At 49.4% G+C, this 68677-nt stretch overlaps 1 long non-coding RNA gene across 2 annotated transcripts, besides 12 other annotated features; it reads right to left on the bottom strand.

Annotated features, from left to right (window-relative positions):
• Positions 1078-1828: an enhancer, noted in NCBI's record as "H3K4me1 hESC enhancer chrX:39832750-39833500 (GRCh37/hg19 assembly coordinates)". NCBI's record gives its function as "activates a minimal SCP1, AML or CMV promoter by ChIP-STARR-seq in primed H9 embryonic stem cells {active_cell/tissue: H9 hESC(primed)}" and the evidence as "EXISTENCE:reporter gene assay evidence [ECO:0000049][PMID:30033119]".
• Positions 5323-5867: an enhancer, noted in NCBI's record as "H3K4me1 hESC enhancer chrX:39828711-39829255 (GRCh37/hg19 assembly coordinates)". NCBI's record gives its function as "activates a minimal SCP1, AML or CMV promoter by ChIP-STARR-seq in primed H9 embryonic stem cells {active_cell/tissue: H9 hESC(primed)}" and the evidence as "EXISTENCE:reporter gene assay evidence [ECO:0000049][PMID:30033119]".
• Positions 21166-21394: a silencer, noted in NCBI's record as "fragment chrX:39813184-39813412 (GRCh37/hg19 assembly coordinates)". NCBI's record gives its function as "represses an EF-1alpha promoter that drives an FKBP-Casp9 reporter gene in an ReSE screen in HepG2 liver carcinoma cells {active_cell/tissue: HepG2}" and the evidence as "EXISTENCE:reporter gene assay evidence [ECO:0000049][PMID:32094911]".
• Positions 26020-26519: an enhancer, noted in NCBI's record as "H3K4me1 hESC enhancer chrX:39808059-39808558 (GRCh37/hg19 assembly coordinates)". NCBI's record gives its function as "activates a minimal SCP1, AML or CMV promoter by ChIP-STARR-seq in primed H9 embryonic stem cells {active_cell/tissue: H9 hESC(primed)}" and the evidence as "EXISTENCE:reporter gene assay evidence [ECO:0000049][PMID:30033119]".
• Positions 36230-46410, bottom strand: LOC105373180 (uncharacterized). 2 transcript variants are annotated; one of them, XR_949028.3, is made up of 5 exons: positions 46229-46410; positions 38645-38730; positions 37882-38015; positions 37456-37474; positions 36230-37257 (listed from the first exon to the last, which is right to left on the bottom strand). It is a non-coding gene; the product is annotated as an uncharacterized LOC105373180 (long non-coding RNA). The 2 variants fall into 2 exon arrangements; XR_949029.3 differs by lacking the exon at positions 37456-37474 and having other exon boundaries at positions 46229-46401.
• Positions 38136-38365: an enhancer, noted in NCBI's record as "active region_29533". NCBI's record gives its function as "activates an Ori minimal core promoter by ATAC-STARR-seq in GM12878 lymphoblastoid cells {active_cell/tissue: GM12878}" and the evidence as "EXISTENCE:reporter gene assay evidence [ECO:0000049][PMID:35858748]".
• Positions 45610-46109: an enhancer, noted in NCBI's record as "H3K4me1 hESC enhancer chrX:39788469-39788968 (GRCh37/hg19 assembly coordinates)". NCBI's record gives its function as "activates a minimal SCP1, AML or CMV promoter by ChIP-STARR-seq in naive H9 embryonic stem cells {active_cell/tissue: H9 hESC(naive)}" and the evidence as "EXISTENCE:reporter gene assay evidence [ECO:0000049][PMID:30033119]".
• Positions 46110-46611: an enhancer, noted in NCBI's record as "H3K4me1 hESC enhancer chrX:39787967-39788468 (GRCh37/hg19 assembly coordinates)". NCBI's record gives its function as "activates a minimal SCP1, AML or CMV promoter by ChIP-STARR-seq in naive H9 embryonic stem cells {active_cell/tissue: H9 hESC(naive)}" and the evidence as "EXISTENCE:reporter gene assay evidence [ECO:0000049][PMID:30033119]".
• Positions 66543-67239: an enhancer, noted in NCBI's record as "H3K27ac-H3K4me1 hESC enhancer chrX:39767339-39768035 (GRCh37/hg19 assembly coordinates)". NCBI's record gives its function as "activates a minimal SCP1, AML or CMV promoter by ChIP-STARR-seq in naive H9 embryonic stem cells {active_cell/tissue: H9 hESC(naive)}" and the evidence as "EXISTENCE:reporter gene assay evidence [ECO:0000049][PMID:30033119]".
• Positions 66543-67847: a biological region, named in NCBI's record as "MED14-independent group 3 enhancer GRCh37_chrX:39766731-39767930".
• Positions 66648-67847: an enhancer, noted in NCBI's record as "MED14-independent group 3 enhancer chrX:39766731-39767930 (GRCh37/hg19 assembly coordinates)". NCBI's record gives its function as "activates an origin of replication core promoter dependent on BRD2, BRD4, P300/CBP and CDK7 cofactors, and independent of MED14, by STARR-seq in HCT116 cells {active_cell/tissue: HCT116}" and the evidence as "EXISTENCE:reporter gene assay evidence [ECO:0000049][PMID:35650434]".
• Positions 66875-67169: an enhancer, noted in NCBI's record as "tiled region #3177; HepG2 Activating DNase matched - State 8:EnhW". NCBI's record gives its function as "activates a minimal TATA promoter and a strong SV40 promoter by Sharpr-MPRA in HepG2 cells {active_cell/tissue: HepG2}" and the evidence as "EXISTENCE:reporter gene assay evidence [ECO:0000049][PMID:27701403]".
• Positions 68675-68677: part of an enhancer, noted in NCBI's record as "H3K4me1 hESC enhancer chrX:39765114-39765903 (GRCh37/hg19 assembly coordinates)", that runs on past the window's edge. NCBI's record gives its function as "activates a minimal SCP1, AML or CMV promoter by ChIP-STARR-seq in naive H9 embryonic stem cells {active_cell/tissue: H9 hESC(naive)}" and the evidence as "EXISTENCE:reporter gene assay evidence [ECO:0000049][PMID:30033119]".

The raw sequence follows: 68677 nt of genomic DNA, 5'->3' as shown, positions 1-68677 counted from the left end.
GGCCATTTTGGGATTAGTCATCACAGACTGTGTGTGGGGCAGTCCTGTGCCATGAAGAACATTCCTCCCCAAATGCTAATGGTGCCCCAGGTTGAGAAACAAGTTAGTTAATAGGTAAGAATTAGTTGATTGCTTAAATGGTAGATATTCCTGTTCTTTGAATATCTCGAATTCATCTTGGGATGTCTGTCAGTTCCTGATCCTTTGGATTTTGTTAGTTGCATCTATACTGTACTGCTGCTGCTGATTAAGAAATATGACTGGAATATCAACAACAGACAAAATACTCAGAGGAATGAAAACCTTCCTGTATTAAGGGTTGCACTTACGCCTTACTCCATTTCTAAATTTTCTGGTACGTGAACACAGAGTATTAGAGATGTTTAAAGAATAGAGTTGATTTCAAAAGTAAGAAAATAACTTCCTAGTCTTATTTCATATGAATTTTCTTTGTTTAGAATTCATTTTGCTCCTACACTTTCAAGTAAGCCTAAACTGCTTTGCTGGTCTTGGCACGGGGCTACAGGGGGTGCTGAGTTGGGAGAATTCTGGTTGGTGTGACCGGGCAGGTCTGATGACGGTTCAGGGAAGGGAGCTGCAGTTTTCTGACATTAAATATTAACACTGGGTATTAATAATGAAGGCTGACAGTTCCTTTCGCGGTGTTTCAGAGCATGTCTCTCCCCAGCCTGCAAGCCCAGCAGGCCCCCAGCCCTTCCCCTGCCTGAGCAATGTGGCAGGAGCCCCCTTTGCTTTGAGGTCAGGGAAGGTAAGGAAAACAACCCTCTGTTGTCACCCAGAGAGGCAGGATTGCCTGCCCAGGCCACTGCGCACACAGCTCCTAGCTCATTGTCCTCCCTGTCGACAGGAAAGCAGCTGCTGGGGGGCGGGGGTAGGTGGAGGGAAAAGCAGGAGGTGGATGCTGAAGGTGGAATGGACCATGGGGCTGGGAAGGAAACCACCTCAGCCTCAGAGGTCCAAGGCAAGGCTTCTTGCCTAAAGAGAAGGGGGCTGGGAGTCCTCCAGGGGGTCGTCACTCCCCAGGAGTGCTTAGATACAGCCCAACACTTCCCCAGTGTGGCCCCCATTCCCACTGCGTTATAGCTTTGTAGTTCTAGCTACAAAGCTTTGTAGAGCCTGCAAAGCATCTCTCTCTTCTGGGTCAGGAGGCCTCAGACTGGTTAAGGCGGGTGGCAATGGCCGTGACACACAGACTGTCCATGCAGACCTTGGCCAGACAGAATCTGGCTATGCAAGCCCGGGCCACATAGCCCCTGGCAGTGCAAGCCCTGGCCTCACACTCTCTGACCTTGCTGACCCTCACCTTGCACCCCCAGCCTCCCTGCGTGCTCCGGTGTCAGCCCTGCTAGCCGCCAGGCCTGCTTAGCTCTTGTGGCCTGTGGACAAAGGAAGGCCAAGGCAAACTTGAACTTCCATCCAGGGAGTTGTGCTGGCGGAAGCCTGTGCTTGGAGCTGAAAAATTAAACAACAAAAGATCTTTTACGCAATAAAATGAACAAGGAATCACATGTGACATAGCCTTGTTTTCCACACTCCATTTATGGATGGTTGTGCATTCACTTTGCTTTAATAAAACTGTGTTCTCCTGTATGGACATTTTTTCCTTTTCCTCCCCTTTCCCCAGGGGGTGATGTTGGAGCGTGGGAAAGAAATATAGAAGATAAGAGCAGAGAAATAGATGTGTGTTGGAATCTGCATTTGACTCTGGTGAATTTAAACATAGTCCTTGGAGTTGGTTGGACTTTGCAGACATCCAAGAGAGATCTAGTCCACATTTTTTTTTGAGACAGAGTCTCACTCTGTCACCCAGGCTGGAGTGCAGTGGCGTGATCTTTGCCCATTGCAACCTCTGCCTCCCGGGCTCAAGCCATTCTCCCACCTCAGCCTCCCTAGTAGCTGGGACTATAGGCATGTGCCATCACACCCAGCAATTTTTTGAGTTCTTTGTAGAGATAGGGTTTTTCCATGTTGCCCAGGCTGGTCTTGAACTCCTGGGCTCAAGCAATCCTCCCACCTCGCCCTCTCAAAGTGCTGGGATTACACGCATGAGCCACCATGTCTGGCCTCTAGTTCACTTTAAAGGAGGGGCCAGAATTTTAGGTACATGTCTCCACTCAGCGCTAGTGCCTTGCTCTGAGGAAAAAGGCTTACATGTGAAAGAAGAAACTCATTCTCTGAGGAATATAGTCATTTTCTCTGAGGAAAGAAGGTCAAATTCAGAAAACCTCCAGGACTCAAGAGCTAGCGGCCCCTTGCCAGGTGGAGCTGAGGCTCTGGCCAGGCTCTCTCGGCTGGCTTTTCTTTCCACTCAGTAGCCTCCTCAGCTCCTGCCCGACTTTGCCCTATGACAGCGCAAGCTGGGTGAAATGAAAGAGGAGGTGGGGCTAGAAGCTTCCATCAATAGTGGTAATTAATTGGGCTTGTGGTCACCTCACACCTCTCATTTGAGGCCGTATAGGTAACCCACAGACATTAATTAATTAGGCTTTCCCTGCCTCCTGTGGGGTTTGGACAGATGTCTGATTCCAGGGGTGCTGCCTTCTTGATACCAGGGCAGAGTGAGGGTGGTTTGGTTGGACAGTGATGAAGGCGTCATTCCATCTGACCCATCACTGCCAGGAAGGCCTGGGCAGATGGGGATTCACTCATTAGGAATGCTCATGGGAGTTCTCTGGAAAAACAACTGTTCAGTATTCCCAAGCCAAAGCTTTAGTCCCAGAGTCCTCCTCTGTGGAGCGCATCCGGGAACTGCCTGTCAGGTTTGGGCTCTGAATAGAGATTACCGCCTTCCAGCCTGAACTCTCCCATGCAGCATGACCATGGAGGGGTGAGTCCTTCCTTGGGGTGGAGAGCCACGAACGGGGAAGGAAAAGGTTATTTTCACAAGCTCAACAGTTAATGAGTAATGGTTTTTGGAATTTCTCCTCCGAGGATATACCCTACACCCTAGTCAGCTCTGGGCTTCTGGCTTCTGAATAATTGTTCTCAGTAATAGTATAGAACAGCTTTGTAATAATACAGCCTTCTGTGTGTTCAAGAAAGCAGCAATTTATTCCATGCAAGACCAAAAAAAAAAAAGTTTGTCTTTATTCCTCCTGATAATTGCCCACCCCAGAGATCAAGTAGTGAGGAGGCCAGTTAATAAGCTCAGGCTTTCTGGAGGCCTTTAATGAGTGCCTATGGCATGCCCAGAAGTTGGGAGAGGCATCATGAGGGAGACAGGAAAAAGAAACCCTAAGGAGTGAGAATATTTCTATGAAGATAAGCCCTAAATTCCTTAGAATGTGCTTTTGAGAAAGATACAACAGCTTGATGTTAGGCATCCATTTCAACCTCTTGTAGATGGCTGAATCACACATTTCCCAGACTCCCTTGCAGCTAGGGTTCCAGGTATAAGGAGGTTCAGCTGATCAGATGTTTTGTGTGAAACTGGAGTTTGGACCCCAGTTAAAGAGAGAGAGAGGATCACACTTTGCTACTATGGGTCATCACGGAGCCCACATGGTTCTCAAGCTGGCGGGGGTGGCTTCCAATTGTGTCAGGGCTCCCTGGTGCTGGCAGCTCAGTTCTGTGGGTGTGGCTGTGGGGGACTTTCAGCATCATGTGGGCCTCTTTAGCTCTCCAAATAATCCTGTTATCCCCTTAATACCCCACAAGGAATCCCTGTCTATTTCAACTAGCTGGAGTGGATTTTATTCTCTGCAACTGACCCCTGATCCCTAACAGCTCTGCTCACTTAAGCTTTTACTCCCAATGCCTCCAGCATCTTCCCCCATGGCTCCACCTTACCCTGTCTCCTCCTATCCCATCCTTCTCATGTAGGTGACTCCTACTCATTCTTCACGACGCAGTTCAGATGTTGCCTCCTCCATGAAGCTTTCTCTGATATGCGTAACCTCCCCATCCTTTGTGCCCCACACCATCCAAAGCTTCCCATCACAGCGCTTCTCATGTTAGATTGTCACCATCTTTTTCTTTGCCTTCCTCTGCCACTAGACTGTGAGCTGCTGGAGGGTAAGTATGATGTTTTCTCCTGGTGTCCCTGGTGCCCAGCACAGTTCCTTGCATAGCACAGTAGGTACTCAATAAAAAGTTCTTGTTGAATTAGAAGATACCATATGGCAAATAGTCAAATGCAAAGTTGTGTGGTTCAAAACTCAATACAGTAAACGGAGATAGCCATGTTGCTTAGAGCAAATGGCAACATCACCAAGGAAAAGAAATTGTGGCCCAGAAGCCACCACAGCTCCCTTTCTGGGTCTTGTATCCTCACTTATAAAATGAAGGGTGGGTCTTCATTAGTGTTCCCTGCTGCGCATTCATCTGAACACTAACTACTTCTTTAAGGCATTACTAGGGAAAAGAGGGTTCCGAGAGCAAATCGGTTTGGGAAATGCTGGGTTGAGCAGAGTTGAACAGGTTTCTCTACTACAGGTCTTCTCAGGACCTTTAATATGCTCATGTGGATTGTGACTCTCCTCAAGGAAGATAATGGTATGCAGTGTTGTCTCAGTTGTCTTTTGCTTCAACAATGCTGCAAAACAACCACAAATGGCAGGACCTTCAACAATGCATAATTAGTGCTCCTGTGTCTGGAGTCACCTGGGGTTTGTGTGGGCAGCTCTACAGCTCTTGGCGAGGTATGCTCATGTGGCCGGAGGTCCATCTCAGTTGGTTCTGGTTGGGATGACTAGGGCAGGTCTGCTCTGTTCCACCTGTCTATCAGCCTCCAGCAGGCCACCTTGGCGTGCAGTCCTGTTGATGGCAGACGCTCAAGAGAACCAGTCCTAGAGTCCCAGCTCACTGCAAGCCTCTGCTTCCCTCATGCTTGTTTGCATCCTGTTGGTCAAATCACAAGGCAGTGTCAAGGGGTGGAGCAGGTCACCCCGCCCACGACAGGAGTGCATTGCAAAGTTCTGTGGCAAAGGGCGTGGATTCCGGGAGGGGTAAAGAATTGGGGACATCAAGGTGCTCTACCACGAAGTGTTTCCCAAAGTTTCCTGACCAAGGAATGCCTTTGTTCATACGACTGGATCTCACAATACACGCTTCAGGAAACACCAGCCTAGCCATGCTTAAAGTCATTTGCAGTTCTGATTCTCTGATTTCTGCGCTCTGAGTAGTTTCAGGAAGGCGCCGATAGCAAACCTGGATCATTCTGATTGGATGGAATTAGACCAGAGGCGGTGGTAGAACTTGAGTCCGACGGTCCATTGTGGGAAGTTCCCTTCAGAAGGGGTCCCTGCCAGCTCGCCCTGTGATGCCCATCTTCACTTCAGCCTACAAGACTTGCCTGGCCCTTGGTGGGTGTGAGCAGAGCCCTCCCGGAAGCATTACTTCCGGAGAGGCGTAGTTCTAGGAACTGTCGGGCTGGACCGGGAAATTCATTTTTCCTGTGTTTTGTTACTCCAGGAAGACTTTTTCTGGAGGCTTGACTTTGGGACAGCCTTTCTTGGTATTGGCATGGTGCCATTGGCCTTTCCCCTTCTCTCTAGGCTGGGAGCCAGGTACCTGCCATTGAAGACTCAGTCAGGGCTTTGGGGGTTGGGGTTACCCTCACTCCCAACATATCTGGATGCCCACAATGCCTAGCTATCCCCACACCCCAGGGATGGATAGGGGCTGTCAGCCTGCCCTGTTCTTTGCCTGCTAACTGAGCTGAACATCATAACGGCCCTGACGTCACCTAACTGCCGAGTCCATCTAAATGACAGCTGGAACCCCCTGCAGGGCGAGAGCTCTGTGACTGAGGTGGCCTCAAGCACCTACCCAGCCCCTCTTTATTTTTCAGACTTGAATCCATCCAGCAGCCCCGCCTGCCTTCCCGCTAGGCGCGGTGGAAATGCTTCCTGTTTATGACTGTGTCTTGTGAACCCAGAACTCAGAGAGGTGGGGCTTCCGACCTGACACCAGGGGCTGCTTCAGTTTCATCAAAACCCACCCGACCCCCTTGTAAATGCCCTGTGGCTTTGGGAGCGGCGGTGGGTGGGCTCCGGGCTGGGGGAGGCTGGCGGCTTGGGTTCCCTGTGGGACTCATAAATTTGGTCTTGTTAAGAAAACCTGCAGGGATGGTTAGGGTTGAAGGTGATCAGGTTACAAAAGCACTCCAGGCCTTGATGGCTTCACGGGAGGCCTGGGACACACAAAAGGCCCTGGGGCCAGAGGCGAGTGAAGGTGGAGGCTGAGGCAGAGCAAGCCACTCCCACCAGGGCCCTAAAGTGGCCCACTCACCCCAGAGGACATCCTTCACATTAAGCAGCTTGGAGAAGAAACACCTTTTTCCCTTTCTGGGCGAGGATCACCTGGAAATTTACTGTTGTGATTTTATCAGAAATAAATGCAGCAAAATTTGTGCACAGAAAAAAGTACTAAAAGGAAACACAGGGCTACTTTACCCGTAGAAAATCCTTAGCGTTCAATTATAGGTAATTTATGTTTCTTTTTTATGCCTTTTTTTTTGGTATTTCCAAATTTTCTACAGTGGCCACGTGCTATTGTTAAATCTTAAAAAAAAAAGTGACAGAAAAAAGAATAGAGGGAATGGTACACTCGTGTTTTTGGGAAATAATTGTTCTATAATGCTCTGTACTACATATTCAATAGAATCTCAGTTTTATAAAACAAAAAGTATGTAGAGAAAGGATGAAAGGAGACACATAAAATTGTTATCAGTGTTCATCTCTAGACATGTGGTTGATTTTCTTTTCTTTTTCCTTTTCTTTTCTCTTTTCTTTTCTCTTCTCTTCTCTTCTCTTCTCTTCTCTTCTCTTCTCTTCTCTTCTCTTCTCTTTTCTTTTCTTGAGACGGAGTCTTGCTCTATCGCCCCTGCTGGACTGCAGCAGTGTGATCTCGGCTCACTGCAACCTCTGCCTCCCGGGTTCAAGCGGTTCTCCTGCATCAGCTTCCTGAGTAGCTAGGATTACGGGCATGTGCCACCCTGCCCAGCTAATTTTTTTGTATTTTTAGTAGAGACGGGGTTTCACCATGTTGTCCAGGCTGGTCTCGAACTCCTGAACGCAAGTGATCCACCCACCTCAGCCTCCCAAAGTGCTGGGATTACAGTTGTGAGCCACTGCCCCCGGCCAGGAACACATTACTTTCTGAAATTAGGAAAAAGCAATTGAAAACGAACATATTGGGTCTGGGAGCAGTGGCTTACGTCTGTAATCCCAGCACTTTGAGAGGCCGAGACAGGAGGATCGTTTGAGTCCAGAGTCCGAGACCAGCCCAGGGAACATGGCGAAACCCCATCTCTACAAAAAATACAAAAGTTAGCCATGAGTGGTGATGCACTCCTGTAGCCCCAGGTGGCTGAGGTGGGAGGATCAATTGAGCCCTGGGAGGCAGAGGTTGCAGTGAGCTGATATTGCACCACTGCACTCCACCCTGGGTGATGGAGTGAGACCCTGTCTAAGACAACAACAACAACAAAAAAAGAAAATGAATGTCTTTTTCTTTCTACTTTTATCCCTTCAATAAATATGTATTGAGTGCCAACCATATAGGAGGCATTCATTGACACTGGGGTTATAGAGCCCGTGCCTGGCCTCGCAGAGCTGACAGCCTCAGGAAGACAGTCATTAGGCGACCTAGGAGTGTAGAAATTTGCCATCTGCCATGAGGCCATGACACGGGAGGTTGGGTGGGGGAGGGATAGCTAAGACGGTGTAAAGGCCCTGACTCAGTCTGAGGTGTTGGTCTGAGGCATCTGCTTAAGAAGTCTGTCCTGCAGAAGCCATATTTGCATTGAAATTGGAAGGGTAAGAAGGGGTTAACTAGATGAGCACTATGGGAAGGGCTTTCCAGGCTAGGGTTTTAAGCCAGGAGTGAGGTGATGAGTTGTACATTTCAAATAACTGCAGGAGAACAGTGTGCGGAAGGACAAGGAAGACTAGAAGCAGAAAGACCTGTTAGGCCTGGATCAGGGTTGAGGACAGGAGGTGAAGGGAGGCTCTTGTGTCTGGAGACCCAGCTGCATTTAAACATGCAAGGTGGGCTGGGCACGGTGGCTCACGCCTGTAATCCCAGCACTTTGGAAGGCTGAGGCGGGTGGATCACCTGAGGTCAAGAGTTCAAGACCAGCCTGGCCAACATGGCAAAAACCCGTCTCTACTAAAAATACAAAAATTAGCCGGGCATGGTGGTGTGTGCCTGTAATCCCAGGTTCTCAGGAGGCCGAGGCAGGAGAATCACTTGAACCTTGGAGGCGGAGATTGCAGTGAGCTGAGATCCCGCCATTGCACTCCAGCCTGGGTGACAGAGCGGGACTGTGTCTCAAAAAAAAAAAGAAAACAAAAAAAATGCAAGGTTGCTTCTCGGTGGCTAGTGGGTGTGTACCTGGGTGTTTTTTTTATTTTTTATTTTTTATTTTTTTGCCACCTCATAGTTACCTGGTTCTTCCTTGCCAACTTGGCCCCAGCTGATTTGAGTAGAAGGGGAAGAAGCCCCCTGTAGCAGGGAAGCTTGCCTGAGCTGTAAGCCTGGGAAATGACTCAACTCAGAGAGGAGGGACACAAAGGCAATCCTGGCCTCCACAGCATAGACAGCAGAGGTGGCGGCCGCAGGCATGCTGTCTTTCCCAGAGTCATCTCCTCAAACTACAGTTTGGAAGAGTTGACTTTCCCCAGGATACCCCACCAATCCGGAAAGGTAAAAGGCACGGGGGTGAGCACAGAACATTTTTGAGAAGGTAGCGTTCATTAATCAAGGAGCTACAATATGCAGTGTGCCACAGTCTCATTATTTGGTCTCTGACCTTTATTGACATATTAAGTGCAATCTCACACCTCTCCCGAGCGGGCTTTTGGAGGACATTTTCTCCAACACGAGGGCTCACTGCAGCCTCCAGCCTCCCAACACACATTGGCTTCTCTCTGAGAGCAAGCTGAGTTCGTCTTATGAGCTGCCTTCTTCCTCCCACGCCTCCTGGGACTCCCTGGCAGCTGACTTCTGTTACGCGATGCCTAGGCTGTCTGCTTAGAGCAAGGGGTGTTCAAATCCATATCTGTGCTAGGCACTCTGTATGTATGTAGGCTGAATAAATATTATGTCCTGGATGTAGAAATACGACCATTTTCTAAATGTCTATAGTGCTGCTGTGATGAGTAAAATATGTCATTACCAGGTCGTCCAGCATTCTGAGTTGCTTTATGTCACCATGTACTGTTCTTAGCATATACTAAAAGTGCAGCAAGGAGGGGAATTTTTGGACCTTATAAAAAGTGGGCTTTGGGTATGAGAAGGTTGGGAAGCCCTGTTCTGAGAGCCAACCCCTTCTGGTTGGGGTCTGTGCCCTTTCTGTGGGTCTGAGTGTCAGGTCAGCCAACAGCTGTGGTCTGGAAGGGTGTTCAGAGATGCCAGCTGGTTTTCTGTGGCTGGGGTCCCTTCTACGACAGCCCAGCACCTTCAAATGTCCCCGGCTCTTGGCTGGCAATTGTAGATTTTGGATGCTGTCTCTAGACTCTGGGACAGGGTTTTGCAATGCCTTTTGTAGCACCCAGAACCTCTGCTGGTAATCCCAGGCTTGAAGGAGAGGAGGAGTTAGAATCAGATTCAAGGATGTTCACACTTGTCTCTGCAACTCTCTAATCTAACTGGTGATGGGGAAATTTTGGTATAGGGTTTGGAGCTATTACAGTGAATTTGGTATAGGGTTGGGAGGTATTACAGTGAATAAGGGGGTGTGGATCACATGGCATCCCATACTTCATCCAGATGTTTTATTCCACAAAATAAGCTTCAGCAAACATTTATTTAAAAACCTGTATGTATTGGTGCTATGCTTGCATTTTTGGCCTATCTGACATGGCAGACACTGTGGACTAGCTGTACACACTGGCTTCTCCCTTGTGCTCTTCTATTTTAGAGGCTGGAAAGCACAAACATGCAATCTCCCAGACTCCCTTGCAGCTTGTGGTGCCCACGTGACCCAGATCCAGCCAATTGGTTATAAGCAAAAGCTGCAGGACAGGCTTTTTGAGGAACCTTTGACAAAGGGCCATCTCAGCTGGCATGCCCCTTTAGCTCCTTATTCTTTCCCCTCCCCCTATCATCCTGTCTGGAATGCAGACTTGATGCCAGGAGGTGCAGCAGCTATATTGTATTCATGAGGACAAAAGCCATATGTTGAGGATGCTAGAGAAGGAAGAGAGAAGAAATCTGGTCTTTAGAGATATTGTTGGGCTGCCATACTAGTCTTAGATCACCCTCCTCTTCATTTCTTTTTGTATGAAGGAAACAAATCCTTTACTTGTTTAAGCGAAGGTCTGTTGTGTTTTCTGTCACTGACCAAATGTTCATCTAAAGGACACACGCAATTTTTTCCTTAGGACAATTCAATGGGATAGAATTAGCAAGTCTATTTCATAGATAAGGAAACCGGGGCTCAGAAGGTTCCAATAATCAAGGTCAGACAGCTAGTTAGTTGTAGAGTTGGGTTTTGAGTGCAGGACTGTTTGACTGTAAACCCTTTCTATACTGCCTTCTTCCATGCAGTGGAGAACCCACTACATCAACCCAGTGGTGGACACTAGTATATGGAGCAGGACACCAATGCTTGGCATGAGACCCAGAGGTAGCAGAGAGAATTTTCCTTATTATCGGGGTTGGTGTCCTTGCCGTGATCATAAACATGCTCACTGACATGGGCTGAATTGTGTCTCTCCAAAATTCATATGTTGGAGTCCTAACCCCTAATACCTCAGAATGTGACCTTATTTGGAAACAGGGTCTGTACAGAGGTGATCAAGTGAAAATGAGGTTGTTAGTGTGGGCCCTAATCCAATATAGCTGGTGTCCTTATAAGAAGGGAAAATTTGGATACAGACATGCATAGAGAGAAGATGATGTTAAGAGACATAGGGAGAAGATAGCCACCTAAAGCCAAGGAGAGAGGTGTGGAACAGATCCTTCCCTCACAGCCCTCAGAAGGAACCAACCCTACTGACACCTTGATCTTGGACTTCTAGCTGCCAGAACTATGAGAAAATACATGTCCATTGCTTACCACCCCACAATTTCTATTGTGTACCACTCTGCTTGTGGTACTTGGTTTTGCAGCCCTACCAAGAAAATCCACTCTCCTAGGCGAATTTCCCCTGGTCATATTGATCCTTCCTCTTTCCTTATGTATCAGTCAGCTATTGTTGTCATCATCCTGTGTAACAAACCACCTCCAGAATCTGTGGCATATGACCCCAAGCATTTAATTATACTTGTGCATCTGCTGGTCAGCTAGCTTTGGCTCCAGGTTGTGAGTTGGATTCAGGTCTGTTCCTTGTGTCTCTCATTCTTACAAGACCATTGGACCACCTAGGGCACTTTCTTTATGCTGATGACAGAAACATCAGAGGCCAAGCCCAGCTGCACCAGCACATTTAAGCCTTTGCTAACCTTAGAGTCTTCTGACATCTCATTGGACAAACTATGCCACATTGTCTGGCACAACATCAATGGGGAAGGACAGTATACCCTGCCCCACAAAGGGAGGGAGAGGAGGTGACTATTTACTAAACTGTAATTGAAATGACCACCCTTTCTAGAGGTGCTCTGGCCTTGGAACAAACCCTTATAGCCTCTTTCCTATTTACCTTGACCCAAGACTTCTAATTTTTTTCTCATCCTATATATGCTTTTCTTATACTTCCTTGAGGCTCTTTCCTTCCCACACTCTGTACCAACTAGAATGATTTCAACTGCAAGTGACAGAAAATCCAGCTCAGCCTGGCTTAAACAATAAAATAAAGGGGATGTAAAAGTTCAAGTAACTAAAAAACCCAGCAGTAGGGTGAGCTTCAGGTGTGGTGTGATCAGGGCTCCAACTCCATTTATCTGCCAATCTCTTGGCTGTTTTGTTTTTTGTTCATGTCACCTTGCACCTTGTCTTTGTTTTTGATGCTACAATGGAATACTACAGACCGGGTAATTTATGAATAACAGGAGTTTATTGGCTTACAGTTCTGGAGACTGGGAAGTCCAAGATCAAGGCACCATCAAGTTTGATGTCTGGTAAGGGCCCAGTCTCCACTTCCAAGATGGCATTTTGAATGCTGCATCCTCCGGAGGGGAGGAACACTATTCTTCACAAGGCAGAAGAGTGGAAGGGAGGGGGCAAACCCATTCCCAAAGCCCTTTTTATCTTGGCATTAATCCATTAATGAGGATGAAGCCCTTATGATCTGATCTTGTCTTAAAGGTCCTTCCTCTTAATACTGTTACAATTGCAGTTAAATTTCAGCATGAGTTTTGGAGGGGACAAACATTCAAATCATAGCCCTCCTTGAGACAGCTTCCTTCAGTGTCCATATATGATTATAGCACTACTTGCGACACAAACAAAAAACATGAAAACTACACAGCTTGCTATCAGTAACAGATTGAATCAATGAATCATGTGGCATATTAACACAATAGAATAATAATGACAATGAAAATGAGCAAACTTTGCCCCTCAGGACAACATGGAAACTTTCAGAAACATCATGTTGAGCAAAAGAAGCCAGAGACAAAGGAGCACTCCTATGGGCTGAATGTTTGTGTCACCCTCATTAATTCATATGTTGAAGCTTAATCCCAAATATGATGGTATTAGGAGGTGGGACCCTTGGGAGGTGATTAGGTCATGAGGGCTCTGCCTTAATGAATGGGATTGGTGCCCTTTTAAAAGAGGCCCCTGAGAATTCCCTCACTCCTTCTGCCATGTGAAGATGCAGGGAGAAGGCATCATCTATGAAGCTGAGAATGAGCCCTCACCAGACACAGAATCTGCCTTGTTCTTGGACTTCCTAGCCCCCAGAACTGTGAGCAATACACTTTTGTTGTTTATAAATTACTCAATGTATGTCATTTTTTAATAACAGCTGGAATAGACTAAGACAAGCATATACTGTATGCTGTATGATTCCATTGATACAAAGTTCAAAACCAGGCAAAACTAATTTATGATATTGGAAGGTTGAATAATGGCTATCCTTGGCTATACAGGAGTCTCCAGAAGGGGCCCCAGCGGATTTCTGGAGTGCTGGTCTGGCTCCCTTGCTTCTTTTTTTTCTTCTTCTTTTAGAGACAGTGTGTCACTCTTGTTGCCCAGGCTGGGGTGCAGTGACAGAGTCATAGTTCAATGCAGACTCCAACTTCTGGACTCAAACCTCAGCCTCCTTTGCTTCTTGATTTGAATGCTGGTTACACGGGTTTAAATTCACTTTGTGAAATGTCATCAAGCTGTACACTTGTGACATGTATACTTTTCTTTATGTACATTTTGCTTCAATTAGAAGTTTCTTGGCCAGGAGCAGTGGCTTATACCTGTAATCCTAGCACTTTGGGAGGCCGAGGTGGGTGGATTGGTTAAGCTCAGGAGTTTGAGACCAGCCTGGGCAATGTGGAGAAACCTAGCTCTACAAAAAATACGAAAATTAGTTGGGCATGGTAGCGTGTGCCTGTAGTTCCAGCTACTGGGGAGGCTGAGGTGGGAAGATCTTTTGAGCCTGGGAGGTGGAGGTTGCAGTGAGCTAAGATTGCACCATTGCACTTCAGCCTGGGTGACAGAGCCAGGCTCTGTCTCAAACAAAAAAAAAAAGTTTCTTTGTAAAAATCTCTTAGGCAACTGTATGGAGAATGGTTGTGTGGGAAGGGTAGAGGAAGGCAGACTTGTGGGGAGGCTGACGTCATAGCTCAGGTGAGCAATGAGGCAGTAAGATGAAGGCAGAAAGCAGTTGCTCACCTGGGCTACAGGTGAGAAAAGAGGAAAGGGAGAGGGAGTGAAGAAGGTGAGAAGGTAAGGGAAATGCAGACTGCTTAGCGCCACTGATGGGCTGGCCTAGGTGTGCAGACGATCAGAGGTAGAGGTCCCGGGAGGCTAACACTAACAGTCAGTGTCTCCTGGGGACCTCATGAGAGAAGCAACACTTGACTATTTATTTATTTATTTATTTATTTTCTGAGACGGAGTCTCGCTCTGTCGCCCAGGCTGGAGTGCAGTGGTGCGATCTTGGCTCACTGCAACCTCCACCTCCCGGGTTCAAGCGATACTCCTGCCTCAGCCTCCCTAGTAGCTGGGAGTACTGGTATGCACCACCATGTCCGGCTACTTTTTGTATTTTTAGTAAAGACAGGTTTTCACCATGTTGGCCAGGCTGGTCGCGAACTCTTGACCTCAGGAGATCTGCCCACCTTTGCCTCCCAAAGTGCTGGGATTACAGGCATGAGCCACCGTGCACGGCCAACACTGGACTATTTACCTGACCTCGAATGGCATTTCCTTCTTGGAGAGTTTCCACCTCCATCAGCAGTGTAGGAAAGTTATAGTTACTCCATATCCTGTTGACACTTGGTATGGTTATTATTTTTTCCTTTTTAGATGTGGAGTGGGGAGGTGTCTCACTATGTTGCCCAGGCTGGTCCTAAACTCCTGGCCTCAAGCGATCCTCCTGCCTCAGCCTCCTGAGTCCCCTGGGTTACAGGTGTGAGCCACCACCCCAGCTTATCTTATTTGTTGTATGAGTATCTTATTTTCTGTCTTCACAACTGGAGTAGAAGTTCCTTGAGGGAACACAGTTATTTACAGTTTTTCCTGACACTGTTACATCACTAGTGGCTAGAATAGTACCTGAAACATAGTAGCTGCTCAGTAAATATTTGTTGGAAAAAAAGGTTCAGTGACAAGCAATATTGGGTGCTCTGTGAGCACAGAGAGTGGGCCTGGTTCTTTTTTTGGGAGCCCAGTAAAGGATTCCTGGAGGAGGTGACTGGAGCTGAGCTTTGTTGGACCAGGAGGTATACAGTTAGTGGGAAGGGATTTGTGTATTCTGGATGGGGAGTTCAGCAAATGTGAATGTCCTGGAACCTGGCCCATGGGACCCAGCCAAGGCGCCTCCACTAGGTGCCCAGAGCGACCTGTTCAATGTGTGTTGGAGTGGGAGGCACGGAGGGGAGGGATGAAGGTGGAAGGGTGGTGTGGGGGACTGACTGTCAGAGCTGGAGCACACCAGGCCTCTCTGGCCTTGCTCTTGAGGGGCGTGGAAAGTCCCATAAATAATATTAAGCTGATATTAAATGAAGGGGTCAGATGAGCTTTTTTCAAAAGGTCATTTCTTGCAGATGGAGTGTTTTTCCCACAGGCAGCAGGGATGGAGGGCGGCCCTGGCAGCAAGGCCTTGCATGCAGTCTCCCTCCCAGTTCCCCTCTCGGACCCTCATTAAGCTGCAGACACGTCTTCTGTTCCAGCCGCTGCAGCAAAGGTTCAGGCAGCACGAAGGTCTAGGAAGCAACGTCCCAGGCTTCCCGGGGATCGGCCAGGATGAAGTTCATCTCTGTTTCACCCAAGTACAGAGAGAAGCCTAGGAACAAGGATCTTACCCCTCAACAATAATCCTCTACGTTATTAAGCCAAATGGGTGCCGTCTGGGTGAAGTCTGTGCTGTTGGGGGCTGACTTCACAGCCTCCTGGGACGTGGGGTGAGGGTAGGGCCAGATTGACCCCAGGTTGCAGGTTGTTGAAGCTGGTGATGAGGTCATAGTGTTCCTTATACGATTCCCTGGACTTCTGAATGTGTCTGAAATTCCCCGTAATGAAAAATTTAAAAAGACATCACCCCCGCCCCCCAATAAAATCAAAACTCCCCCTCCTCCATCTTTCCCTGCTGTATATTTTCAAAAAAAACCCCATCATGTTGGGCACACTGCATCCCAATAACTTTAAAAGCAATATCTTTTGACCATAATGTCAGGATAACAGCAAGATTATTAGCAACTCACACAAGATGTGAAAGCAGTAATCTTGTTTTTCAACTTATTGTAGTGACTTAATGGTCATATATTTTATCCTGAAGCGTGGAAAATGAATATTGAAAGTGTATACTCCAACACAAAAGCTATTATTTTTAACATTCAACTTTATGTAGAGTACAAAAGTGTCGACTTTCATAAGGGAAGCAGGGAGACTAAACTTTATTGTTGTGGAGGATTTAGGAACAGACTCTAAAGCCAAAGGCAGTGCCTTTTGCACCCAGCTGAATATACCTAGACTCCCTGAGACCGAGTTTGGGGTTGTGAGGAGATACAGTGGCAGCAGCGTTTCTGCAAAGAGCTCCATGTCCTCCGTGATGACATCTCAATGCCTGCTTTTGGATGGACCCTTTGTGAAAGGGCCACCAGTTAGTTCTAACATGGCCACCAGTTCCAACAAGGCTGCCAATGAGGGCTGTTGAGTGCCTGCCAGGGACTACTGTCATTCTCAGAGTTCTGAGGGTAAATTGCTGATTCAGGCTGTGAGGAGCCACTCTCCTAAAAAAGAGGTCCAGTAGGCGTGTGCTCACAGGTGCAGAGATATATACTCTTGTGGCTGCTCCAAGAGACTGAAGGGAAGACGCTAGGCTGAGGCTCTAGAATGAAACACAGCCAGGCAAGGCCTGGCCCTGTGGGTTCCGCTGCTGGTTGAAGGTTTGTAGAAGCCACAGTCACGGCTTTCCTAGAAATGGGCCATCTTAGGAGTGAGGAGTGCTATAGGAGTGTTGAGGTCCACAAACGCTGGTGGGTTTGGGGGAGAAGAGGGCTCTTGGGGCAGAGGCAGGCTGTGGGTGGTGCATCTAGGTTGCCCCTGTCTGCAGGCTGCCTCTTGGATAGGCCAGTGAGCAGCCTGGAGAGCCCTAGGGTGGGCATGAGGGCAGGCTTCAGTGCAGGGGCTTCTGGGAACAAAGTTCAGAGGGTTCATAGTTCCTGCTCCCTCAGGTGGACACCAGCGGTGGGGAGTAAAGCCCTGTTCAGGGCTTTGAGGGAAGAGAGAAGTCTTCGGGAGGCTCATAAATACTTTGTACCATGGAATTGTGGGTGTGGAACCCAGGGACTATTAATAGCATGGGAGGCTCCTACTGTGAGCTGGCAAATCCCAGTGCACTCACATATCTGGGCCTCAGACATGACAAAGGCCTGAGGTACTCCTTGGCCCTGTCCCCACTCTGCCTGCTCTCAGGAAGCCATGCCTCTCCCAATATGTGTGCCCCAGTTGGGCCTCTGGGACAATGGTTCCCACAGGAAGGCAGCTCACTGCTGTAGCTTCCCGGTCCTCAGATTACTCACCTCCCTAACTCAGTCACTGCTCTCAGTCAGATCACATCACTCTCCTGCTCCAAGCCCTCCCGTGGCTCCCCATTTCCCTCAGATTAAAGCCCAAGTCCCTACTCTGACAAGGCCTTCCCTGATCTGACTCCTCTACCTCTCTGACCTCGTATCCTGTCACCCTGCACCCCGGGCCCCATCTGGCTCCACTTGATCTCATTGTCATTCCCAGAACACACCAGGCACATTCCTGCCTCAGGGCCCTTGCACTGGCTGTTCCCCCGTCTGACATGCCCTTCCTGCAGAAATCCTCATGGCTTGCTTGCTTAAGTCTCCTTCCCATTAGGCCTCCCCCAAACCACCTATTTAAATTGCAACCCCCCAACCCCATTCTTGTTTCCCCATAGCCATTACCATCACCTGCAATATGACATATTTGATGTGTTCTTGTTTATTGTCTATTTCTCCTTATTGAAATAGAAGCTCTAGGCAGTCAGGGGCTTTTCATCTCTTTCATTCACTGCTCCATTCCCAGAGCTCAAAACAGTACTTGGCACATGGAGGCACTCAGTAAATGCTTGTTGAGTGAATGAATGAATGAATGAATACATGAATGAATGAACACACTCATCCTTGGGCTTTTGGGCTGTTACTTTTCATTGGGCTCCTTTCTGTAGTCTCAGATGTACCTCATCCCTGGGCAAGTCTTTTCCTGCCTTTCTTCTCTGCAAGGCTTTTTTTTCTGGTTTTTTTTTTTCAGACAGAGTCTTGCTCTGTTGCCCAGGCTGGAGTGCAGTGGTGTGATATCGGCTTACTGCAACCTCCGCCTCCTGGGTTCAAGCAATTCTTGTGCCTCAGTCTCCTGAGTAGCTGGGACTACAGACGTGTGCCACCACACCCAGTTAATTTTTGGTATTTTTGGTATAGACAGAGTTTCACCTTGTTGCCCAGGCTGGTCTCGAATGCCTGAGCTCAGGAGATCCTCCTGCCTGGGCCTCCCAAAGTGCTGGGATTACAGGTATGGACCGTAACACCCGGCCTCTGGAAGGCTTCTTGTCTGAGACCTGTCTGTGCTCACTGCCCCGGGTCTGACTCCTTCCTCCATTGATCTCCTGATTCTGCTCTGGGCAGGCCCCTGACAGCTGATGTGCCCAGTATCACTCCCCTCCCTTCATCCCCTTGGCCCCTGCTCAGTGCTGGGCTCTCGACCTCTTGCATAATAGCCCTTCTCCAGGTTCCTGTGTGCCCAATCCCCACATTTCTTTCATGGCTTTGCCTATGGCTCAGCCCCTCCTACTGGCCTGAAGCTGTCTTCTTCTGCTGCTCCTGTCTCCTGGTGCTCTCTCCCTTTAGAGATCTCTTCCTTCAATCTCCTCAATCCAAAATCAGTGAGAAAAAGCCCAATAGTTGGGTGCATGGATTAGTTAACGAAGAAGAAAAAAAGCAATAAAAAAGGAGAAAAAGAATAAAGTCCAAGCCAGACGTGGCGGCTCATGCCTGTAATCCCAGTACTTTGCAAGGCCGAGGGGGGTGGATCACTTGAGGTCAGTTCGAGACCAGCTTGGCCAACATGGAGAAAACCCGTCTCTACTAAAAATACAAAAATTAGCCAGGCATGGTGGTGTGCACCTGTAATCCCATCTACTTGGGAGGCTGAGGCAGGAGAATCGTTTGAACCTGGGAGGTGGAGGTTGCAGTGAGCCGAGATCGTGCCACTGCACTCCAGCCTGGATGACAAAGCGAGATTTTGTCCGGTGCAGTTTCTCCCCTGTGGTGTCACCTCTGTTGATGGCCGAGTCATTCTCCTGGGCATTCAAGCTGAAAATCACCATCATCATTGGTGTCCCCATCCCTGAGTGGTAATGTTGGATCACCTCTTTGGTGGCTCTGTGACTGTCTTCTTTTGGCTATTCTCGTGCCAGTGTGCTGCTTCAGGCATTGCTCACCCTTCCCCTGGGAGACCCCAAAAACTGTCAGATGGGGCCCTCTGCAGCCAGCATGAGCCTGCTGGAACCAAATTGTATCCAATTACCCTGGATTAGTGGGAGTCTAGCCAAGAGAAGAGAAACCACTCCAGGTATTAAAATATAAGGAATAGAATCCTGGAAACTGGCTTCACAGATGCTTGAGAAGCTGAAAAGCCAAATAGGGGACAGCGAGGTCCCCTATAACCCAGAGGTTAGCTATGGCAGCTAGCATCCCTTAGGGCTGGAAGGACAAAGGGGAAAGGAAGCACTAAGGGGACGTGGGAGCTGGAGTCAACTGACGGGAGCTGGAACCACACAGAAGATGCAGGAGAAGCAAATGATGCTAGAGATGCTGCCCAAGGCAAAGGGAATGGGGAGAAATACCCTGATTTCTCCCTCTTCCTGCCCTCTGGCTCCCACCAGTGTACCCCATTGGCTGAACCATAATAGAGGCCACTTGCAAAGGAACCTGGGAAATGTAGTTTCCTGTTGCACCAAGCAGAGCAAGAGAAGGGAAGGAAATGGATCTCAGAAGAGACAAACGACAGATACTCCCTGGCCAAGAAGCCTTCTGTAGTTCCCCTCTATCCACCAAATAAACTCCAGACTCCTCAGCCTGACTTTCTGCTTGCTCTGGGAACTATTTCTGTTCGCTTTGCTAGGCTTGTCTGCCATTGCCTCTGCGTGTTCTCACTAAAGGTGGATGATGCTGGGACCCTGCTTCTGGCATCTGCCCACCTCTGGACCTTTCCTCACTCAGCATCCTGTACCCAGAGTGCTTTTCCTTCCAGTCAGGCTTGTTGCAATCTTGCCCAGACTTGTACTGCCCAGGTGAAACGCCACCACCTTCATGAAGCCTTCCTGACCAGCACTTCCAGCCCCACCTCCACACAAACAAACGTTCTTTTTATTCTTTCCCAGCACTTCCTGGGTTGATGCCTCGCCTCGTTTCTTCCTGTATCACAGTTATTAATGGGCTTGTCTCGGCTTCCCATTAGACCGCAGGCTTCCTAAAAGGCTTGTTCAAAATGAAGCCTCCACAGCGCCTTGCACCTAGAAAGGGCTCACTGCATTTTAGTTTAATGAATGAACAAATAAGTCGCAAGCAACACATCAGCAGGTTGCAATGCCCAGTCAATGTAGGGGAATTAATTTTGACTTTGGCAATCCATGCCTTGGGGGGTGTGACAAGGCCCCAGGAAATGCGAGGTGGGGAGTCGCTCAGGGCGGGGAGCAGATGTCCACATTCTGCTTTGTTATTACTTCAGCTTATTGGTCCAGGTTTTTTCTTTTAGACAGAAAAGAATCCGCCCATGTTTTCATGTTGTTCTCATTGAAATACACCCACAGGCGTTGAAACGAACCCACTGGTGAAGTGCAAGGAGAGAGAGGGCAGCCCGTTTGTTTCTTCACTAAGGTTTGGGGCTGCAGCTTATGGGCCGGAATTCCCAGGGGCTCCAGCGCAGGAAGCTGAGGGCAGAATGAGGGAGTCGGAGAAACTGGTGGTGAGCTTCTCCTTAGGTAAATGGTCGAAGCAGTGGGGGGTTGGGGAGATGCTTTGGCGCTGGAGCTTTTAAAATGTGACTGTGAATTCACGTTTGTAGGAAGCCTTTTTCAAATGCTTTCCTTTTCCCTTCAGGGAGTTGCAGAGGGTGTGAAGGGTGCGGTGCGGAGCTGGGTGGAAGGCAGAGGTGGCTTGGGCTGGGAACCCCTATTTCAGGCTGTTCATTTGTTCGGTGGTTCAGTTCCTTCCTTCCTTCATTTGTTCATTCATACATTGAATAAATGTGAATTGATGATCCACCAGAACGATAAGACTTTTGGAGCCAGTAGTCTAAGCTCTGTATTTGGAAAAGGAAGGCTCAGAAAGGTGTGCTCCAAGTGACCTGCTCCACGTCACACAACCAGTTACGAGCTGTGGTAAGATTTGAACCTTCATCTCGTGCTTCCCAGTCCAGCGCTCCCAGGGCTTTGTGGGGGCTGCTAAGGGGACCCCAATGGGCCCTTTCCTGGCACACTTTGTTTTAAGCTGAGTTCTTCCAGTGGGTGAAGAAATGTGGCTCCCTCTGAACTCACAACTGAACCTGTCCTCAGTGCCCTGCCCCGGTGCAGTGCAGGTCTCTGATGGGGCTGCTGCACAGACCGCACTCTGTGCTCAGTGTTTATAAAGCCGCGTCAGCCTTGGGTGTGGACAGGAGTGACCTGTGCTGTCTAAACAAACCGCGAGCTTCTGGCGGCCTGCCTGCCTGCCTGCCAGGGTGCATGTGACGTTCTCTGGCCAAGCGAGGTTGGTTCGATTGGAACTCCTGGCTTTGCTCCTTTTGAGTGCAGCAGTGTGTAAATGTAGGTCTGAGCCCTTTAGTGCCCCAGAGGGAGCAGAGGCTGGCTATCATCTAAGATGCAAAGGTGCGTGGTTTCCCATCATGTTACTGCCAGCTCCTTCCACCTCCCCCGAGCTATTCCTTCTTTCTTTCCTGTTTCTCTTAATCACCAAGGGACAAAGAAGAGACCTGTCGTCCAAAAAATCCAAGCAGATGTCACCTACGAGAAACCACAGGAACAGGCAGATTTTAGTAAAATGAAGGCCTAGCAGCTGCTTTCAAAGACTCTGCCCCTAAATAATGCAACTTCGGTTTGTCATTCCAGATGTATGTTTGAAAAATCAGGCTTAAGTCTGTCATTTTAAATGGCTTTTTAAATGACACAGAAATTTTACTATTTTTAGGTCAAATACCTTGCAGAAGTTGACATTTTAAGGTTTGGCTATGTGTGAAAACATCCAAAGGGAAACGTGTGCTTTCTTTTTTCTAGAAACAATAAACAGGATGAGTGGCCTTAGTTTATTTGTGCACGTTCTTACCTCTCTTGTATTTGCATCTCCAGTGTTTATTGGTGTGATTCTTCAGGCATACACTCAACATGGCAGATGTCACCTGAAGGCCGCCCTTTAGAGATGAGGTCCCCACAAATAAGAGCAGGTCATTAGACTAGAACCGCCTTTGTTCCCTTAACTACAGTGTTTTCTGTCTCCACACAGAGCACACTATATATAAAGCCATAACCATTCAGAGTCACACATGGACTATATAAAGGCACTGCTGAGAGATGAAAGATGTTTTTAACCCCTTCCTCTCAGGCGTCTGTGGCAGCTGCAACCACTCAGTTTTAGAATGTGCCAAGTTCTGTTCTGGGCTGCAGTGGGGTTGTGGGGGTGGGGGTGGTGGAAGAGGAGGAGGGAGCTGTGAATGAAGCAGCAAGGTGAGAGGAGTGGTTCTCCCACCCCAACCCTCACTCCCTCTTTCTTGCCTCAGTTTAGAGCTGCTGGGAATCCCCCAGGGATAAGGGTGACAACAGAGAAGGAAGCGTAACAGCAATGGACAGGACTGTAGGGGCAGCCTTCTGTGATTTTAGACTGGGTCCCTGTACTCTGCAGTCTCTTCAGGGATGTTAGGGCACTTGAAACTACAGGGTAAAGGTGGCAGCGCTTCCTGGAGGATCAATTGTATTGGATTTGAAGTGATTGTCAATGTCGCTCTTCTATTCAAACAAGCACAGGGCCCTCTGATGGAATAGAATGTAGATGGACATGAACAGCGATGCCAAACATGGTACATCAAGACGTGCCCAGCCTGCTGAGGTGCCACTTTGGACTCTACCTTGACACCCTTAGAAGGCTGTTAACGCCTTTTGGTGACAAAGATTAAGAAACCCTGCCCCAGGCTGGTTGCTGTTGCTCACACCTGTAATCCCAGCACTTTGGGAGGCCGAGGCAGGCGAATCACAAGGTCAGGAGTTCGAGACCAGCCTGGCCAATATGGTGAAACCCTGTCTCTACTAAAAATACAAAAATTAGCTGGGCACGGTGGCAGGTGCCCCTAGTCCCAGCTGTTCAGGAGGCTGAGGCAGGAGAATCGCTTGAACCTGGGAGGTGGAGGTTGCAGTGAGCCGAGATTGCACCATTGCACTCCAGCCTGGGCCATAGAGCGAGACTCCATCTCAAAAAAAAAGAAAGAAAGAAAGAAAGAAAGAAACCAACCTTGCCCTAAATAATATGCTAAATGCAGTATAACATAGAAGTGCTTTAGTGCAAGGAACACGGCTGGGGTTGAAGGCCTGGCTCTGCTGCTTACTAACTGTGTGACTTGGGGTGAGTTACTCCACCTTTGTGAGCCTCAGTTTCTTCCTCTGTAAAATGGGGCTGGTACCAGCTCCTTTCTTAGAGAGTGTTTGTGAGGATTAAAATAAGAAGATGCACTGGAGTGTCTGGCCCCTGGCCCCTAGAAAAGGCTCCATGAGAGCTAGTAATTATTTTGGTTCAATTGTAGGATATGTGGAAATACTTGATCTGTCAGCTTTTGCTCAGATGGGCATATGCTGTGGCCGAAGTGGGAATTGGCCAAGTCTGATTGACTGGAGGCTGACATTCTCATGGCCATCTCTTTTCCAGAAGTGCAGGAAGAGAGAATGGTGTGGGCCTACTGGCCCAGTATTCTGCCCAGGTGCCTACCCTTGAGAACCCCCAGAACCGTGCTCTCCCATTTTGAGCTGACATCCCTGTGGGAACTTCCTTTGGCAATGGAAACCGTTCAGTTTGAGCCCAGCCCCTGGCAGGGCCCACCATAGCCACTGGGCTTGTGTAACAGCCTCACTCCTGTGAGGGCACCACTGTGGGAGTACAGAGGATGCCCAGATGGGCAGTGCAGAAAATGCTGTCACAACACGCCCTGGGCCCTTAGAGGCATAGTAGTAATAACAGCTCAGGCTCCCTCATCCCTGAACTCTGCCCACATCCCAAGGCTACTCTGCTCTGCCCATTTCTTCTGCATGACCTATATGGTTGCTTTTGAGAAAAGCCACGTTCTGCTTCTGAAACTTGCTGTCCTTGATAATATGTCCCATGCAAGGGGAGAGAAGGGTGGGGGAGCCCAGCTGGACAGGTGTGAGGAAAGGGGGAAACAGCTGGTGGACAACTCTGCCCTGCACTAGACACTGTGGTGCTTTGAAAGATACATCCATATGTTTTTTGATACTCTTCCTCTCAGGAGGGAAGCCAGCGGCCATGTGGTGAGGGTACTCAAGCGGCCTATGGGGAACCCCACATGGTGAAGACTGAGGCCTCCTGACAACAGCCACATGAGGGAGCCATCTTGGAAGCAGATTATGCAGCCCCAATTGAGCCTTCAGATGACTGCAGCCCTAGCCCACACCTTGGCTGAAACCTCATGAGAGATCTTAGGTCAGAACAACTGAGCCTAGCTACTCCCAGATTCCTGACCCACAGAATCTGTGAGATAATAGCGTGCGTGATTTTAAGCTGCATAAATTTGAGCTAATTTATTATGAAGTAATAGATAACCTTCTCCTTGTCCTTTAAGATGTCATTTGAAAGTTTCCAGGGCTAGGTGTGGTGGCTCATGCCTGTAATCACAGCACTGTGGGAGGCCGAGAACGGTGGATCACTTGAGGCCAGGAGTTTGAGACTAGTCTGGCTAATATGGCAAAACCCTGTCTGTACCAAAAAAAAAAAGAAAAAGAAAAAAAAATGTTTCAAGGACTTCACTGATGTCTTTCCTTTATTCCTGGCTTATGATGATGTTGGAAGCTTGAAAAAGAAGATGAGAAGATGTGTGGTTTTGGAGTACGGCAGCAATGCCGTGGGCATACACACCAAGCATTTTCTACTGGTTATGTCATGTAAGCATCTCAACCACCCTGTGGGAAGGTATTAATAGTCCCATTTTATAGATGAGAACACTGAGGCTCGGAAAGGTTAAGACCTTTGCTCAAGAATACCCAGCTAGATTTGCAGCCTGGTTGTTGAGGCAGCAAGCCTGTGTTTCTTGATTGATAACAGGCTGTCTCTGGGAATAAAGCAGCTAGGTCAAGGTTTGGGTTTTGCTTCTGAATAACCCCATGGCTTTTAGCAAGTCACTAATCTGTGGGGCCCTTTTTCTTCTTGAAAGGACCTCTTTCCCATTCCTTGTAGCCAGAGGGGGTGTCATAGTGCCTCATCCTCCTGTAGCCACAGGAATGCAGCATGTGTCTCTGGCCTGGCCAATCAAATTGTCCTATTTCCCTGATAGCAGTGATTGGTTAAGGGATGAGCATGTGATTCTAGACAGGCCAGTCAAAATCTTCCTCAGAGTATCTCTGCCACAGTCAATAGGGAGGGAGGCTCTTTTTTTGTGCTGGGACTGCTAAGCTGGGAGGATGTGAATCTGGTGCTACCTGGGTTGGCAGGTCTGCCTGTCTACAGAGTCAGATAGAGCCAAGCCATGGAGGAAGGCAGAGCTCTGGATCCACTTGAGCCTCTGAATCCAGCTATACCTGAAGCCATTCCTCTCCCTTGACTCCTTGGTTACAAGAGTCAGTAAAATCCTATCCCACTTCTTTTTGTCCTTTTTTTCCCGCTTTGGTCTCAGCTAATTTGACTTGGCTTTGTGTTTCTTGCAATACAGTGGGCAAACTTGGGAGTTGCCTTTAGCATCTTGGAGCAGCAGAGCGTAGCTCCTGTATATGGTGACCAAGCGTGGCAGGAACTGATGGTGCCCTGCTGGCCCATGCTGGGGGTCATGGCAGGCTGTTCGCTTACAGGCCAGTGGCTTCCTGCATTGCTCTGCCTGAGGCGTTCTCTGGCTCCGGGACCATGCTTAGCCTGCATATGGTGGGGCTGGGGTGGGCTGAGCTAGGCAATTCTAAAATGCCAGGGAATTAATGTCTCAGGAACGACCCTCTTCTAATGAAGAATGGAGGTGAATGGATACCTACCCTGGCTCCATTGCCTCCGGGGACAATCTAGTGGCATGCTCTACACAGTCTCTCTGAAAGTCCCCAGAAGGACTGAGTCAGCCTGTACTCAAATCCTTATATCAGGGTCTGCTTTGGAGGGAGCCCTTCTAGGATGTCAATATCGAATTTTGATTTTTCTGGAGCTGACTGATCTGGAGATATCTATATTAATTGGAAAGACTGAAATGGCACGATTCGGCCTCAGCAATTTAGTGAGTTCAATATCTCCCATATTGGACATGGGTTTAAGACAAGCAGGAATATCAGGGGTCTGAGGCTCCACGAAAATGCAGCAGCCATTTTTGCAGTGGATGTTGGTGGGACAAATGGGGTTGGAGCATTTGGGCAATTTGGGGTTGCTTCAGTTTGGTGCTTGGTGGGGTACCTGCATCCTCCCATGCGCCCAGGCTCCAGAAGCATCTTTGTACAGACAGGAGACAGGAGCACTTCAGATTACAGCCGGAGACATGCCTGGTTTCCAGCCGTTGGTCTTGTTTGCCTTTCCCTCTGCCTTTGTTACTGCTCCTTCCTTTCGCTACTCCCGTTTAGTTATGTTTAAACACTTCCTGTGTCGCCACCTCAGCAGAGAGGCTGGAGAGCCTGTGACAGTGTGGCTTCCACTTCGTCTCCCCCTGCAAGGCCTTGAGCTCCTAGGCTCAGTGACGGTTCTCCCTGGGCCCCAGCAAAGAGTTGCATCTGTGGGTGGGGGAATAGTTGGCTGGCACAGCTCAGCCTCGCGTCTGCTTTCTCTCTTCCCCGGCAGCTCCCGGAGACTCCCAGTGGGTCCTCCCTGATCCCCCTCCCCTTCTTCCTGGTCACTTCCGCAGTGGCATCTGGGCCACAGACATTGTTTTCTCCTAATTGCATTTCACCCAAGGAGAGCTACGCTAATAGAGGGACTGCAGGAGAGGGGCCTGGCAGAGCTTGGCAGAGTGTCTGTAGCTTCTGCACAGGACTTTGAGAAAAAAGAAAAGGTTTATCAGGGGTACCACTGCCCCCTTCCCACTCTAAGGGCGTGTGCCACTGTAAGGGGAAGGGGGCAGTGGTACCCCTGATAAACCTTTTGTGGTACCCCTAATGAGCCTTTTTTCTGTATTTTTTCTTTTTCCTTGAGATATAAAGATCAGCTTCCAGTGCACTAAATGTGCAGCTTGATAAAAATATTTTTTGTTTGTTTGAGACGGAGTCTCACTTGGTCGCCCAGGCTGGAGTGCAGTGGTGCGATCTGGGCTCACTGCAACCTCCGTCTCCCGGGTTCCAGCGATACTCCTGCCTCAGCCTCCCTAGTAGTTGGGATTACAGGTGCCCGCCACCATGCCTGGCTAATTTTTGTATTTTTAGTAGAGATGGGGTTTGACCGTGTTGGCCAGGCTGGTCTCGAACTTCTGACCTCAGATGATCCGCCCGCCTTGGCTTCCCAAAGTGTTGGGATTACAGGCATGAACCACTGCGCCCGGCCAATAAATTTTTATGTATGTCTATACCTCTGATAAAAATCATATCAGAGAACTTCCCCATCATTCCAGAAGGTTCCCTGGTGCCCTTTCCTGTTAGTACTCCCACCCACAGAGGCAACCACTATTCCTCTATCACCATAGACCTGTATCACCATAGATTGAGTGCCAGCTTTTTCACTGTAAAATGGAATCATCCAGCACTGTTTGCTTCTGTGTCTGGCTTCTTTTTTTTTTTTTCAGAGACAGGGTCTTGCTCTGTTACCCAGGCTGGAGTGCAGTGGTACAATCACGGCTCACCACAGCCTTTACTTCCTGAGCTCAAGTGATCCTCCCACCTCTGCCTCCTGTGTAACTGAAACTATGGGCATATGCCACCATGCCCAGCTAATTTGAAAATTTTTTTGTAGAGAGGATCTTGCTTTATTGTCCAGGCTGGTCTGAAACTCCTGGCCTCAAGCTCTCCTCCCATCTTGGCTCTCTAAAGTGCTGGGATTACAGGCGTGAGCCACTGCCCCTGTCCTTGGGTCTAGCTCCTTTCACCCCACGTCATCTCTGTGAGTGTGAGTTGTGCTGTGTGTCACAATAGTCTTCCTCCAGTTTTTTGTTGAGATTTTGTTTCATTCCGTTCCTCACCATCAATGGGCTGAAAATTAAGGCCCTGCAGGGGATACAAAGCCAGTGACATGCAGATCCAGTTTTGCCCCTATCCATAACCCAGGAGGCAGGCACCTTCACTCCCAACACCGGGAGGCCCATCTGCCAATTCTGCCAAACCCCGGCTCAGGAGGTTGATGCAGCCATGGCATCGGATTCCTTGTCTATTCCAAGCTGCCGGGGCCAGCCACCTTGGGTTGGAAGCTTTGCTGACTTCTTAAGATGCAGGAGGAGCCTAGAGCAGTCCCAGATATGGGGTGGGGCTTGGAAATAATAAGTTATGATTACAAACATGCCTATGGTGGCAGAAGAGAAAAGTCACTGAGGTCTGGTGACTCTTCCACCACAGAGAAGCCTTTCCTTTCCTTCCTGGATTCCTGTGGTGGCCCCTGACAGCTGCCCCATGCAGGGTTTCCTTTCCTCTGATTCACCAGCTCGCTGCCGTCAGCCCGGATCCCAGGGTCTGCTCTTGTTCTGTCACTCCTCTGCTGACAAACCTTCAGTGGCTCCCTACTCCCTGCTCAAGCCTGCACTCCTCCTGACATTGAATTAAGAATCTCCAGAGACTGAACCGAGTGGCTCTCCCTTTCTGTTCTGCCATTACTCTTGGGTGGAAGCTACCTCCCTTTTTGAGCAGCTGAGACTCTGAGCTGGGATTGTGTTGATGAGCGTGATCTAGTTCTCTCTCTGCTTTTGACCTGCTGATCTTAGGAGCTCCTCTTCTCTTTTCCACTTCTCCAAGAGTTGTCTGGCTAGCCCAGCCTGCCGTGTGTAGCCTTGGTTCCCAGTATCACTTCATGGACCAAGAGGCCTGCTGCAGATCCAGCCATCATGACTTCACTCCAGGCCATGAGAAGGAGGAAAGGGAAGGAGGAGGTGCTGCCTCCTTTCAGGGTTAGTAATAATAATAATAATAATAATAATAATAATAATGATAGCAGCAAATCCCTATGCATCATTTACTGTGTGCCAATTGCTGTTTCAAGTACACTTGGGCTAAGTGCGGTGGCTGTAATCCCAGCACTTTGGGAAGCTGAGGCCGGAGGATCACTTGAGGCCAGGAGTTCATGACCAGTCTGGGCAACATAGTGAGACCCCATTTCTACACAAAATTTAAACAAATTCACTAGGTGTGGTGGTATGTGCCTATAGTCTCAGCTACTCAGGAGGTTGAGGTGGGAGGATTGCTTGATCCCAGGAGTTGGAGGCTGCAGTGAACTATGATTGTGCCACTGCACTGCAGCCTGGGTGACAGAGTGAAATCCTGTCTCAAAAGCAAAACAAAACAACCCCTCCCTGCAAAAAAAAAAAAAAAAAAAAACCCAAAAAACAAAAACAAACCAAACAACCCCCCTGCAAAAACCCCCCCAAAACCAAAGAAAAACCAAGTGCACTTAATTCTCATGTAACTCTATGAAGTAGCTACTATTATTAGCCCCATTTTACAAATGAGGAAAGGAAGGCACAGAGAGGTTAAGTAACTTGGGCAGATCACACAGCTAGGAAGTGTTTGAGCCAAGATTTGAATTCAGACAGTCTCATGCCAGTGTCTGAGCTCATAAGCCCTCTGTTGTGCTCCTCACTTCCCAGGAGTGATAGTACACTCCTGGGATAGTACACTCCTTTTACAACCCAGTGACCAGAATTTGGACCATACCTAACTGCAAAGGAGCCTGGCAAATGTAGTCTTTGTTCAAGGTGGCTATATACGCAGGTAAAATTTGGGAGTAATCCAACTGAGGAAGAAGGCAGAACAGATCAATCCCTGACCCAGGTGGCTATTGTCATTTACTGCATGGCCTTGTTTATTCAGTTAGACCACAAGCTTCTTGAAGTTGGGCTCCTAGTCCTCAAGAAGGTGTCTCATGGGGGCCCTGAGTGGGAAATGGCCTCCTTTACTTGCTGTTGAATTTTTTTTTTTTTTGAGATGGAGTCTTGCTCTGTTGCCCAGGCTGGAGTGCAATGGCGCCATCTTGGTTCACTGCAACCTCTGCCTCCCAGGTTCAAGTGATTCTCCTGCCTCAGCCTCCTGAGTAGCTGGGATCACAGGCATGCACCACCAAGCCTGGCTAATTTTTGTATTTTCAGTAGAGAAGGGGTTTTACCATGTTGGCAACGCTGGTCTCGACCTCCTGACCTCAGGTGATCTGCCCATCTCGGCCTCCCAAGGTGCTGGGATTACAGGTGTGAGCCACTGTGCCCGGCCGTTGACTTTGAATCCAGAGCAGCTCCTTCTGTGACCCAGAATAACCCCACGGCAAGGATGACTTCATAATCAGTGAACTGACGGATAGTCTGCGTTTCTTTTCTTTTCTTTTTTTTTGAGATGGAGTCTTGCTCTGTCACCCAGGCTGTGCAGTGGCATGATCTGGGCTCACTGCAACCTCCGCCTCCCGGGTTCAAGTGATTGTCCTGCCCCAGCCTTCCAAGTAGCTGGGACTACGTGTGCCATCATGCCCGGCTAATTTTTGTATTTTTAATAGAGACGGGGTTTCACTATGTTGGCCAGGCTGGTCTCGAACTCCTGATCTCAGGTGATCCGCCTGCCTCGGCCTCCCAAAGTGGTGGCATAAGAGGCATGAGCCACCGCGCCTGGCTGATAATCTGCGTTTCTATGTGAAAGGTCCCATGTACGGAATGTCAGTAGAGTGCCTATGACGACTCTTTTCATTTTGAAACTGTCTCTTGGCTTGGCTTCCAGGACACCACTGTGTCTGGGTTTCCCTCAGGGGCCTTGGAGGCTCCCTCTTTGTCTCTCTTCCTTGACTTCCTCCTTGGCTGACCACTATGAGTTGGTCCATTGTAGGTCTCAGTCTTTGGGCCCTTGTGTTCCTATCTTGGCCTCTCTCTCCCTGTGATCTCATTTCCCCTCATGACTATTTATTTGTTTATTTTTGAGGCAGGGTCCTGGCTCTGTTGCCCAGGCTGGAGTACAGTGGTGCAATCACAGCTCACTGCAGCCTCGACCTCTTGAGCTCCTGTGATCCTCCCCCCTCAGCCTCCTGAGTAGCTGGGACCACAGGCATGTGCCACCACACCTAACTAATTTTTTGATTTTTCTGTAGTGATGGAGTCTCCCTATGTTGCCCAGGCTTTGTCATGGCTTTTAAAATGCTGCCCATTTACTAATAACTGGAGACCAGACCTCTTCCCAGAATTCCAAATACCACAGCCTATCTGCCTATTGACATCCCATGTGGTGGTTTCACTGGTGTCACAAACCCCACGTGTCCAAAGTGGAACACCTGATCTCCACACCCCCAGCCCTAACCTACTTCTCTAGTGTTTCCCACCATAGTCAATGGCTTCTCCAGCCCTCCAGTGTCTCCTTCTAGAAACCTGGGGGCCATCCTTGATACCTCATTCAACTCAGCTCTAATCCCTGACCATCTTACCTGCAGCAAGTCTCTCAAGTCCATCCACTTATCACCATGGCCATTGTCCCTTCCTCATCCAGTCGCCTGCCTCTCTCTCCAGGACCACTGTATCAGCCAGTCACTGGGTCGCCCACATTCACTCCTCCAATCCATTCTCCACAGTGCAGCATGAGAGACCTCAAAAAACTGATAAGCAAAGGCAAATCTGATCATCCACTCTCCTGCCCACTGCCCTTCAGTGACTCCCGAGTGCATGTGCACAGTATGCCCACGTGGCCCATAAAATCTAGGTGCTCTAAGTCCTCCCTGTCTCTTCAATTACATCGTCAGCCTTCTTCCAGTTACAGCTGCTGTAGAGCAAAGCACCCCAAACTTAGCAGCATAAAACCACCACCATTTTCTTATGCTCACAGATTTTATGGGCCAGGGATTTGCACAGGGCATCATGGGAACAGCTTATCCCTGCTCCCTGATGTCCAGGGCCTCAGCTGGAAGCCTCGAAGGCTGGGGGCTGGGGCCATCCAAAGGCTTGTGCACTCACACGGCAGGAACCTGGCATGGGATGACTTGAAGACTAGGACTGCTGATTAGAGCACCTACGCTGACCTCTCCGTGTGTGTTGGGCTTCCTCACAGCATGGCAGCTTCAGAGCAGTTATACTTCTTTAGTGGTGGCCCAGGGACCCAAGCACCTATGTTCCAGCAAAAAAGGTCCAAGCTGATTTTCCTTTCTGACCTAGCTTTGAAAGTCGGCCAGGTACAATGGCTCACACCTGTAATCCCAGCACTTTGAGAGGCTGAGGTGGCCAGATCACCTGAGGTCAGGAGTTCGAGACCAGCTTGGCCAACATGTTGAAACCCCGTCTCTACTAAAAATACAAAAATTAGCCAGGCATGGTGGCACATGCCTATAATCCCAGCTACTCGGGGAGGCTGAGGCAGGAGAATCTCTTGAACCTGGGATGCGGAAGTTGCAGTGAGCCAAGATTGTGCCACTGCACTCCAGCCTGGGTGACAGAGCAAGACTCTGTCTCAAAAAAAAAAAAAAAAAAAAAAGAGTCACATGGTGTCTCTTCCACCTGGATTCAAGGGAAGGGGACATAGACCCCAACTCTTCATTGGAGGAAGAATGCCAAAGTCACATTGTGGAACAGCGTGCTTTAGAAGACACCCCTTGCCACATGTCCCTTCCTCCTTGCTCTCTTGCCCCTGCTACTCTGGCTTTTTGGTCTCCTCAAAGCTCCAAACTTTTCCCTTCCTCTGCCACTCTGCATCTGCTATTCTCCCTTTTCTCCCCCTGGCTAGCTGTAGCTCCTGGCTGAAATGTCGCTATAGCCTGCCATCTGAAGCAGGTCCCCGTTCTATTCCTCCATTGTTTTCATGACTATTCCCCTTCATACTTTCCATAGCTTCTAATTGTAGGTGCTTTTGCATGTTTAGTTGTTGAGTTTCTGTCTCCAACGCCATAATGTAAGCTCCACCAGCGTGGGGGCCAAGCCTGTTCCGTTCACTGCGGTGTCACCAGAGCAGAACATGGGGACTGGCATGCAGAGGAGAAACCTTTAGAGTCTTCAGGCAGGTTTTGGGGAAGAACTGTCCACAGGCTATGACCTGTTATGCAGGGCACTCTACACCGGGCCTATCTCAGGGGACGGAGTGGTTTTTTGGGGGTGGAATGGGGAGGATGAGCTGAAAAGGAGATGATCACAAGAGAGGCAGTGTCTGTCTCAGTTCTGGTCCCTCCCTCTGAGGCTGGTGATGCCAACAGACCCAGGGAGCCTGCACTGTGCCTGCTCCCCTCCCCAGCCCCTCTGCACCTTTTCACTGGGCTCATTCACTTTGGCCTCCCTGATCCACCATTGCTTTGTACCCATTGTATCTCCTGCTAGGCACACCTTTCTTACTCCCCCACTAGTAAACTCTAGAACTTTCCTGGCCCTCCCAAGGCTGCATTAGGCTGCCCTTCACCTTCCTTCCCTAACTATTCATGCATATGATCACTGGCTTGGAGGCTTTTTGAAGACAAGGTCAGGGCCCATGGCAAGCCCCATAAATGGTGGGTGATAAATGGGCCACACTGTCTGGGTGGTGCTCAGGCTGTCCACAGCCCCTCAGCTCTGCTGTGGGTGGGACTTTTGTTTTGGAGATCAGTCCTGGGCCCCCTGTAGGCTTTGGGTGGGCTAGGTGGGGGAGGAAGATCTGGAAGCCAAGTTAGTCTTCCAGTGGGGGGCCTGGCCTTATTAGAATGCCTTCGTCTTGACTCAGACCGGAAGTCGCTTGTTCCTGCATAATTATGTTAAGCTTTTATGATGGGGATCTGGGCGGCCTGCAGCAGCATTTTGCAGGAGCAGACTGCATTCCTGGTGTCTGGGTTTACCTTCCCTCTCAGTCTGTGGCCTGGAATGCTGGGTCTGTGGACAGGTCCCCTGCCAAGCCCAAGTCTAGCTGTGGGGTCCCCCTGCCTGGCAGTGTGAGTTGCCAGGGGTACGTTCATGATTGACTGACTCCTGCCTGCTGCGCAAGGAGGTGGAAGCCTGGGCCAGAAAGATGGTCAGATTCCCCCTTTTCCAGCTGACACCTGGTTTGAGGGCACTGACCCAGCCTGCAGGAACCTCCTGGCACAGCACTGACTAGGGGGCCCCAGGCCTCTTGACCTGGGCATCACACCCAGGTTCACCCTGTGCTTTTCCCCCCAGGTACTAAGATGGCTGTTTGCTTCACACATGCAGCTGGTGTGTGTGTGTGTGTCTATGTAGAGGGTCTTTCTTTCTTTTTATCTTTCTTTTTTGCAGAAACCTGTTTCTTGCTATGTTGCCCAGGCTGGTCTTCAATTCCTGGCCTCAAGCAATCCTCCCGCCTCGGCCTCCCAAAGTGCTGAGATTACAGGCATGAGCCACCACATCCAGCTCCTTTCTTTTCTTTTCTTTTTTTTTTTTTTTTTAAGACGGAGTCTCGCTGTGTCACCCAGGCTAGAGTGCAGTGGTGTGATCTCGGCTCACTGCAACCTCCGCCTCCTGGGTTTAAGAGATTCTGCTGTCTCAGCTTCCCAAGTAGTTGGGATTACAGGCGCCTGCCACCATGCTGGGCTAATTTTTGTATTTTTAGTAGAAGTGGTTTTCATCATGTCAGCCAGGCTGGTCTCGAACTCCTGACTTCAATCTGCCCTCCTTGGCCTCCCAAAGTGCTGAGATTACAGGCGTCAGCCACTGCGTCCAGCTCCTTTCTTTCTTTTTAAATAGCTTCTTTAAAAAAATTGTAATCAGTGCTAGCATAAAATTAGAACATAATCTCACAGTCTACAGAAAAATAAATACCAGGTAGATTAAAAATCTAAACATTATAAAAAACTATAAAAACCTGGGATGAAATCTTATGGTGGATTATGTAATAATCATGGGGGTAGGAAGGCCTCCCAAACACAAATAACCCACAGCATGTGAGAAGATGCTCACCCTCACTTTTAGGCAGAGAAATGCACATCCGAGCAGCAACAGGATGCTGTTTTTTACCCATCACGTTGGCAAAAAGAAAAGAATGGTATTGGAGATGGTAGAAAGAAAGAGGCACTCTCAGCCAGGTGCGGTAGCTCACGCCTGTAATTGTAGCACTTTGGGAGGTTGAGGTTGGCAGATGACTTGAGTCCAGGAGTTTGAGACTAGCCTGGCCAACATGGTGGAACCTTGTCTCTACTAAAAATACAAAAATTAGCCTGGTGTGGTGGTGTGCGCCTGTAGTCCCAGTTACTTGGGAGGTTGAGGCAGGAGAATTGTTTGAGCCTGGGAAGCAGAGGTTACAGTGAGCTGAGATTGCGCCACTGCACTCCAGCCTGGGCGACAGAGCCAGACTCTGTCTCAAAAAAAAAAAGAAAAAAAAAAGAAAAAAAAAAAAGAAAGAGGCACGCTCATGCTGCCTGTGAGGATTTAAGTTGGGGCAGCCTCTTTGGAGAACAATTCTACCATATTTGTGCATTTAAATGTGGTCATAGCCTTTGGCCCAGAATTTCTACTTTTAGGTCTCATTCCTTCAAACCAACATGAGCAGACAGGCATATATCCAGGAACGTTTACAGCATCATTGTTTTATGACAAAAATTGCGAAGCAACCTATATGTCCAGTAGAAGGGGATGGTTACATAAATAAGCAATATCCATGTCATGAAATACTATATAACAGTTAAAAAGTATAATATGGACTGAGATAGAATGTCCTTCCAGAAATGAAGTGAATAAAAGCCAATTGCAAATCCATATGTATAGCCTGAGTTCATTTGTACATAACAATCCCTGTGTGTGCTTATTAACACAGAGAGAAAGGCCATGAGCCCTACGGCCAGGCTGCAGGCATGGTCCCTCTAGGGAGAAAAGCTGTATCAGGAAGCAGAGTGATGGGAGAGTTTCACCTTTTTTTTCTGGGAATTGTTTGCTTTTTAAAATAAGCACACATTACTTGTTTTATTATTATTATTATTTTTTATGACGGAGTTTCACTCTATTGCCCAGGCTGTAGTACAGTGGCGCCATCTTGGCTCAATGCAATCTCCGCCTCCCGGGTTCAAGGAATTCTCCTGCCTCAGCCTCCTGAGTAGCTGGGATTACAGGCGTGCGCCACCACGCCCGGCTAATTTTTGTATTTTTAGTAAAGATGGGGTTTCACCATGTTGGTCAGGCTGGTCTCGAACTCCTAACCTCGTGATCCACCCGTTTCGGCTTCCCAAAGTGCTGAGATTAAAGGCGTGAGCCCCCGTGCCAGCTACTTTTTGAATTAAAACAATACAACGCTTAAAAAAATTTACAAAGCAATGCATACCCTTTGCAAAAGGCTAAGGAGACAGGGAGAAATAATTATAGTTGTTGTATTTGTTGATTCTGTTACAAGTTGCATATTCCTTATCCTAAATCCTGGGACCAGAAGTGTTTTGGATTTTGGATTTTTTTTTATTTTGGAATATATGCATATGCATGATGACATATCTTGGGGTTGGGGCCCAAGTCTAAACACAAAATTTATTAATGTTTCATATACATCTTACATGTGTAGCCTGAAGGTAATTTTATACAATATTATTAATAATTTTGTTCACAAAACAAAGTTTTGATGGTCTTTTGACTGCGACCCATCACATGGGGTCAGGTGTAGAATTTCCTACTTGTGGTGTCATGTTGGCATTCAAAAAGTTTTGGACTTTGGAGCATTTCAGATTTTTGGTTTTCAGATTAAGAATGCTCAACCTCTACTACGTGTGCCTGGCACTGTTCTGAGATCTTGATATGTATAATCTCATTTAATCTTCACAATATAGTACACTGAGAAGAATGATGGCCCCATTTTACAGGTGAAGAAACTGAGTAACTGAGAGGCTAGCTAACCTGCTCTAAATCACACAGCTAGTAAGAGGAGAGCTAGGATAGAGGCGAATCAAAGTCACCCATAATCCCATCTTTCCTAGAGAAGGCCACTGTTAAGATCTTAATATTTGTTAACCGTGTTATGCGTATACGTGCGTGTGTTTGTGTATGCACATATAAGAGGACCTTTAATTACAGATATGTGACAAAATCTTATCCCATGACAGTTTCCTCCTTCCTCTTTTTCCTCTTCCTTGCTTTGGCTTTGACTGGGACCTTTCCCCCTACTTTTGGGGGATTTTCCAGGACACATCTGGAGAGTCTCTTTTGTGCAGATCAGGAAGCCAGGCTCTTGAGTAAAAAATAAGGCCTTTGCTGAAGCAGAGGAAATCAGAAAGACCACCTGATGGCAACGTTCTTGGAGGGAAGGGACCCCCAGAGGTGACATGCAGGTGGGAAGCACAAAAGTTGCCAGGCCGTGGGGGTCAGTGGGTGACTTGGCCAAAGATGCTACCCCTGGCTTCTTCGATGCTGCAGGGACCAGGCCTGTGTCCAGTTAGGCTGAGTTGAACCCTGTGACCATTTTGAAAAAAGGGCTGTGGACAGAGTAATAGAGAATGTGTTCTGGATACAGAAGCCAGGAAGTCATCTCAGCTTTGAGGAGGGCTGGCCAGGGGCCAGAGTTCAGGGGAGCGCTGGCCCTGGGCTTGCCGAGCATCCAAGCTCTCTAGGCCTGCCCTCGACCCCCCAAGCCCTTGTTCTCACCCCACCCCAATCCACCCGTGGCCCCTCACCTTCCATAGCTGCACACTCCTTATTGTTCAGGAACAAAGGCAGTTCAGATTTTTGAAAAAGAAGGAGAACAAATAAACTCCGCGGAACTCATCCTGCTTGTAAGTGAGCGGGTGGCTCTGGCCCCCGACTTGGGGAGTCATGCAGGCCCTGGTGGTGGTGTCGGGAGGTGGTGGGGGGGCGGGCCCTGGGACAGCTTAGCTGGAAGGGAGCGGGGGCAGGGAGGTGCAGCAAGATAGGAACCGTTGGTGATTTATGGCGCCAATAAGCACAATGGCTCAGTCTTGTGGTTTCCCCTTAAGATGTGTCTGAGCGCAGCCCCCTTGGAGCATCACCTATGTGTGCTGAGGTCAGGAGCCCAGCGTCTCTGCTCTCTGCCAATGGGTGCCCGCCCCACCCCCCGCTGGGGGCTCAGGGAGCGCCCCTACCTGGGTCTGAAGGGCGAGGGGAAGATGTACAGGCATGACGTGGAATGTGGCTTCAATCAGGAAGGTGCAGGGGGACGAGTTGGTGAGCAGAAAGGTCTGGCTTCCTCTTAGGGACAGAGCCCAGGATGCATAGACTGGGAGGGTATTTTGGAGAATCAGCCAGTGAGTAGATTACATTTTGGCGGCCGTCTTGCTGCTTTGAGCTTCAGCCAGCCTGCCCTGGATTGTCCCAGGCTAGAATTCTGGGGTGCTGGAGGTACCAACATTTGTTGAGTGTCTACTGTGTGCTGGGTGCTGGGCTAAACCCTGAACACTTCACTTCTGTTCTTTAAACTTTACAATGCCACCCTGCATAAGTATTACTATTAGTTTCATTTTTCAGATAAGGAAAGTGAAACCCAGAGAGCTCAAATAGCTTACCCAAAGTCCACGGCTAGTAGGAGGCAGAACTGGGATTCAAACCTAAATTTGTCCAAATCTAGAACCTTTGCTTTTAAATGCCACACCTGAGGGATCTCAAGTTACCTTAAGAACCAAGGAGCCCTAGTATGCTTCAATGCTTAAGGGTTGAGTTTGCTAAGGGGCAGGCCTGGCAGAGGTGGTGGGGTGGGGTGGGGGACAAAGAGGACACGGAAGCAGGTCTCCAGAAGCCCTCCAAAGTGAACCTAGACTACTCTCTAAACAGCAGACTGTTTCCAAAGCCTGTGCAGTCTGGGGTCCACTATGACCAACTGATCTGCTGGTAGGCAACTGGCACACTCACCTTGAAGACTAAGACATTTTTCTTTCTGAAAGTTTGACTTCAGGACTAACTCCATCTGGCCTGTTGGCTTCCAGTGCTGTTCCTGACTGCAGAGAGAGAGAGAGAGAGAGAGAGAGAGAGAGAGAGAGAGAGAATGCAACGTTGACTTGTAAGCTAGTGGATGTCAAAGTTCTGGCTTCCCACCGTGGACTTCAGCCTTGGCCGCTTTCAGTTGTCGGGGTCACTCAGAAGCTCATCTTTGTTTGGCCATTTGTTGGGCTAAGAGTGACCAGGCAGATGGTTCTCCTGGGCACAGGTGGCTGTCCTGCCCCTTTCCCCTCCCTCACCCTCCAGCAGGCTCCTGTGTGTCTTACCCCTCCCTCTGCAGCCAGGCACTGAGCAGGGATGTTTCCCTCTCCTCTAGGAGCTCAGATGCTGGAAACAGCATTACCTTCGCTTGAGGGAAACGCGGAACCAGCCCGAACGGAAATGTTGTCAAGAATCCCAGTGCCCATTACTTCCCTTCTGCTAGTGCCACTTTAACAGCTTGAGCCTTCCCCTGTGGGCTTGCTGGGGCAGGTCAGGAGAGTCTCCTGCCAGTGCTGGGCCACCGGCTTCTGGCAGGCTGGAGAGACCTGGCCCCTCAGGCAGGCTGCACGGCCGCCCAAGAAGGCTGTTCCTTGGCTGCCTGGGCCCCTCCAGGCAGTACCAGCACACTCTCCGGTGGCCCGAGCGAGGTCCTCTGTGTGTGGGGAGGTACAGGCAGGCCCTGCTGACTGCAGGCCCCTTTTTTGCCATTCACCGGCTGCTTTCTGCACCCCAGGTCGACGACGCCGGGCAAAACCTTGGCAAGATGGCACTGGGGGGTGGAGGGTTGTACAGCCACAGGTTCTTCCTGGGAGGGCCTGGCTGGAGGTGAGTCACTGAACCCCCTGCAGTTGAGTCCATTCCTCTCGGAGAGCTTAGTGATGTCCTCACAGTCAGTGGCCTCCAGGCTTCTGGGAGGGAAAGAGCCGTGGAAGAGGCTGCCTGCCTCCTGGTGATGGCTCAGAGAAGGGGCGCTCCCCAGGGCCTGGCCGCTACCAGCCGCACGAGCCCCGAATGGACATACGCAGATTTGTTTTTCATCTGTGACTGAGAGGTTTTCAGGCCCCTTTGGCACGAAGATTTCCCTGGCTCTCAGTAAACCAACACTCTGGGGCGTGACAGACCTAAGCGACTGGCATGTACAAGGCCCGGGCTACACAGAGCCACCAGGAGGCCCACCAGCAGGCAGGCTGGCAAGGCTGGGTGACAGCATGAGTTTTGGAGTCAGATGGAACTGGGTTCAAATTTTGGCTTCATAATCTTGTGAGTTATTTTCCTTCCTGGCTCCCCAGTCTCCTGGTCTGGAAAATGAGGACAATAAAAGATTCTTTCCAGGGTTACTGGGAGACTTCAACTGGATAGCACTTGTAAGAGCTGAGGCCGGGCCCCTGTAATCCCAGGACTTTGAGAGGCCAAGGCAGGAGGATTGCTTGAGCCCGGGAGTTTGAGACCAGTCTGGGCAACATAGCAAGACACCATCTCATATTTTGTTTTTTTTTAAATTATTTTTTTTTTGAAAGGGAATCTCACACTCTCTCCCAGGCTGGAGTGCAGTGGTGCAATCTTGGCTCACTGCAACCTCCATCTCCTGGGTTCAAGCAATTCTCCCACCTCAGCCTCCCAAGTAGCTGAGATTACAGGTGTCTGCTACCATACCCAGCTAATTTTTGTATTTTAGTAGAAACGGGATCTCACCATGTTGAACAGGTTGGTCTCAAACTCCTGACCTCAAATGATCCAACTGCCTTGGCCTCCCAAAGTGCCGGGATTACAGGCGTGAGCCACCATGCCTGGCTGTCATTTTTTTTTTTTAATAGAGCTGGGCTCAATGCCAGCCACATGACAAGTGCTCAGGGATGTAGCTGCTGTGACTCTTCCTGGGTGCTTTGTCTCCCATCCTTGGCAAGTACTTCCTCCTTGCTCTTCCTTGTTTGCCCACCGTCTTTCTTCAGGTGCAAGGTGGTCTCAGGCAGCCACAGGGGCTGGGAGGAGAACTTATCTGATAAACTTATTCTTAACCGGCAACAGGATCTGAAAGTGTTAGTGTCGGGAGTATTTGCTTTTTTTTTGAGACAGGGTCTCACTCTGTTACCCAGGCTGGAGTGCAGTGGCCCGATCTTGGCTCACTACAACCTCCACCTCCTGGGTTCAAGGGATCCTCCCACCTCAGCCTCCCAAGTAGCTGGGCCTACAGGCATGCACCACCACATTCAGCTAATTTTTTGTGTTTTTAGTAGAGACAGCGTTTTGCCATGTTGCCCAGGCTGGTCTCGAACCCCTGACCTCAAGTGATCCTCCCGCCTCGGCCTCCTAAAGTGCTGGGATTACAGGTGGGGGCCACTGTGCCAGGCCAGGTATTTGCATTTTAACCCACCTCAACCTCATGGGAGGAATTTATTCGTTCAATAAACATTTACTGAGATATTATCTTAGACTAAGCTATTATCATCACTAAGCCCCCGCCATGTGCCGGGCAGACTTGTTATATGATGTCATCTTTATAACCAGCATTAGGAAGAAGATTTAGTACCCTTCACATTTTACAGATGAAGAAAGTGAGGTTCTGAGTCCTGAAGTCTCATAGCTGTGCCCAGATCTAACTGATGCTAGTACCTACTTCTAAGCCACAGGCTCTGAGCTGGGTCCTGGGGCTGCAAACTGGAATAAACCCATCCCTGACTGCAACAAACATCCTGTCCATGGATGGAGACAGGCAAAGAAACCCGATTCCTAACATGCAGCAATAGCAATAGACATGGGGTTTTGTGGGCACAGAATAGGACATACCAGGGGGCCTTTGGGAACATATGGCTGGGAACATTAACCCATGTTCTCTATGTGGATCCAAAGGCATGCAGAATAGAATTTATTCTCCCACCTTCTGAGGGATCAGCCCACCCATCTAAAATCATCCCCAGAACAGCCTTTCTCTCTCTCTCTCTCTTTTTTTTTTTTTTTTTTTTTTGAGACAGGGTCTCACTCTGTTGCTCAGGCTGGAGTGCAGTGGTGCGGCTCAAGTGATCCTCCCACTTTAGCCTACCGAGTAGCTGGGACCACAGACACAAGCCACTACGCCTGGCTGATTTTTTTTTTATTTGTAGAGATGAGGTCTCGCTATGTTGCCCAGGCTGATCTTGAACTCCTGGCCTCAAGCAATCTTCCTGCTTCAGCCTCCTAAAGTGCTGAGATTACAGGCATGGGCCATTGCACCCGGCTGAACAGCCTCTTTCAAATGTCAAATTACTTCAAGGGCATACCTTGGAATCAAGAGATGTTTCTCTATGTTGTTGCCTCCAACTTCCTTTTTTTTTTTTTTTGAGACAGAGTCTTGCTCTGTTGCCCAGCCTGGAGTGCAGCGGCATGATCACTGCTCACTGCAACCTCCGCCTCCCAAGTTCAAGCGATTTTCCTGCCTCACCCTCCCGAGTAGCTGGGATTACAGGCACCTGCCACCACGCCTGGCTAATTTTTGTAATTTTAGTAGAGACAGGGTTTCCCCATGTTGCCCAGACTGGTCTCGAACTCCTGACCTCAAGTGATCTGCCTGCCCTGGCCTCTGAAAGTGTTGGGATTACAGGCATGAGCTACCGTGCCCAGCCCCGCCTCCCCCAACTTCTTTTTGTTGTTGTTGAGACAGAGTCTTGCTCTGTCGCCTAGGTTGGAGTGCAGTGGCACGATCTCAGCTCACTGCAACCTCTGCCTCCCAGGTTCAAGCGATTCTCCTGCCTCAGCCTCCTGAGTAGCTGGGATCACAGGCGTGCACCACCATGTCTGGCTAATTTTTGTATTTTCAGTAGAGGCAGGGTTTCACCATGTTGGCCAGGCTGGTCTCGAACTCCTGACCTCAGGTGATCCGCCTGCCTTGGCCTCCCAAAGTGCTGGGGTTACAGGTGTCAGCCTCCTCGCCTGGCCTCCCAACTTCTTATATATGCCTCCCAAGATAATTGAGGCATATATACAAGGCTATATGTATATGATTATATATAAATGTGTTATTTTAAAGAAAGGCAAGTGATAGCACTGTGAGTGGACAGTACAACAGGAGAACAGTGTGTATAGTAAAAAGCAAGTCCCCCTCCTGGCTCTACTTTCCTTCTTGAAGGCTATCCCAGCTGCCAACTTCTAACACAAGGTTATGCACATATGTCCTTTTTAAAAAGACACATGATGGCGTATCATAAACATACCATAAAATTCCCTATTTCCTGTTTTTTCACTTAACAGTATAATCTCACCCAACATTCTGCACCAATATCTATAGTTCTATTGCATTCTCTTTAATGGCAGCATAACATCTTTTATGGGTATAACAGACTTTGTCTAACCAGTCTCCTATCAATGGATTTTAACTCAGGTTGTTTCTGGTCATTTTTAGTTACAAATCATCCTGTCATGAAGATCCCTTTACATAGATTTTTACTCACATATGGTATACCTGTATACCTTTGTTGGAGAAAAGGGTATGCATTTTAACATGGAAAACCATTAATGTATACCTGACTATGTCAAATTCATGCCTAAAATCCCATCCAAAGAAATGAATCACTAAGGGTGAAATCCTGACCATCAGCAAGGGACACCATTTCCTCAAGTATAGCCTGCCTGCCCACCTTGAGAGTGGCCTCCCCTTCTCTCCAGTTCCCAAGCCTGAGTACCAGTGAGCAGAGGAAGCTGGGGTACTCTGGCTCCTGAACCCCTCTGGGGAGGGCCCAACTGTGTTCTCTGTGGGTAGAAGTTCCCTCTCTAATCAGTTTTCCCACTGCATTTCATTGGCGGCCAAGAGAGGCTTTCATAACTCTTGCTATCTTTACAATATGTCGTTCAAATTTAAAACATGCTAAAAGGGAGAAAATATTTATAGAATTTTTCTCTGGAAGAAAAAAAAAACCCTACTTTTAAGCCCAGCCAATGACATTTCTGGAAACCACAGAGGGAAAACAGCAACAACTCGCAGAAGATAAAATGGACTAATTACACAACAGATCTCTAATTTAAGAAACTAGCTGCATTCTTCTGTGTTTTTTTTTTTTTAGATGACAGAGAATAAAAATACTGGTTTACCAGCTTATTAAAAAAATCATCCAACAGCTCCTAACCTTCTCTTCTGCAAGATGACATGTATCTGTTCTCGAGTACACATGGTGTACTGGCCTCAGTGAGGGCTGTAGAGAAGGGTCCCTATGGTGGGGTTTCTTGGCCTGTGAAATAGTTTCCCATGGGAAGAACAGGGATCCTGCTGCCTGAGTTATTTAAATCTTGGAGTCTTCCTTCCTTTTCCAAAGCTCTGGGAGCATCTCCATGGCCACAGCTGTTGTGGACACCCAGCCTAGTGGCCTGGCTTTGGGGTGGCCGAGGTAGGTCTATGTTAACTAGTACCTTGCCCTCTCCACATATTCCAGCCCTCTGAGCTGCCACCGGGACCCTAACTGGCCCTTTTCAACAAATACCCCAGGTTTCTAGAATAATTCCTTAGCTATAGGGTGGTTAGCAAAGAAACCAGGTACCCCCTCACTTCTCCCTTGTTTCTGTGAATCCCAGCCTGAGTGCTTCCAAACGGGCCACAAAGGGAAGCTTTTCCTAGCTGGAATTTCCAGAAGCCAAAACACGACTGCAGCCAAAACCTCCCCGTGAACTTCGTTTCTGTTTGGATTTTTATGGAATCGGTTTCTCTCAGACACACATCCTGTGGGACCACGCTCCTTCCCCTTCCCTTATTTTTATGTATGAATGGATTATGTTGGCTGTTTAATGGGTTTGCAGCAAACGCAGGCCACCGAGCCGTTTTAATGAGGTCTCTCGCTGGCCAGCCCGTGGCTTTCAGAGGCCTTGAGAGACCCGGAGAGAGGGTTCCCTGGTGCCTGGATGGGATTTGCTCTCTGCTCTCTGCTTGGGAATCTTGGCTACACCGGCGCTACTCTGATTTGCGGGGGGATTTGGGGAAAGTTCTTTAATCTCCTAGGCTTGCAGTGTAGACCTGAGCTAACACCAGCACTGGGGCCTTAGCAGAACCAGCGCGAGGAATCCTTGTGGAAAACAAAGAATAACAGTGAGAAAGGAGCGAGGGGCTCTGAGGGGGCCGTGCTCGTGGGGAGAGGGATGGCTTCTCTGCGGGCCGGAGCCTAGACCTCAATTCTCAGCATGGAGTTCAGCTGCAGTTGGCTAGGCCTCAGTTTCCCTGGTTTGCCTTTTCTTAGTCGGCTTTGATGTGTTGATTTGTGAACTTATTATCCATCTGTCCAGCACACACAGAGCCAGCAGGCAGGGTAGGGTGACGGAGGGTGGGTGCAGGGAATGCACATCCAAGGGCTCTAGACAGCCCTGGACCTTCCCTTTGAGCTGTAGGGGCCTGAAGAACAGGCCTTCTCTTTTTGGGGGGATCAAAACTTTCATCTGGAATCGGGGTGCCTCTCTCTTCCCAGTGACCCACTCTTGCTGGGAATGAATACGCCTTGGTTCCTGTGATTGTTTTCTGGGCTGGCAAGGGCGGAATGGAGAATCGTGGCCCCTCCTGCCTCACCTCTCAGCCTCCTGCTCTGCCTGGAGACGCCTTGTCATCTGCATTCCCAAGGGGCCCTGCTGTCATTGGCTTCCAGGAAGACTGACAGATGAGGCTTCCCTAGCAGTGGGTCCCCACCCTTCTCCCCTAGGGACCCCTTTTATGAAATCTCTCCCAGGACTCCCAGGTTGACAGTGGCTATGTGGGGAAGGCCAGAGATTCCTGGCCTATTGGATTCCACCGGGGCTGGGGGGTGGGGGAAGTCATTGACGCAGTGGGAGCATCTCCCTAGCCCATCTCCACTCCCAGGCCTCTCGACTGCCTGCCCCATGCTATTCAAATTTGCTCTCCGCAGAACAGCCTGAATGGTCTCTTTAAAATGCACATTGGACTCTGTTATTCCCTCCTGAAAACCGTTTGTGGGGTTTCCAGTGTCTGGAGATGAAGGCCAAGTTCCTTGCGGTGGTTTATAATCCCCTCTCTGAGCTACCTCTCCAGGCTCAATGCTCCTCGCCCTCTGCTGCAGAAACACCAAGCTACCGGTGCGCCCAGCGCACCCCACATGGCTGCCCCCAATGACTTTCTTTTTTTCTAGAATAATAATGTTCTCCAGCCCCTCCTGACTCGCTCGCAGCCTACTGTCAGGAGGCAGCTTGAGTGTCACCTCCCGAGTCTGTCTATAAATTGTTTAGTCATGAATTCATTCATTTGATTGTTTTTCAGTCAATCAGAGAAATATATAACTGGCAATTACAGCTCTGAATCAGCCTGGAATAGCTTGCCTTAGCCCTCAGGCCTTGCTTGAACCCAGCTAATCGAGAACTGGAGAGGGGTCCTTTGCGTCAGGGGCCCCGCCCATGCCTCTGCACCCTGCTCTTTGTTTGCCTGGCACACCCACAGATTCCATACCCCACCCCCCACCCCCAGTGTCCCGGGCATAAGGTGTCCTGGTTGCCAAGAGTGAGGGCTGTGCCTCATTTCCTAGCAGTGCAGGCACTTCCCTGCAAGCAGAGGCGTCTGACCTGTTGTTTTCTCCTTTAGGCTTGGTCTCCTAGATCTTGGGGTCCATCCACTCTTGGGGTCCATGGGCTCAAATGCATAGCTCTATCCTGGGCCTCTCCCCTGAACCACAGCTGCCTCTTCAGCCTCATTGCTCCTTCGGGAATGTTCAGCATGTAGAGCTATGAGGTGGGGCGAGGCCACCAAGGGGCCAGATAAACAGAAGAGAAGAGATCCAACAGCCTGAGGAAGGCCTGCTGTGAGCCACACTTAAAAAGGTGGCCTTAGATGTCCAGTAGACAGCAGAAACTCAGCATGGCCTGAACCTGCCCCCACACCTGCTCCTCCTTACAGCCTCCTGCAGCCCCAGCGGTCCACTGAGCAGTCCAAAACCCATAGCATCATCATCTTTTTTTTTTTTGAGACGGAGTATCCCTCTGTTGCCTAGGCTGGAGTGCAGTGGTGCAACCTCGGCTCACTGCAACCTCTACTCCCAGGTTCAAGCAATTCTCCTGACTCAACCCCCTGAGTAGGTGTGATTGCAGGTGCGCACCATCACCCCTGGCTAATTTTTGTATTTTTAGTAGAGACAGGGTTTCAACATGTTGGCCAGGCTGGTCTCGAACTCCTGACCTCAGGTGATCTGCTGCCTCAGCCTCCTAAAGTGCTGGGATTACAGGCGTGAGCCACGGCTCCTGGCTGCATATGTACCCTTTTTATGGATCTTGTTTATTGTCTATTCCTCCTCCCATTGGAATGGAAGCCTCCGTGAAAGCAAATATTTCATTTGTTTTGTTCACTATTGTGTCCTTAGTGCCTAGAACAATGCCTGGCACAGAGCAGGCACTTACGAAATATTCACTGGATGAAAGCAAGAATGGATAGATGGATGGATGGAGTGGCTGGTAGGCAGATGCTCCACTGGCCTCTGTCTTTCAGGCTTCATCTGAAGACGCATAATGCTGGTTGGCCCCTGGTGAGAGATTTGCTCACCATGCCTAGGTCCTCTCGGCATGAGCAGACTCCAAAAGTTCAGTTCAGTGGTCATCAGTTCTGGAATTTGATTTTTTCCTCCTCAGTGGACTTAAGATGCTCCCTATGTGGACAGTAGAGTGACTGTCCACCATCTTCCTTTCCTCAGGCTGCAAGCCAGCATTCACAGCTTTCTCCTTGCTCTGCTGTGGCTCATAACCAGCAGCAGTTCTGCATGACTTACTGCTGGAGCTGCTGCTCTTGGAACGTTCTAGAAACCTCATGGGCCCTGGTGAGAGATGGAAAAGCTTTAACTGAAATGTTGGTGCCAGCAGCCCTTGGCACCCTGTAGAGATGAAAGCAGGAGGGCCTTGATTTTTGACCAGCCTTTGCAGGCTGCCTTAGTGGAGACTTTTGCCTCAACCGAGTAAGCATTCCAATTTCAAGATGAAGTGCTCAATTTACCTGAAGGCATGGTCCTAAGTGACATTCACTGAGCCAGAGTGTGCAGTTTGCATGTCCATAAAATGGGGCCAGTGATATTGACCTTACAAGGTCGTTGTGAGGAATAAATGAGCAACATAAATTGCAAAATCTATAAAAGTGTCTTGTTTTATTATTATTGATGGTTCTGACTCCCAAGGGAGAGCCTACTTCTCTGTAGGATGGGGCACTTAGAAGACTTCGGCGCCTTCTGGCAAGGTCCTGCAGCTTCTGGAAGCCTCCTCTGCTCACATGTGGGACTTGGGCATGGCTTAACATCCAGCCTTCTATGACTGGAGGGTGGCTTCTCTTTTCTGACTGGCTCTTGGGGTCTCTAGCTGGCTCCTGATGTGGAAACGGTGTGTGGGAAGGGAATGACCATTGACCTTTTTTAGATTTTTCATTGTTTTCATTTGTATCTTCTGATGTGCTGAGAGTTTATTAACCAGCGAAGGGACTATCAAATCCAAGCCTGCTCTTGCTCACTGAGAAAAAAAAAAAGGAACACGAGGAAGCAGCCTGTAGGGGTGGAGACGGCACTGGTCTGGAAGTCTGGACATTCGGGTCTAGGTCTCATTTCTCTCCTTCCCTTTGTCAACTTTAGGCATGGCAGGTCACCTTGCTAAGCCACAACTGCCTGTAAAGAAGGGAGCTTGGGGTAGACGATCCTGTTCTGAGCCAGTGTAGTCTTATAACTATCACTTTTAAATAATAATCATATCACAGCTGGAAATAAAATTCAGCTGTTGTTCTCTCTTTTCAAAGTGGTTGCCCTTCCTTTGGAATTTCTGGGGCATCTCACCTGCAGTCCTTCCAGTATATTCCCAAGGCTTCCTTTCTCTCTGCCTGAGGGTATTTTCTAGTCACGGGCATGCCCTCAGCCTGGAAAGCAACAGGGTAGGAACTGCCTCTAGCATGAACTCTCTCTCTTTTTTTTTGGAGAGAGGCAGGGTCTTTCTCTGTTGCCCAGGCTGGAGTGCAGTGGCACAATCAGCTCACTGCAGCCTTGACCTCCCAGGTTCAGGTGATTCTCCCACCTCAGCCTCCCGAGTAGCTGGGACTACAGGTGCACGTCACCTTGCCCGGCTAATTTTTGTATTTTTGTAGAGATGGGGTCTCCTTATGTTGCCCAGGCTGGTCTCGAACTCCTGGGTTCAAGCAATCCTCCCGCCTCAGCCTCTCCGAGTGCTGGAATTACAGGTGTGGGCCACCACACCTGGCCTTAGTAGTGAATACTTGATCAATGGGGGATCCATGGGTGCATCAGCATCCCATCTTCCTTGCCCTTTGGTGGGATAATTCTGTAGTGCACTCTCCCAGCGAGGCCCCCTGAGAGCCTGAGCCCCAGTTGCCCACAGAAAACCCCCGCTCCTCAACGCATCTTCTATCGGTGTTCTCCTTACCCATGATCACCTCCTTCTATGGGCTGAAGTGTGTCCTGCCAAATTCATATGCTGAAGCCCGAACGCCAGGACCTTAGAATGTGACTGTGTTTGGAGTTAGGGCCTTTAAAGACATGATTAAGTTAAAATAAGGCAATTAAGGTGGAGCCCTAATGGAAATATGCCTGGTGTCCTTACGAGAAGAGGAAATTTGGACACAAAAAGAGACACCAGGAGAGTGTGCACAGAGGGACAATTGTGTGAAGGGACAGTGAGAAGGCAGCTATCTGCAAGCTAAGGAGAGAGGCCTCAGAGGAATCTGACTCTATTGGCACCTTGATGTTGTGCTTCCAGCCTCCAGCACTATGAGAAAACTAGTATCTGTTGCTTAACCCACCCAGCCTGTAATATTTTGTTATGGCAGCCTGAACAAACTCATATACCTCCCAAATAAGCTGCCCAGTCCCAAATCGTTGACCCAGAGTCTGCTTTTGGGGAGAAAGAAAATTAGGACATCATCAATCAAGGACAAAAGGTTAGTGCTATGCTAAGGTCTGCAGGGCCTTCTTTGGGGCGTTAAAGATCCAGTCCCCAGGGTGGGGTCTGAGAGCAGTTTGTAGAGAAACCAGCTCATCCTCAGTTGGCAGAAAAGGAGACAAATACTCAGAGACGTGAAAAAGTCAAAAACATCGTCATATTCACCTTCTCATTCGGATCTGAAGCTGGTTCATTGAGAGGAGGTGGAATCACGTGGAGAAATGTACACCAGGAGTCGGGGCTGGGATAATGTGTGTTACGCGGTACAGGAATACAAATGCCTTTATTCACGTGAAATTGCTTCAGAATGAAGGGCTGCTCGAAAACTGACCCCCAAATGGAGCATTTTGTATTACAAAATAAAATTGCATCCCTTTAGCTCTGAGAAAAATGCACATTGCCCTCATCTGAAATGTGGTGATAATTATATGCCACATTATTCATCCTGTGTCATTTCTGGTCACATTCAGCATTTGGCTTAGAGGCAATTTAGGATGTGCTCAAAACAAAGGCAGTCACGCAAAAGGCACGGGGATGTATTCCAGGCAGTCAAGGTAAGTGGTACAGTGCACGGAACCTCAAGGTTCGCTTTCTCCCAGGATGACATAACTGCAATTTCAAATGTTTTCTGTGTAGGAGGACCAACTTTCACATGCTTTTTAGGGAAAAAGAAACCAAGTTAAATAATGCAAATGCACCAATATCAAAGCAGCAGGTGTGTGTGTGTGTGTGTGTGTGTGTGTGTGTGTGTGTGTATGTGTATGGGTGTGCTTGTGTGTAAGGCCAAGAAAGTCAGGGTTACATGCTCTGGCCTGAGAAGACTTGGAGGTGAAGGGAATACTAGTTATTAGTGTAGTAGTGTTAGGAGATTAGTTATAAGCTATGTTAATTGTCTGTTGCTATGTAACATATTACCCCCAAAACTTAGCAGCTTAAAACAACAAACATTTATTATTCCTCCCACTGTCTGAGAGTCATGACTCTGGAGTGGCTTAATTGGGTGGTTCTGGTTCACAATCTCTCCTGAAATGCAATCAAAATGTCAGCCAGGGTTGCAGTCATCTGAAGGCTTGACCAGGGCTGGGGGATCCACTTCCAAGGTGGTTCACTCACACAGCGACTGTAGGAGACCTAGAAGATCCTTCTCCAAGCTCATTCATGTGGTTCCTCGTCACATGGGTCTCTCCATAGGCTGCTGGTGCCCTCATGACATGTCAGCTTGTGACCCGAGAGACAGCCAGAGAGAGCCCAAGATAAAAGTCACAGTCTTTTTAACCTAATCTCAGAAATGCTATCCTATCACTTCTGTACTATTTTTTTTTTTTTTTTGAGACAGAGTCTTGCTCTGTCACTGACGCTGGAGTGCAGTGGCACAATCTCAGCTCATTGCAACCTCTGCTTCCTGGGTTCAAGTTATTCTCCTGCCTTAGCCTCCCGAGTAGCTGAGATTACAGGTGCCTGCCATCACGCCCTGCTAACTTTTGTATTTTTGTAGAGATGGGGTCTCCCTATGTTGCCCAGGCTGGTCTCAAACTCTTGGCCTCAAGTAATCCACCCGCCTCAGCCTCCCAAAGTGCTGGGATTACAGGTGTGAGCCACCACACCAGGCCTTATTCTATTTGTTAGAAGCCAGTTCCTCACTCCAGCCCACACTCAGAGTGAGGGGATCTCACAAGGGTGTGAATACCAGGAGGTAGAGATCATTTGGGGACCATCTTAGAGGCTGCCTGCCACAGGGAGCAGGCCCTTTGTGAACCTCACTGTCCTAGAAGGTTCTTGGGCCTGAGAAGGTTCCCTATCACTACAAGTGAACGTGGAGGAAAAAACATCACGTGTGGGACTTGGGAGATCTTGTTTCTTGCCCCGACGTTGCCATTTCTGGCCTGTGTCTGAGAGCAACCTCTCGAAGACTCAGTTTCCCCATCTGTAATATAGGGACAATAGTGCTGACCTCATTTGTGAGGCAGGGCTAGTTGGATGACATGAGCTGCATAATGCTACAAGGTAGAAGGAATGACAGTTGGTGGCCTCCAGAACATTCCCTTCTGTACCTAACCTGCTGTGCCTATGGGATTGGAAAACCTGGGACAGAGGGCCCAGGGTCTTTCTGTTTATGTGGGTGACAGTTTCCACCGTGGTGCACTTCCCTGGTCACTCCAGCCTCTAGGGGCTTAAGGGCCAGAGTGGCAAAAGCCTGAACAGTCATTAAATAACTGACCATTAACTGGTGTCACTCTGAGGCCCTCAGCCCAACAGTGACCATCTAACAGTGATCCACAAACCACATCCCTCGAAAGCCAATGCCTGGTCCTTCCCATGTCCTCAGTCTCCGTGGGTCCCCCAACTCTGTCCTGTCACCTCTTCAATGGCCAGAATGTGCAAGAAAATCCTTTAATAGTTTGGTACTGTCCAAATGCTCTTTTCATTTCTGGGTCTAAGTATTTTATATTTCCTCTGCTGAGTAATAAATACATGAAATTTCCTTTTCATGCGAGGTCTTGTGGGCCAGAGGTCTTCAGGAAAGGTAGGGAAGGCCTGGCAGCCCCTGTGCAGGACGGGACTGCGAGCCCTGAGTTTGTCTCCTCACTGAGCTGCCGGATTGCACTGGGCAGGCTTGAGCCCCTTTGGAGGGAGGGCTTTTGGTCTTGGGGGCAGTTGCCAGTGACCTTGCTGCAGCTCCCATCGTGCTCTGGGGTGTGCTGTCCAGGGCAACGCTGAAGAAAGCTGGGAGTGACTTGGGAGGCAGAAGAATCTCGGTTCATCCCCAGTTCTGTCGCTTATTAGCTCTGGGGCCAGATGGCAGCTCCCTCTGGACAGGGCTCTGTCTACCCTGTTCCCTACTGTATCTCCAATGCTTGTGATTCTTTTTAAATTTAATTTTTAATTAAAGCACAATTTACATACATTGAAGTGCACAGAAGGTGTGCAGTTTGATGAGTTTTGGCAAATATACGTGTCTGTGTGACTACCACCACAATCAAGATCTGGAACATTTCCATCATTTGAAAACATTTCCTTGTTCTCTTCCCAGCCTGTCCTCCCTGGTCAGCATAGGCAGCTCCTGTTCTGATTTCCCCAGAGGTTAGTTTGATCTCTCCTTGGAGTTCATATAAATGGATCATACAGCATGTGCTCTCTTGTGTTTGGTTCCTTTTGCATGACATAATGTCTTAGGAGATTCATTCACATCGTTGTGAGTATCAGTAGCATATTCCCTTATATTGTTGAGTAGAATTCCATTATATGGCTATACCACAATTTGTTTATCCATTCATCAGTGGATGGATATTGGAGTCTACTCCAATTTGGAGCAATTACAAATATAGTTTCTTTTTTAAAACATTATTTTAATTATTTCTGTTTTTAATAGAGACAAGGTCTTGCTATGTTATCCAGGCTGGTCTTGAACTCTTGGCCTTAAGCCATGACCATGCCTCAGCCTCCCAAAGTGCTGGGAGTACAGGTGTGAACCACTGCGCCTGGCCAACAAATGTAGTTTCTATGAACACTCCGGTGCAAGTGTTTTTATGGACTTATGCTCTTATTTCCCTTGGGCAAATACCCAAAAGTAAAATTATTAGGTTGTAGGGTAATCATATGTTAAACCTTGTGAGAGACTTCCAGACTGTTGTTCAAAGTGACCGTGCCATTTTACACTCCTGCCTGGCACTGGAATCTTAAGTGGAAGAATGGAGACACCAGAATGCCAAGAGCTGGTCATGTGTCCCTGGGTCTGCCCTGGCCCCTGCCAAGGCCAAGCTTTCTTCTCCAGGCTTCTGAACTATTGTGCCAACCTCCCATCATCTTCCAGTCAATTTCCTTTTGCCCAAATTAGTCAGAACCTGTTTCTGTTATTTGCAATCAAAGAACTCTATGTAACTGATACAGTGCCTACCACAGAGTAAGTCCTCAACAAACTGCAGCTGCTCTTGTTTTTGTTTACTTGTGTGTGTTTCTTTAAGATGGAGTGTCACTCTGTCACCCAGGCTGGAGTGCGGTGGCGTGATCTCAGCTCACTGCAGCCTCCATCTCCTGGGTTCAAGCGATTCTCCTGCCTCAGCCCCCCCGAGTAGCTGGGATTACAGGTGTGTGCCACCAAGCCTGGCTAATTTTTGTATTTTTAGTAGAGGCGGGGTTTCACCATGTTGGCCAGGCTGGTTTTGAACTCCTGACCTCAAGTGATCTGCCCGCCTCAGCCTCCCAAAGTGCTGGGATTACAGGTGTGAGCCACTGCACCTAGCTGAGGCACCACGCCCGGCTGCTCTTGTATTAGTAGTAGTATAAAGTGTCCTGAGGGGCAGGGAGAGGGGCAGGGCTAGGCTTTGAGATTCTGTTTGTGTATAGAGGAGGAAGAGGGGTGCAGTTGCAAAAGGGGAGGAACGATGGGGGCGGTGTTCTAAGATACTTGGATATGCAAATGGCATTTGGTCACTCGAGTCTGGGGCAAAGGCGCTTCCCATTTGGTACTTTGGTCTCTTTTAATGCAAATTGGAGAGCTTCAAGAGATGGATGCTCTTTGGGAAGGAGAGAGAGTTTCTGAGGCTCCCTGGGTACCTGTTTGGCCATCTTCTTGTCCCTCAGCAGGCAGGGGGGGCACGACGGCTCAGGAAGTCCCCACTCCCTAATGCAGCCAGTTTCAGACTTGCCTTAATGGTGCCTGCTGGGATGTGTGGAAGCACCTGCTGCTTTTGATTTGTGGAATGAGGAAAAACCCCCACAACTTTTGGACTTCTTTTATTTATTTATTTAGTTTTTGAGACAGAGTCTCGCTCTGTTGCCCAGGCTGGAGTTCAGTGGCACGATCTCAGCTCACTGCAACCTCCGCCACCTGGGTCCAAGTCATTCTCCTGCCTCAGCCTCCCAAGTAGCTGGGACAACAGGCACGCACCACCACACCTGGCTAATTTTTGTATTTTTTTGGTAGAGAAAGGGCTTTACTGTGTTGTCCAGACTGGTCTCGAGCTCCTGGTTTCAAGTGATCCACCCACCTCAGCCTCCCAAAGTGCGGGGATTACAAGCTTGAGCCACTGTACCTGGCCGGACTTCTTTTTACTTTTGTATCAATGTGGCCAACATGGACTCTAATCCACTAGAGGGAAAGCCCACTTGCACCAAAACCTTTTTTTTTTTTTGCATATATTTTTTTTTAAAAATGAAGAAAAACAGGGTTTCTTGAGGTTCATTTCAGTCCTTTTGGAAAAGTCGGAAGGAAAGTACTGGGCAATATGGACATGTGAGCACTGGAGCGGGAGTCCAGGGATGGGGTGCTATTCTGGGCTCTGCCACTCAGTCCCTGTGTGACAGATGGAGAGGCCCTCCCCTGTCTGGGTCTCAGTTTTCTCCTCTATGAAATGGGGAGCTGACCAACAGGATCTCTGGGAACTGACATTCTCTGTGTCTACGTTTGCTGCATTGTGGTCACATTGGCTGTCTTTGTGCAGGCTGAATGGTATGGAAAGGGCCTGCTAGGGTGGTGGATGCTAGCCTGAGCCCCTTGTGCATTTGAGGGGAACTAGTTGTTCTGAACACAGGGACTACATTCAGCAGAATTTGGGCAGGGCCAGAGCTCAGTCAGTTCTGCTATTAGTATCATTACTACCTGCATGTTGACCCACCGAGGCTGTCTGTGGTATAACCCCCTTCCCTGGAAGACCTCGATATCTCTCAGCTTGAGTTGCTACGGTTGACCCAGCACTGAGTCTTGCTCTGCACAGTGGTCAAGCAGTTGGCTGGGGTTTGGTCTGTGGGGTACTGACTCCTGCATTTCAGTCAGATCTTTTTTTTCTTTTTCTAAGTTTAGGTGTAACTTACATACAGTGAAATATACCAATCTTAGGTGCTATGGTTTGAGGGGTTTTCTTGTGTAACACATCCTCCTATCAAGATATAGCTCATTTCCACCATTCCAGAACATTCTTTCATGCTCCTTCTCTTTTCTGATTTCTATTATCATAGCTTAATCTTGCTTGTTCTTGAATTTCATATAAATGCAAGCACATGGCATGCAGTCTTTTGTGCTCAGCTTTTTTCACACGGCATATTGCATTTAAGATCATCCAAGTTGTGTCTATCAGTAGTTTGCTCCTTTTTACGGCAGAGTAGTTCTCCATTGTATAGATGTACCCTAGTTCGTATATTCATTAACCTATAGATGGTTGTTTGCATTGTTTCCAGTTTTTGGCTGCTGTGAATAATGCTGCTATGAACATTCATGTTCAAATCTTTTTTTTTTTTTTTTTGAGACGGAGTTTCACTCTTGTCACCCAGGCTGGAGTGCAGTGGCGCAATCTCGGCTTACTGCAACTTCTGCTTCCCTGGTTCAAGCGATTCTTGTGCCTCCACCTCCCGAGTAGCTGGGATCACAGGTGTGCGCCACCACGCCCAGCTAATTTTGTATTTTCATTATTTTTATTTATTTTTTATTTTTTATTTTTTTGGAGATGGAGTCTCGCTTTGTTGCCCAGGCTGGAGTGCAGTGGGGTGATCTCGGCTCACTGCAAGCTCCGCCTCCTGGGTTCCCGCCATTCTCCTGCCTCAGCCTCCCGAGTAGCTGGGACTACAGGAGCCAGCCACCATGCCCGGCTAATTTTTTGTATTTTTTAGTAGAGACAGGGTTTCACCATGTTAGCCAGGATGGTCTCGATCTCCTGACATCGTGATCTGCCCGTCTCGGCCTCCCAAAGTACTGGGTTTGCAGGAGTGAGCCACCGCGCCCGGCCTATATTTTTAGTAGAGACAGGATTTCACCAGGCCAGGCTGGTCTCGAACTCCTGACCTCAGGTGATCTGCCCGCCTCAGCCTCCCAAAGTGCTGGTACAGGTGTGAGCCACCACGCCCGGTCTCATGTTCAAATCTTTTTGTGAACAAATGCTTTCCTCTCTCTTGCAGGAGTGGGATAGGTGGGTCTTATGGTAAGTGCATGCATAACTTTGAAAGAAACTGTCAAACTGTCCTCCAAAGTGGCTGGACTATTTTACATACCTCCAGCAACAGACGACAGTTCCTCTTGCTTGTCACTCCCGTTAATACTTGGCATTGTTGTTCTTTTTTATTTTAGCCGTTCTAGTCAATGTAAAGTGGTATCTCATTGTGGTTTTAACCTTGGACCTATCTTTAGCCCTAGGAAAAGTATGGTTAATTTGAACAGTGTTGAGAATGGCTCCATGCCTGTGTACTTGTAACCTGGCATTTGAAATGTCAGCAGAGAAAAGCTGATCTGGAATTCCAATGAACACTATTGGCTGATTCTTGAAAACACAAATGGGGGGTCCCGCAGCATAACCCGTGACACCAACCCCTTTCAGTTTCTTCCTTATCAGCCCTTGTTTTGCATGAAGTCGCTGAAGGAAAGTGAGGTCCACAATCTGCCAGACACCAGGACGACTCTTCCCGGGGTGACACAGCCTACCAGGTAGGTATTAGATGAAGTGGTTCATGCCCCATTGAGGAAATGTGCTGGGCGTGTCCTTTGCCCTCTCAGAGGGACCTCGTCCAAAGGGTCTAAGTGAACACTGTTCATACACAGGAACAGGCTGAGGTCCTGGCCAGAGGTGTAGAGGTTCTTTGTGTGACATCCATAAACTGACTTCACAGGCATCTGTAAACCCTCTGAAGTTGCATGCACACTTTTGCATGTACATGATTTCTTTTTTTTTTTTTTTTTCTGTGAAAGAGTTCATTGCCTTTATTGGGTTATCAAAAACAGAGATTGCTAGTTATCCCCAAACCTCCATTTTCCCCCCTTTCTTCTCAGTAATAGAACCTCTGAATTCTTTCTGGACACATAACCCATGTGAAATAAAGACTAAAATTTTTAGCCTCCTTTGCAGGCTGGAAGTAACCTTGTGATGAATTACCGGCCAAGGGAATATAAATAGACATGGTATGTGCAAGTTCTGGGAAGTGTTTGTAAAAAGAAAGAGATCTTTTTTCTTCCTACTGGCTGGAGTGCAGATGTGATGGCTGGAGCTTGAGTAGCCACCTTAGACCATGAAGTGGCAAAGAGATGAGGGAGGAAGTCTGGATCTCACATGAAGATGGAACCATCATATCAACTTTGGACTGTTTCCATAGACTATATCTGCGTTAGAGGAAAATACATTTTTCTCTTGTTTAAGCTGCTAATATCTTGAGTTGTTTGGTAGGCAGCCTCTAAGATAGTCCTCAATGATTCTCCCTCCCGGTATTTATACCCTTGTATAGGCCCCTCCCACATTGTACCAGGGTTGGCTTGTATGACCAGTAACAACCATATGGCAGAAGTGATGGCGTGTCACTTCTGTGGTTAGGTTATACAAAGACTGCTGCTTCTGTCTTGGGTTTGCTTTCTCTCTCTCATGGGTCACTGGTTCCAGGGAAGTTATGTCATGAGCAGCAATACAAAGAGGCGCATGTAGCAAGGAACTGACGCCTCCTGCCAACAGCCACATTAGTGAGCTTGGAAGTGGATCCTTTAGCCCCGGTGGGGTCTTCGGAGACCGAAGCCCCAGACAACGCCTTGATTGCAGCCTTGTGTGAATAACTTGGAGCCAGAACCACCAGCTAAGCTGATCCCACATTCCTGCCCCTCAGAAACTGTGTGAGATGATCAAAATAGGCTGTGTAAGTTGTGGAGTTTTGGAGCAATTTTCTACCTAGAAATGCAGAATGAATACAGGCTTCCTGTTACCACACGGGCAAAGCCCGTCCTGCTGATACAACCTATGAAGGGTAAGAAGTACCAAGTTAGGTAAGATCTAGGCGGCTCTATTCCTGGGTTCCAGCCCCAAACCTCCAGACATGTGCTCCTTGGCGCTGGTCAGACCACATCACCAACCTGAACCTCAGTGTCCTCATCTGTAAAGTGAGACAGTTGCTCTCCCTGCTGCTGGGCCTTTTCCAGCTTATAGAGTCTCAAATTATGGAGATACGGACGGCAGCAGAGAGGTAGGAGGGGCAGACACCTAGAGTGCTTTTCTGTGGCAGGTGTAAAACTATTTTGATACTTTGATGAGCTTTGTTGGGTTTTCTCCGGTTTGGGAAGGTTCATGAGGCTTAGTGAGGATTGAATTGCTCTGCCTAATTAGAAAGAGTTTTCCAGGGGGTGGCCTGCAAGTGGGGAAAGAAAGGGGCAGGGAGAGAAGGGGGACCAAAGGAGAAAACCCCATGGACATGGTCGTGAACTGGGGTCAGTGAGAAATTCCCCGACACGACGATCTGCTGAGGAATTTTTAAAATAATGAAGTGTCATGTCAATTTTTAATTATCATGTGCTGTAATCAATTTTTTTTTTGAAACAGTCTTGCTCTGTCACCCACGTCGGAGTGCAGTGGCACAATCTCGGCTCACTGCAACCTCCACCTCCTGAGTTCAAGCAATTCTGGTGCCTCAGCCTCCCTAGTAGCTGGGATTACAGGCATGTGCTACCACGCCCAGCTGATCTTTTTGTAGTTTTAGTAGAGACAGGGTTTCACCATGCTGGCCAGACTGGTCTCGAACTCCTGACCTCAAGTGATCTGCCTGTCTCAGCCTCCCAAAGTCCAGGGATTGCAGGCGTGAGCCACCGCACCCGCCGTGTAATCGATTTCCATTACTCTAAACTCACGCACACATGCACATACACATGTGCATGCACACTACCATGCCTCGTTATCCTGGAGGCATAGCATAGGGTAGAATTTTTTTTTTTTTTGAGACGGAGTCTCGCTCTGTTGCCCAGGCTGGAGTGCAGTGGTGCGAGCTCGGCTCACTGCAACCTCTGCCTCCCGGGTTCAAAGGATTCTCCTGCCTCAGCCTCCCAGGTAGTTGGGATTATAGGCACTTGCCACCACACCCAGGTAATTTTTGTATTTTTAGTAGAAATGAGGTTTTGCCATGTTGGCCACGTCTTGAACTCCTACCCTCAATCGGCCGTCCTCGGCTTCCCAAAGTGCTGGGATTACAGGCACGAGCCACCGCGCCTGGCCAACATAGGGTAGATTTTAACGGCAGAGAAATTGCATCCGACAGGCCTGGCTTTGAATCTAGGCCCTGCCTCTTGCCAGCTGGGTGATGTTGAATCTATCGCCTCCCCTCTCTAAGCCTCAGTTTGACCTTATACAATGAAGCTAAAATAAAGTAGCCTCTGTTGAAGTTGCCGCGGGGAGGAAATCAGATTCTGCTGTCATGGTCCTCCGCCAGATTGAGCTCCTTGTCGGAGCTCAGGGGCTGCAGGCCTCTGTTTGAAAGTGCTCGTGGTTTGCGTTCCTTTGTTTCTTCTCACTGCAGGCCAATTGCGCTTCTGAAAAGGGTGAAAAAAACCTCCTCTTCTGCCGAGTGTCCACCTGCCCATCTCTCCCCCAGCCATAAGGAAAGATTGCACTGTGTAACACCATCCCTGAGGGCCTGGGAGCCCAGGCCACCCTGGGAGGTTGGCTTCTAGTGAAAACACAAGGCCCAGGCTGGCGGCTTGAGGGCTGAGGCCTGTCCCTCAGTGGCAGAGCTCTCAGCAAGGCTGCCACCTTCTTGATGCTCTGTTTGTTTTACCAGGTGCAGAAAACCTCAACCAAGCCACCCAACCCCAGTGAGTAACAGAGACCAGGACTTGGCCTGGGCAGGGGTGGGGCAGGTCCGCTGGGCTTGGAGTGACCACAGCTGCCTCACTCTGGAGAGGCACCACTACCTGGAAGGACAACAATAATGCTCTTCACTACCCTGCTGGTCATCCCTGCCTCCTGGCACTCAAGCTGTCTGTGGGCATTACCTCTTGGAGGCCATCACTTTCCCTTGGGATCAAGCAGCACCATCCCAGGTGGAGTGAGGAGAAACAGAGGCAACCAACGCAACAGAAGTTGCCAAGAAGGGAGGACCCAGAGAGGAGCTGCCGTGGCCTGTGTGCCAAACATCTGTCACCTCAGCCGATGCCTAGATGCTGTGAATGCCAAACCTAGGATCTTGCTTCTTTGATCTGCTCCTTCAGTGTCTCTCCAAAAGGGTCCTAGGATCTTGACCTCGGCCCAGCTGAGGCTGACTCCTCCTCCCTGGACCCTGGGATGGTGGTGTGTTGAGGGCAGGCAGGCACTGGCTTGCTGTCCACTCTGGGCTGCCACACACCTTGCTGGCACCTGCCTGGCGCCCCAAGGGGCCTGGCCCAAGCCTCATCTTTGCAGGACAGGACCTTGATTCCCTGTTCCACCCCCACTCCCATTCTGTGAACTTTTATCACATTAATCAAACTCTCAAAGCAGCTAAGTAATAGACTTCACCACATTCACTTGAGAATAATAGAGACCAAAATGCCAATGTATTAATTACCTGCAGGAGCTCTGTATTAGTCTGCTTGGGCTGCAATAAGAAAATACCACTTACTGAGGGGCTTAAGCGACAGAAATTTTATTTTCTCACAGTTCTGGAGACTAGAAGTCCAAGATCAAGGTCTCTGCAGGGTTGGTTTCTTCGGAGGCCTCTTTCCTTGGCTTGTAGATGATTGCCTTCCCACTGTGTCCTGACACAATCTTTCCTTTGTGCACACACACCCTGGTGTCTCTCTGTGTGTCTAAATTCCCTCTTCTTATGAGGACAACAGTCAGATTGGATTAAGCCCACCCTAATAGCTTTATTTTAACTCGATTATCTTTGTAAAGGCCCTATCTCCAAATAAGGTCACGTTCTGAGGTCCTGAGACTTCAACATATGAATTTGAGGGGAACAATTCAGCCCATAAGTTCAGTCTGGAGTGAGTAATGGGATTGACCTTGGGCACAGAACTTCCTGATGGGCAGACAGACCTACCCAGGAGCCTGGGCCCTGGGTCCAAAGATTGCTTGGCCATTTAAAGAGGACCACAGAAACTTTGAGGCTTCTCCTATGGAGAAGTGGGGTCAGTTACCCCTTCCCTGAGTCTGGGCTGGGCCCAAGCTGCTTTGACTAATGGAGGATGGCAGAAGTGATGCCATGCCAGTGTCAGGCTTAGACTTTTCAAAGGCTCCTGCCTTGGTTCCTTGGAGCTCCAAGTCACCATGTGAGAAGCTGGACCACACTGCTGGAGAGACCCCGTGGAATGGTCACAATGCTACATGGAAAGGGAGAGAAGCCCTGCTGAGCCAGCCCTCCAGCCTCCCTTGCCAAGGCACCAGGCACAGGAGTGGGGCCATCTTGGATCCTCCAGACTAGAGCAGTTACTAGATGAATATCATCAAGTGACCCCATTCAATGCCATGTGTTGCTGAAGAATCACCCAACTGAGCCCTGCCCTAATTCCTGACCCCCATCATCATGAAAGATAATAAAATGGCTGTTGTTTTAAGCCACTAGGTTTTAGGGTCCTCTGTGATGCAGCAAGGGTTCACTGGAGGGTTTAGTAACTATGGAAGTGATATAACAGGAGTTGGATGATGTTGAGGGATATTCTTGCCAGGCTGGTGAAGAAGGACTGGTGAGTCACTGTCCCCTCCACAGTGAGAGCATGGCTGAGCAGGCTGGGCTGTCTGCTACCTTCCCATCTGGGGTTAAGAGAGCAGGCAATCTCTTTCTTCCCAAGCTCCATCTTCAGGAATCTGAGAAAGCCCTGGACTGGGCACTGTTGCCATTCTGGAGGCTGTGAAGGGTCAGGAAAAGGCAGAGAAGAGGAACTGCCATTTCTTAGCACCTCCAATGAGCTTCTGAGTTCCTCATGGGTGAGATTCCCTTTAATTTGCCCCGCTCTCCTGCCAGGAGGCCCAGTTCCAGCCAAGATCCCAAACAACAGATAGTGAGAACCTCTGCACATGAGAGGGGGCCTTTGGGTGCTCCCACCCCAGACTCCCAGCTGCCCCAGCTGACACCGAGTGGAGGAGAAAGAAGCTGTCTCCATCATGCCCCATTGAAATTGCAGGTTGGTGAGCAAAATAAATGTCATAGTTTTAAGCCATTAGGTTTTGGGTGATTTTTTAAAGTGCAGCAATAGGTAACTGGAACTGGGAGACAGGTGAAAGAAAAAAAATGTAACAACACCATGTGGTACTTTTTCAATAAAGGTACCCACACATGGGCGTAAGGAGAGGAGAGTAAATGTTAACCTTTGTGTGTGTGTGTGTGTGTGTGTGTGTGTGTGCGTGCGTGCGCACATGCATGTATGTGAGATGGGGTGGGTGGGGTATTCATCAGACAAAGTGCCATGGGAGAGATGGGGCTGAAAGCTGATATTTCCAGGCAGGCAAAATGGGGTATGCAAGGGTGCTCACTAAAGGAAGAGCCAGTGCAGTCACAGAGCTGCAGAGTCACGGAGCCACAAGGTCACAGAGCTGCAAGGTCACAGAGGTGGGTAGAAGCCCAGGGCTGAAGCCCAAAAGGGAGCTGGCTTTTGCCCGCCCATTGCAGTGCAGGTTCCAGCTCTCATTTACACATTATTTTCTTCCAGTTGCATCTGAGGCTGGTGGATGCTAGCCAGAGAGGGCCCTAGGTTGCATCAGGGAACCGTCTGCAAATCTGTGCAGAGGGCGATGGCGTGGGGGTGGCTTTCTTGTGGGGAGTGAATCCCAGGCAGGCTCTGTAGCTCCTCAACAGGATGGGGTGGGGACAGAGGCTTCTCCGCTCCCCAACTCCAGGGCCTATCCTCCCTCACTCTCTGGGTCCTTCATCTGGATATCAGCTGACTTGAGGCCGTTGGTTCCTGAACGCTGGGGGCTGCTGAGCCTTGGACTATCCCTGATGCAGGGGGTGGTGATCAATGCCCTTGTGTGATGGCTCGGAAGTCTGGGAGTGAGATCAAGCCAGGATTCGGGAATAGGGAGAGATCTCTGGGGACCTGGCTATTCTAGTGAGACAAGCACCGCCCCTCCTCAGAAGCCATTCCCAAAGCCTTCATCTCTCCAGCTGCTTCTCTGTCCAGTCTACTGAATGAGTGTGGAAGGGTCTTGCAGCTCTCAAAGGCCCGTGTAAATGGAGCAACGTCTGCGTGCATCTGTTCTGCGCAGGCCCTGTGCTAAGATCTCCACACGTCTCTGCTCATTTACTTCTCCTGGCAGCCCTGGGAGGAAGGTGCTATACTGTTGCTCTCCGCATTTTATTGGAGAGGAAACTGAAGCTTAGAAAGGGCACAGGAGTTGCGCAAGGCCACATGACGACCACTGTGGGTCTGCCCGACCCAGGGCGCCGTGCTCTCCAGCACTCACCAGTGCTGCTGCAAAGACCAAAGAGATGCCATTATTCCTTTAGTCTGGCCTGGTGGTTAAAGGCACAGACTCTGGAGCCAGGCCACTAGGGACAAATCTTGGTTCCACCTGTGTGACCTTGGGAAAGTTACTCAACGTCTCTGTGCCTCAGTTTCCTAATCTGTCAAATGGGGCTAGCACTAGCACCTGCCTCAGAGCTGTGATGAGGAGGAAATGAGTGAATGCATGTCAACCACTTAGTACAGTACCTGGGGTGAGGTTGTTGCTGGATGCGTTAGCTACTGTGATGAATTTCCCCCAACTCTCATGTTACTAAGTATAGACGCCACTTAGCCTTTATATCTGATTGCATCATGGGCGGTTGCAACTATATCTATCTCCCTGATTAGACTGTGAGCTCCCGGAGGGCAGGAGCAAGAATAACTTAGAGGTGCATCATAGAGACCCCCATTTCCTCCTCGCTCTGCTCCCATCCTCCCCATCCTCCCCATTTAGTAGGAGGTGTCTCTGCCTTTGTGGATTGACAGAAGAAAGAATTAATGATCCTTTAAAGCCAGGGAAGAGGGAGTCAGGCAGAAAGGACAGTGGATGGGGGCGCTGAGGGCTGGGGGGCTGGTCTCGGACTCCCAGTGCCCCTCCCTGGGAGCTGGAGCTCCTTGCGCAGCCCGGGCCTGCCCTGGGCCCTGCGGCCTCTGCAGGTTCCCAGAACCCCGACAAGCATCTCCTTGTCTTCCCGGGACTCTTGGTTCTGGGCGCCTTGTCCTGCCCTGTTCCCTGCAGCTCTGCACACAGCGCTTGGCAAGAGTGGCCCGGGCACTGGAGAAAGGCTTGCGGAATCGTGCTGCATTCTAATGACGAAGTGTCTCCTCGCAGTGCCGCCTCCCTACTTTGGGCCTCAGCTCGTTTTACTGTCAGCTCTCCCAGCTTGTCAACAGACTTGCAGCGAGGCTGGGCCAAGAGGCTGCAAGAAAAATTCAGGGTGGTCACAAGCCGGGCCTCCCTCTAGGTGGGAAGGGGCTGGAGTCAGCGTTCGAGCCCTGCCTGGGCCTCTCAGGGCACTGTGGGTGGACAGAGCATCCCTCGCCCCTGCCGGCCCCATGTATGTCCAAGCCGGGGAGGGGAGAGGAATGCAGAGCCAAGCTGTGGCAGGGCTGGAGGGGCCCCAAATGCCCATATCCCTCGGAGGAATACAGAGGTCCAGTGCCTACCTGGTTCTGCCCCAGGGCCTGAGGCGGCTTCTCTCCCATCCATCATTGCCCTGATGTCTAATCTGTGCTGGTTTGTCCTCCTGCCCTGTCTGCCAGCCTTGGGGAACATTTGGGACCCTCAGGGCCTAGCCACATGATAGGCCCAAGTAGGACTGGCTCTGCGTCAGGGCTGGAAGTGTGTGCTGAGCTCAGCCCACAGGGAGGCCTGCTGCCTGCTGTTGACGCTGGTGGCCATCTCTCCCCATCGTCAATGTTCAGGAGATTTGGCTGGTCACCCCTGGCCTGGGTTTCTTCTCCATGCCACCGCCCCACCTCGGTAATTCCCCTGGAGACTTCTAGAGCTTCCAAGTTGAAAGGGACCTGAGAGCTCACTTTGTCTAAATCTCTGCCTCCAGCTGCCTCTCTCAAAGCCTTCTACTCTGCTGCCAGGGTTACCTTTCAGGACCAACCCTAGATCCCTCTACAATCTTCCATGCCTCACCATTGCCCTCAGGAGTAAGTTTGATCCCCTTAGCTGAGCCCCCCGAGGCCTGCGATGATGGATTCCTGCAACTTTTCCAGGCCTCATCTAGTGCCCCCGACCCTGTTATCCCATATTCCAGCCACATATAGCAGTTGGCAGCCCCCTGGTGGGTGAGACTATGGCCTTGTGTTTTTTTTCTTTCCTGTTTCCCTTTCATCTCCCTTCCCTCCCCTATTTCCTTATTAACCTGGGCCACCTCCTCTATGCAGCCTTCCCCGATTATCCCTCCACACACTCAACACATCACCTAATCCCTGGTGCTTTGTGGTGGGCTGAGTAGACCTCAATTGCAGCACCTGGGACAGGGGGTATTGCCCTGTATTCTCCTTCAGGATGCTTCTCCTCCCAGGCCAGAAGCTCTTGGAAGGCAGGGCAGGCACATCTTTCCTGATTTTCCTTCTCTAGAACCTACCAGGGTATCTTAGGTAAGAATTCTCCAGGGCAAGGTGCGGTAGCTCATGACTGTGATCCCAGCACTTTGGGAGGCCAAGGTGGGTGGATCACTTGAGGTCAGGAGTTGGAGACCAGCCTGGCCAACATGGTGAAACCCCGCTCTACTAAAAACACAAAAATTAGCTGGGCGTGGTGGCACACACCTGTAATCCCAGTTATTGGGAGGCTGAGGCAGGAGAATCGCTTGAACCCGGGAGGCGTAGGTTGCAGCAGTGAGCCAAGATCGTGCCACTGCACTCCAGCCTGGGCAACAAGAGTGAAACTCCGACTCAAAAAAAAAAAAAAGAAAGAATTCTCTAGAAGCAGAGCCTGAGGGGGAAGTCCCGTGTGAGTGCTTTATGGAGCAAGTCCTTGCAGGAGAAGCCAGCGAGAGAGCGAGGGCAGCAGCGCGGCAGGGAAGAGGTGAAGCAAGGAGGGAAGCTCAGCGGAAGCCTGGCCTCAGCCTGATCCCAGGGCGGGGGTGGGGGCCATGGAGGGTCCAGGGCAGCAGAGAGCACGGAAGAGTCAGAGAGTGAGAGGGCAAGAGAGGAAAGTAAGGCAGCAAGAGGGCAAGCAGGAGAGAGTAAGCCGAGACAGCAAGAGAGTGGCGGGGTGATGGACAGGGGGCATGAAAGAGGGCACAGAGCGGGGAACAGAGCACCAGGGAGAAGAAGAGAGTAAGTGAAAGCCAGCAAGCAAGGAGGACGGGAGGAGGAGGACAGAGAATGCAGGGAAATGAGGGGATGGGAAACATATTTCTGGAGTGTGGGCACAAGAGAGGGAAAGCATGAGAAAATAAAGGAAAAGCATGAGAGAGAGAGAGAGACAGAGAGGATGAGTGAGCGCAGTGCGAGCCTGTCCCAGGCTCTCAGGGCAGTTCAGGAGTCATGGCTGGGCTGCGGGCTTTCCCTGGGGCCCACGTGGGTGAGAGATTGAGCAACGCCTCCCTGGCGTGCTCTCTGTGTGGTGCCCCTGGCAAATTTCCCTGAGGCCCTCCTGTTCCAGGGGACTCTCGGGGCCACCGCTTGGGCCAGAGGAGAGCGGAACTGGGTAATCGACTCACCGTGGGCATTTCTGTGCAGGCTCATTCTCTAATTCCACAGCTCCTCAAGGAGGGGGCGGCCCTGTTATTATTTCCATGTCACCACAGAGGAATCTGAGGCCCGGGGAGACCTGACAGGGCTCAGAGGTGAGTCACTGAGAGAGAATTCATGTCCCTGGATTCCCTTTCCTCTAGGAGAAGAGACGTAACTCCAGATGGAGCATCCAGTGCCCCCGTGATGCCTCTGCCACAGCACATGTCCAAATGCAAACACCCAGGGCCAGGCAGGGGGCTAGAGAAGGGTCCCCTTGTCTTCCAGGCCCTTGAGAGGCCTTGCTAAGCTCCCACTGGAGGCCAAGCCCTCCTTTCCACTTGCTTAGACTTGGTCAGAGGAGGGAGGGTGGGCACAGGGCATGGCGGGTGGTGGAAAGGGACCAGCACCAGGCTCTGGGTCACCTCTGTTCCAGTCCCAGCTCTGCCACCAAACAACATGTGACCTCGAACAAGACACTTAATTTCTCAGAGCCTCCATTTCCTAATCAGTAAAACACTGACAAGGCTTGCCTTGCCCACTACCTTAAAAGCTCGTTGTCAGGGCCCATTAAGATAATACAAGTCAATATCTAGTACCATTTCACAGAGGTCTCCCGGAGGCCCTTTGTAAATTCTGTCTTAGCTTCCTATGGCTGCCTATAACAAATGACCACAATTTGGTGGCTTAAAACAGTAGGAATATATTCTCTTATGGTTCTGGAAGCTAGAAGCCTGAAGTCAGTTTCACTGGGCCATACTTTCTCATGAGAATCCAGTGAAAAATCTGTTCCTTGCCTCTTCTGGCTTCTGGTGGCTGCTGGCCTTCCTTGGCTTGTGGCTGCCTCACTAATCACTACAAACGTCAAGGCCAGCATCTTTGCATCTCACTCTGCTCCACGTTCACGTGGTCTTCTCCTCTTCCATTTGATTGATGCAGGCACCAGGCTCAGGGAAGTTACCCCACGGATCAAGGTCATCGCCAGTGAGAGAGCTGGAATTCGAACTGAGGCCTCGGAAATTTAAACCTCCGTTCTCTGTTCCAGCTCGGCCAGAGCCTGCCTCCTGGGGCCTCTGTGGCCTCTTTTGGGGAGCCCTCTGGAGCCAGCCTGTGGCTGTCCCTGGCTCATGTCCAGCCAATGAATCGAGGACTTGAGGCTCAGGCTGGACTGTGGTGTCTAAATAAAGGGTGCCCTTGAGATTAGAGCAGAGGTCAGGAGAGGACACCGGCTGCAGATGACCAGCCCAACGGGGTGGCCTCAGTGGCCCATCAGAAGGCTGGGGGTGGGCTGGCCTCACTTGCAGCGAGCTCTACCCTCCAGTGCTCTGCCAGCTGGGCAATCTAGGATCTCAGGACTGAGGTCAATGCTGACATAAAAACCAGTTGACTCAAGCAAGACCACCTACATATTTAAACAGATCTTTGAGAACGAAGGGGTTGTGTCATCACTTGGGGATGGAGAGACAGAATGGGTCTCAGACTGGGGACTAGAACTTTCTTTGCTTCAAGAAATTTGTCCTTTTAAGAGGCTGATGCCTGAGAGGGCCCTTTCTACCTTCTCCTTGTCCTGTTGAAAGAAATGGCAAAGTCTGTCCAGTTTAGTTCTGGAGAAAAGGTAAAACAAGGCTGTGTGCGTGCACATGTGCGTGTGCAGAAGTGTTGAGGGCAAAGAGATAGAGCCATTTAATTTTTTTTTAAAAAGCCAGATGAACCGGCAGAACTCGACACTGCTTACTCTATTCCACATTTTATCC

This window comes from Homo sapiens, chromosome X (assembly GCF_000001405.40).
Source record: "Homo sapiens chromosome X, GRCh38.p14 Primary Assembly".
NCBI classification, from domain to species: domain Eukaryota; kingdom Metazoa; phylum Chordata; class Mammalia; order Primates; family Hominidae; genus Homo; species Homo sapiens.
The sequence above is the reverse complement of the archived record's forward strand: the minus strand, read 5'-3'. Positions and strand labels throughout refer to the sequence as shown.